The sequence below is a fragment of the Oncorhynchus tshawytscha genome, unplaced genomic scaffold (assembly GCF_018296145.1).
Source record: "Oncorhynchus tshawytscha isolate Ot180627B unplaced genomic scaffold, Otsh_v2.0 Un_contig_1139_pilon_pilon, whole genome shotgun sequence".
NCBI classification, from domain to species: Eukaryota; Metazoa; Chordata; class Actinopteri; order Salmoniformes; family Salmonidae; genus Oncorhynchus; species Oncorhynchus tshawytscha.
The window spans coordinates 1-62,500 of record NW_024609270.1 but is presented as its reverse complement, the minus strand read 5'-3'; the positions used below and the strand labels follow the sequence as shown (position 1 = coordinate 62,500).

The window sequence follows — 62,500 nt, the reverse complement described above, 5'->3', positions numbered from 1 at the left end:
GTGTGTGTGTGTACAGTATGTGTGTGTGTGTACAGTGTGTATGTGGTGTGTGTACAGTGTGTGTACAGTATGTGTGTGTGTGTACAGTGTGTGTGTGTGTGTGTGTACAGTGTGTGTGTGTGTACAGTGTGTGTGTGTGTGGTATGTATGTGTGTGTGTGTGTGTGTGTGTGTGGTGTGTGTGTACAGTGTGTGTGGTATGTATGTGTGTGTGTGTGGTATGTATGTGTGGTGTGTGTGTGTGTGGTATGTGTGTGTACAGTATGTGTGTGTACAGTATGTGTGTGTGTACAGTATGTGTGTGTGTACAGTATGTATGTGTGTACAGTATGTGTGTGTACAGTATGTGTGTGTGTACAGTATGTATGTGTGTACAGTATGTATGTGTGTACAGTATGTATGTGTGTACAGTATGTATGTGTGTACAGTGGTATGTGTGTACAGTATGTATGTGTGTACAGTGGTATGTGTGTACAGTATGTATGTGTGTACAGTATGTATGTGTGTGTACAGTATGTATGTGTGTGTACAGTGTGTGTGGTAATAGGTGTACAGTGTGTGTGTGTGTACAGTGTGTGGTATATACTGTATGTGGTGTGTGTGTGTGCAGTGTGTACAGTACATATGTGTGTGTGTGTGTACAGTATGTGTGTGTGTGTGTGTGTGTGTGTATGTGTGTGTGTGTGTGTGTGTGTGTGTGTGTGTGTGTGTGTGTAGTCACATCACACTCTCACATACCTTGAGTATATCCAGTGTGATGATGAACTCTGAGGGCTTGCTCTCTGTCTGCTTGCTGGGGGGTCGAGGAGATCCCAAACCAAATATCCCCTTTACCTTGTCCTTCAGACTCTCTTTACTGGGCTGCTTGTTCATGGCTGGGGGTCCAGGAGGGGTCCTGTGGGGAGGGACCGGGCAGCTTACACTCTACTGGGGCTCTGGGGGAAACAGAGGGAGGAACACAGGTTAGTAAAACCAGCAGGGTCAGAGAGAGAACATGAATAGTATTGGGTGGTAGAGCGAGAGAACATGAATAGTATTGGGTGGTAGAGAGAGAACATGAATAGTATTGGGTGGTAGAGAGAGAGAGAGAACATGAATAGTATTGGGTGGTAGAGAGAGAGAGAGAGAGACAGAGAGAGAGAACATGAATAGTATTGGGTGGTAGAGAGAGAGAGAGAACATGAATAGTATTGGGTGGTAGAGAGAGAGAGAACATGAATAGTATTGGGTGGTAGAGAGAGAGAAACATGAATAGTATTGGGTGGTAATAGATTGGGTGAGAGAGAGAACATGAATAGTATTGGGTGGTAGAGAGAGAGAGAACATGAATAGTATTGGGTGGTAGAGAGAGAGAACATGAATAGTATTGGGTGGTAGAGAGAGAGAGAACATGAATAGTATTGGGTGGTAACATGAATAGTATTGGGTGGTAGAGAGAGAGAGAAACATGAATAGTATTGGGTGGTAGAGAGAGAGAACATGAATAGTATTGGGTGGTAGAGAGAGAGAGAACATGAATAGTATTGGGTGGTAGAGAGAGAGAGAACATGAATAGTATTGGGTGGTAGAGAGAGAGAGAGAGAGAGAACATGAATAGTATTGGGTGGTAGAGAGAGAGAGAACATGAATAGTATTGGGTGGTAGAGAGAGAGAGAACATGAATAGTATTGGGTGGTAGAGAGAGAGAGAACATGAATAGTATTGGGTGGTAGAGAGAGAGAGAGAACATGAATAGTATTGGGTGGTAGAGAGAGAGAGAGAACATGAATAGTATTGGGTGGTAGAGAGAGAGAGAACATGAATAGTATTGGGTGGTTGGGTGGTAGAGAGAGAGAACATGAATAGTATTGGGTGGTAGAGAGATGAATAGTATTGGGTGGTAGAGAATGAATAGTATTGGGTGGTAGAGAGAGAGAGAGAGAAGAGAACATGAATAGTATTGGGTGGTAGAGAGAGAGAGAGAACATGAATAGTATTGGGTGGTAGAGAGAATAGTATTGGAGAGAGAGAACATGAATAGTATTGGGTGGTAGAGAGAGAACATGAATAGAGAACATGAATAGTATTGGGTGGTAGAGAGAGAGAGAGAACATGAATAGTATTGGGTGGTAGAGAGAGAGACAGAGAACATGAATAGTGCATTGAGAACATGAATAGTATTGGGTGGTAGAGAGAGAATAGAGAGAGAGATGAATAGTATTGGGTGGTAGAGAGAGAGAACATGAATAGTATTGAGACATGAATAGTATTGGGTGGTAGAGAGAGAGAGAGAAAACATGAATAGTATTGGGTGGTAGAGAGAGAGAGAACATGAATAGTATTGGGTGGTAGAGAGAGAGAGAACATGAATAGTATTGGGTGGTAGAGAGAGAACAGAACATGAATAGTATTGGGTGGTAGAGAGAGAGAGAGAACATGAATAGTATTGGGTGGTAGAGAGAGAGAACATGAATAGTATTGGGTGGTAGAGAGAGAGAGAGAGAACATGAATAGTATTGGGTGGTAGAGAGAGAGAACATGAATAGTATTGGGTGGTAGAGAGAGAGAGAACATGAATAGTATTGGGTGGTAGAGAGAGAGAGAACATGAATAGTATTGGGTGGTAGAGAGAGAGAACATGAATAGTATTGGGTGGTAGAGAGAGAGAGAACATGAATAGTATTGGGTGGGAGGAAGAGAGAGAACATGAATAGTATTGGGTGGTAGAACATGAATAGTATTGGGTGGTAGAGAGAGAGAGAACATGAATAGTATTGGGTGGTAGAGAGAGAGAACATGAATAGTATTGTGTGGTAGAGAGAGTAGAGAACATGAATAGTATTGGGTGGTAGAGAGAGAGAGAACATGAATAGTATTGTATTGGTGGTAGAGAGAGAGAACATGAATAGTATTGGGTGGTAGAGAGAGAGAGAACATGAATAGTATTGGGTGGTAGAGAGAGAGAGAACATGAATAGTATTGGGTGGTAGAGAGAGAGAGAGAGATGAATAGTATTGTGTGGTAGAGAGAGAGACATGAATAGTATTGTGTGGTAGAGAGAGAGAGAACATGAATAGTATTGTGTGGTAGAGAGAGAGAGAGAACATGAATAGTATTGTGTGGTAGAGAGAGAGAGAGAGAACATGAATAGTATTGTGTGGTAGAGAGAGAGAGAGACATGAATAGTATTGTGTGGTAGAGAGAGAGAGAGAGAACATGAATAGTATTGGGTGGTAGAGAGAGAGAGAAACATGAATAGTATTGGGTATTGTGGAGAGAGAGAGAGAACATGAATAGTATTGTGTGGTAGAGAGAGAGAGAGAACATGAATAGTATTGGGTGGTAGAGAGAGAGAGAGAACATGAATAGTATTGGGTGGTAGAGAGAGAGAGAACATGAATAGTATTGTGTGGTAGAGAGAGAGAGAGAACATGAATAGTATTGGGTGGTAGAGAGAGAGAGAGAAACATGAATAGTATTGTGGTGGTAGAGAGAGAGAGAAACATGAATAGTATTGTGTGGTAGAGAGAGAGAGAAACATGAATAGTATTGTGGTAGAGAGAGAGAGAACATGAATAGTATTGGGTGGTAGAGAGAGAGAGAGAATAGAACATGAATAGTATTGGGTGGTAGAGAGAGAGAACATAATAGAGGGTGGTAGAGAGAGAGAGAACATGAATAGTATTGGGGTGAGAGAGAGAGAGAGAACATGAATAGTATTGGGTGGTAGAGAGAGAGAACATGAATAGTAGTGGGCGGTAGAGAGAGAGCATGAATAGTATTGGGTGGTAGAGAGAGAGAGAGAACATGAATAGTATTGGGTGGTAGAGAGAGAGAGAGAGAACATGAATAGTATTGGGTGGTAGAGAGAGAGAGAGAGAACATGAATAGTATTGGGTGGTAGAGAGAGAGAGAGAGAGAACATGAATAGTATTGGGTGGTAGAGAGAGAGAGAGAACATGAATAGTATTGGGTGGTAGAGAGAGAGAGAGAGAACATGAATAGTATTGGGTGGTAGAGAGAGAGAGAGAACATGAATAGTATTGGGTGGTAGAGAGAGAGAGAGAACATGAATAGTATTGGGTGGTAGAGAGAGAACATGAATAGTATTGGGTGGTAGAGAGAGAGAGAACATGAATAGTATTGGGTGGTAGAGAGAGAGAGAGAGAAACATGAATAGTATTGGGTGGTAGAATAGTAGAGAGAACATGAATAGTATTGGGTGGTAGAGAGAGAGAGAGAAACATGAATAGTAGTGGGTGGTAGAGAGAGAGAGAGAACATGAATAGTATTGGGTGGTAGAGAGAGAGAACATGGTAGAGAGAGAGAGAACATGAATAGTATTGGGTGGTAGAGAGAGAGAACATGAATAGTATTGGGTGGTAGAGAGAGAGAGAACATGAATAGTATTGGGTGGTAGAGAGAGAGAGAGAACATGAATAGTATTGGGTGGTAGAGAGAGAGAGAGACATGAATAGTATTGGGTGGTAGAGAGAGAGAGAACATGAATAGTATTGGGTGGTAGAGAGAGAGAGAACATGAATAGTATTGGGTGGGAGAGAGAACATGAATAGTATTGGGTGGTAGAGAGAGAACATGAATAGTATTGGGTGGTAGAGAGAGAACATGAATAGTATTGTGTGGTAGAGAGAGAACATGAATAGTATTGTGTGGTAGAGAGAGAGAGAGAACATGAATAGTATTGTGTGGTAGAGAGAGAGAGAACATGAATAGTATTGTGTGGTAGAGAGAGAGAGAACATGAATAGTATTGGGTGGTAGAGAGAGAGAACATGAATAGTATTGGGTGGTAGAGAGAGAGAGAACATGAATAGTATTGGGTGGTAGAGAGAGAGAGAACATGAATAGTATTGGGTGGTAGAGAGAGAGAGAGAACATGAATAGTATTGGGTGGTAGAGAGAGAGAGAACATGAATAGTATTGGGTGGTAGAGAGAGAGAGAACATGAATAGTATTGGGTGGTAGAGAGAGAGAACATGAATAGTATTGGGTGGTAGAGAGAGAGAACATGAATAGTATTGTGTGGTAGAGAGAGAGAGAACATGAATAGTATTGTGTGGTAGAATAGTAGAGAGAGAGAGAGACATGAATAGTATTGTGGTGGTAGAGAGAGAGAGAGAGACATGAATAGTATTGTGTGGTAGAGAGAGAGAGAGAACATGAATAGTATTGTGTGGTAGAGAGAGAGAGAGAACATGAATAGTATTGTGGTGGTAGAGAGAGAGAGAGACATGAATAGTATTGTGGTGGTAGAGAGAGAGAGAACATGAATAGTATTGTGGTGGTGAGAGAGAGAGAGAGAGAACATGAATAGTATTGGGTGGTAGAGAGAGAGAACATGAATAGTATTGTGTGGTAGAGAGAGAGAGAGAACATGAATAGTATTGTGTGGTAGGTAGAGAGAGAGAGAACATGAATAGTATTGTGTGGTAGAGAGAGAGAGAGAGAACATGAATAGTATTGTGTGGTAGAGAGAGAGAGAGACATGAATAGTATTGTGTGGTAGAGAGAGAGAGAGAACATGAATAGTATTGTGTGGTAGAGAGAGAGAGAGAGACATGAATAGTATTGTGTGGTAGAGAGAGAGAGAGAACATGAATAGTATTGGGTGGTAGAGAGAGAGAGAGAACATGAATAGTATTGTGTGGTAGAGAGAGAGAGAACATGAATAGTATTGTGTGGTAGAGAGAGAGAGAGAACATGAATAGTATTGTGTGGTAGAGAGAGACATGAATAGTATTGTGTGGTAGAGAGAGAGAGAGAACATGAATAGTATTGTGTGGTAGAGAGAGAGAGAACATGAATAGTATTGTGTGGTAGTAGGAGAGAGAGAACATGAATAGTATTGTGTGGTAGAGAGAGAGAGAACATGAATAGTATTGTGTGGTAGAGATTGAGAGAGAGAACATGAATAGAGAGAGAGAACATGAATAGTATTGGGTGGTAGAGAGAGAGAGAACATGAATAGTATTGTGTGGTAGAGAGAGAGAAACATGAATAGTATTGTGTGGTAGAGAGAGAGAGAACATGAATAGTATTGGGTGGTAGAGAGAGAGAACATGAATAGTATTGGGTGGTAGAGAGAGAGAGAACATGAATAGTATTGGGTGGGAGGGAGAACATGAATAGTATTGTGTGGTAGAGAGAGAACATGAATAGTATTGTGTGGTAGAGAGAGAACATGAGTTGTATTGGGTGTTCCATTATTCCACTCCTCTATGGGAACTGTTCAATGTTCAATTTATTGACTACGTTTCCTCAAATCCTACCCACTCGCCTCCTTTTAACCACGAGGTTGCTTCTCCTCAGACCTTCAATTTTTTTATTTATTTTTATACCAGAAATAAAATTCACTTAAATGTGTTTTGAGTAAAAGGAATCAAGGAAAGATCAATTGAGAGAGCCCTGGCCCAACTTTTTGCATTACGTGACTGCTGTTAGTTTCTGTCAAACAGATAAATGACTGACAGAGACATGCCCCAACATCACACCCCTTCTCGACATCGTTTGTGTCCTTTGCACCTGTGGTTCTCCATAAATTAGTGCACGTCCAGACTCACACCACATGCATCTTGCAAAGCGAGCTAGGGGTTAGGAGCTAGGGGTTAGGGTCTAGGGGTTAGGGGCACGTCCAGACTCACACCACATGCATCTTGCAAAGCGAGCTAGGGGTTAGGAGCTAGGGGTTAGGGTCTAGGGGTTAGGAGCTAGGGGTTAGGGGCACGTCCAGATTCACACCACATGCATCTTGCAAAGCGAGCTAGGGGTTAGGGTCTAGGGGTTAGGGGCACGTCCAGACTCACACCACATGCATCTTGCAAAGCTAGGGGTTAATAGTCTAGGGGTTAGGAGCACGTCCAGACTCACACCACATGCATCTTGCAAAGAGCTAGGGGTTAGTGTTGGGTAGTAGAGAGAGAGAGAGAACATGAATAGTAGGTGGTAGAGAGAGAGAACATGAATAGTATTGGGTGGTAGAGAGAGAACATGAATAGTATTGTGTGGGAGAGGAGAGAACATGAATAGTATTGTGTGGTAGAGAGAGAGAGAACATGGTCTAGGGGTTAGGTGCACGTCCAGACTCACACCACATGCATCTTGCAAAGCGAGCTAGGGGTTAGGGTCTAGGGGTTAGGGGCACGTCCAGACTCACACCACATGCATCTTGCAAAGCGAGCTAGGGGTTAGGGTCTAGGGGTTAGGTGCACGTCCAGACTCACACCACATGCATCTTGCAAAGCGAGCTAGGGGTTAGGGTCTAGGGGTTAGGGGCACGTCCAGACTCACACCACATGCATCTTGCAAAGCGAGCTAGGGGTTAGGGTCTAGGGGTTAGGGTCTAGGGGTTAGCACGTCCAGACTCACACCACATGCATCTTGCAAAGCAGCTAGGGGTTAGGAGCTAGGGGTTAGGTGCACGTCCAGACTCACACCACATTCATCTTGCAAAGCGAGCTAGGGGTTAGGAGCTAGGGGTTAGGGGCACGTCCAGATTCACACCACATTCATCTTGCAAAGCGAGCTAGGGGTTAGGAGAGCGAGCTAGGGGTTAGGAGACGAGCTAGGGGTTAGGATCTTGAAAGCGAGCTAGGGGTTAGGAGAGCGAGCTAGGGGTTAGGAGAGCGAGCTAGGGGTTAGGAGGGGTTAGGAGAGCGAGCTAGGGGTTAGGAGGAACAATTGCCCTAGAAACATTCCATTCCTCTGCACATTCTAAAGGGCCTTTGATATGATATTCATAACGTTGTTGTTACATAAAGCGAATAATAACCGCTTGTACAGAAAGCAGCTAAGATGACTCTGTTATGGTGACGGGAAAGTGGTAGTTTGTGTCCGTGCTAATATAGAATACGTCCCAAATGGCACAATCACTACATATAGAATATAGTGCCATTTGGGACGCAATTAGCCTATACTTCAGTAGCTAGTCAGTAGTACCTACATCCTCGGGATCAGCGACAATCAGCTATTGAGTTCTAGCTGGGGGGAGAGAGAGTACCACGAAACAAGCCAGGAGAATGTTGAAATAATTCTCCCTGTCAAGCAGAGAGAGAACCGAGTGAACAACGACAGCTAACTAATATTATCTAGTCCTGTTTTAGAGGTAACAACAGTACCCATTCAGGTGCCCATTCGTGTATGTTCAACATCCGTCCGGAACAGCTGACAAAATAGCGGACAGGGGAGAGAGAAAGAGCGACACAAACAAGCACTAATAAATAGATATTGTTGACTAGCTATCTGCTTGTTTTCGTTCCAGACCTGGGGCTTTAAAACAACGGGAGTTCATACCTTCTATCGATATAGATGCGTTTCTGGCGTCATTCACGTGAGGCTGGCAGGTGGACAAAATACCGAGCAAGACAAATTCATGCATTTAGAATTTGTTTATCCCAATTTTTCAAAAGCTTTCCCCAAGTCAGATCAGTCCCCCCACTCGACAACCGGATGGACTGTCGGGCACTTCCTATAAAAACACGTTTGTCGCGGGAGCTGATGGGAAATGTAGTTCCTACTAAAAAACATTGCTCGACGAAGCAAGAGGTGTCGAGTTAAAAATGTAACATTTGTTCTAGCTAGTCTTAACGTGCCTGTCGTTTGAATATTAAATCAACAACCATAGTTGGTCATGTTTCAATATCCATCAGTAGTACTTGGAAAATGTTACCAAAACTTATATACATGTGTTTTAGCTAGCTAACCAGATTATCACTAAAATAGCTAACAAGCTAATGTTGTTAGCCACGGTCCGTCCCACTTGCAGCACAACGGTATCCTATGCTTTCCACTGTTTCAAAATGACCTCGCCTTATTTCGTTGAGAGTACCGCGGTCATCACTCGGAGCGGTAACAAGACCGTGCCCCGTGCCGGTTTAGCCACGACGTTAAAAACTAGGATGGAGAGGAGAGTGTTGAGGGCGCACGTGAAACAGGAGGAAGAAGATTCGAGCGTATCAAATCAGAGTTTGGGACGAGACGCTTCAGGTATGAATCCGTTTTATCACAACATTGCCCTTCTGACATTTACAAACTGAAGCAATGTCTTGCTGCATGATTGAGGGACTTTCAGATGGGACAAGCTGTAGCCTAAAACAACAACTAAGAGATGACGACAGTCTTCAGAGAAAGAGAGCCTATGGCCTGGCTATATGCACACAGTCTGAATACAACCCTAATATCTTTGACACACGTGACGATGACGTCTACTACTTCCTGTATGTTCAGTTGTTCTGTACATGAAGAATGTGACATCATTTCTGTGTGCCTCAGAATGTTCAGCACACCTCATCACTCAACTTCTGTCTCTTGCCCCTACTTTTACCTTGCAGATATTGGCTCCTCTAGGTTCCGTCGCTCATCCATCGGCCAATCACAAGCTGAGCCAGACAAAGCCCTGTCACTGTTACCACTGGCACCCATCCTGCGCAGGAGGCGGGGCCAGGTGAAGGTGGAATATGATGGGAAGGAGGAGCCTAAACACTGGGAGCCTCCTGATTGGAGCAAGCAGCTGGGTCATGTGCGTCAGATGAGGAGCGCCAGGGACGCGCCTGTTGACCTCATGGGGGCGGAGAAATGCTACGACACACACGCCCCTGATGAGGTGGGTGAGACCCCACTGGTTTCTGTCTCTCTGTCGTACACCCCCCACTACCGCTTTGCCCCCCTCCAGCTAACCCCCTGCTCTCTGTCCTACATCCAGCCAATGCTAACCTTTACCCCTACTGCCTCCATCTCTGTTGTCTGCTTGGGCCTGTACCACAACTGTCCAGCCCTGTGCCTCTACTGACTCCATCTCTGTTGTCTGCTTGGGCCCGTACCACTACTGTCCAGCCCTATGCCTCTACTGCCTCCATCTCTGTTCCCATAGCTACTCCAACAGCTGTGTCTACGTATGCCCCTGCCCGTGGTTCGTACCCTACTCCTGCCTCTGCCCAGCTTCAGCCTAACCCTGCCTCTGCCCCTGTACAGGAACCTGAACCCGACTGTACCAAACACAATGCCCTTCTCCTGTGGGGTTACTCCATTACAACTTACATGATGATTTACATTACAATTTACTTTAAGATTAAGATCCCCCTCCTCCCCTCCTCTCCCCTCCTCTCTTCCCCTCTTACCTCCCCTCCTCTCTCCCCCTCTTACCTCCCCACCTTCCTTCCTTTCTCCCCTCCTCTCCCCCTCTTACCTCCCCCCTTTACCTTCCTTCCTCTCCCCCCTCCTCTCTCCCCCTCTTACCTCCCCACCTACACCCTGGCCACTGTCTCCCCTCCCCCTCTCTCCGCTCCCTCATCCTCTCCGGGTCAGAGGTGGACCAGCCCCTGCTACCCCCTGCTCCGTGCCGTCCACACATTCTTCCCCGGTAACATGAACCTCCTGTTGACCTACCAAGAGACCGCTTCCTGCCTCGGCTCCTCCCTCTCCCGCGCCCTCACCTTCCCCGAGTTCGCCCTAGCCTTCTCCTGCTTCACAGAGGTTGTGACTTCAGTCCACCCTGCCGGGCAGAGGGAGCTCAACGGTTACCTGTCCGTCGTCTCTGACCTGGCATTCACCTGGGGTAGAGACCTGATCTACACCTGGGGTAGAGACCTGATCTACACCTGGGGTGGAGACCTGATCTACACCTGGGGTAGAGACCTGATCTACACCTGGGGTAGAGACCTGGCATTCACCTGGGGTGGAGACCTGATCTAGACCCGGGGGGCGGAGACCTGATCTAGACCCGGGGCGGAGACCTGAGCTAGACCCGGGGGCGGAGACCTGAGCTAGACCCGGGGGCGGAGACCTTAGCTAGACCCGGGGGCGGAGACCTGAGCTAGACCCGGGGGGCGGAGACCTGAGCTAGACCCGGGGGCGGAGACCTGAGCTAGACCCGGGGGCGGAGACCTGAGCTAGACCCGGGGGCGGAGACCTGAGCTAGACCCGGGGGCGGAGACCTGAGCTAGACCCGGGGGCGGAGACCTGATCTAGACCCGGGGGCGGAGACCTGATCTAGACCCGGGGGGCGGAGACCTGATCTAGACCCGGGGGGCGGAGACCTGATCTAGACCTACCACTGTAGAGGCTACACCAGGGCTTTGTGCATTTTGACCCTATATTTTGCCCCTAAAGTATTGTAGGAGGTTGAGGGAGCTCCGCTCTCCCCCCCAAAAATACCCCTGAAAATAGTAAATTGGGGCAAAATAGGCCCTCTAAATTGACCAAATTTGTTTTTTTCCCTTCTCCCCACCGCTGTAGGTTCTCTGCCCACTGTGCTGCAGCATCTCGACCAGCAGGTCTACTGGGGGGTTAGAAACCAACAGATGTACTTCCAGGTCATTACTGGTCACAAACCTCTCACCTGCGGCAGGTGTAACTCACTGGAGCACGAGATGTTTCACTGTCTGTCAAAGACCACAGGGTCTAGCTCTGATACTGGTCAGAATCTATGTAGGCCTATGTAGTACTGGTCAGGATCTATGTAGGCCTATGTAGTACTCGTCAGGGTCTATGTAGGATTATGTAGTTCTGGTCAGGATCTTAACAATAAATAAATAAATAAATAATTTAACCAGGTAGGCAAGTTGAGAACAAGTTCTCATTTACAATTGCGACCTGGCCAAGATAAAAAGTACTGGTCAGGATCTATGTAGGTCTATGAAGGATTATGTATTACTGGTCAGGATCTTTGTAGGTATATGTAGGACCTGATGAAGGTGTACTACTGGTAATGCCACGATATGTAACACTGGTCATGACCATATGTAACACTGGTCATGACCATATGTAACACTGGTCATGACCATATGTAACACTGGTCATGACCATATGTAACACTGGTCATGACCATATGTAACACTGGTCATGACCATATGTAACACTGGTCATGACCATATGTAACACTGGTCATGACCATATGTAACACTGGTCATGACCATATGTAACACACAAAGGGCTCATTCCTGACACATACAGTATGTTGTCTGTGCCAATCACACAAACTCCTTTTCCACGGCTGGTGGTGACTGTTTCCTGTAGGTCGTTAGAACACACAGAGGTAGTAGCAGGGTTCCACCAGTAGAACTAGATGAACCCTGCAGGTAGAACAGTAGAATACACAGAGGTAGTAGCAGGGTTCCACCAGTAGAACTAGATGAACCCTGCAGGTAGAACAGTAGAATACACAGAGGTAGTAGCAGGGTTCCACCAGTAGAACTAGATGAACCCTGCAGGTAGAACAGTAGAATACACAGAGGTAGTAGCAGGGTTCCACCAGTAGAACTAGATGAACCCTGCAGGTCGAACAGTAGAACACACAGAGGTAGTAGCAGGGTTCCACCAGTAGAACTAGATGAACCTTGCAGGTAGAACAGTAGATTACACAGAGGGAGTAGCAGGGTTCCATGCAGGTAGAACAGTAGAATACACAGAGGTAGTAGCAGGGTTCCACCAGTAGATGAACCCTGCAGGTAGAACAGTAGATTACACAGAGGGAGTAGCAGGGTTCCATGCAGGTAGAACAGTAGAATACACAGAGGGAGTAGCAGGGTTCCACCAGTAGATGAACCCTGCAGGTAGAACAGTAGAATACACAGAGGTAGTAGCAGGGTTCCACCAGTAGATGAACCCTGCAGGTAGAACAGTAGAATACACAGAGGTAGTAGCAGGGTTCCACCAGTAGAACTAGATGAACCCTGCAAGTAGAACACACAGAGGTAGTAGCAGGGATCCACCAGTAGAACTAGATGAACCCTGCAGGTAGAACAGTAGAACACACAGAGGTAGTAGCAGGGATCCACCAGTAGAACTAGATGAACCCTGCAGGTAGAACAGTAGAACACACAGAGGTAGTAGCAGGGATCCACCAGTAGAACTAGATGAACCCTGCAGGTAGAACAGTAGAACACACAGAGGTAGTAGCAGGGTTCCACCAGTAGAACTAGTTGAACCATGCAGGTAGAACAGTAGAACACACAGAGGTAGTAGCAGGGTTCCACCACTAGATGAACCCTGCAGGTAGAACAGTAGAATGCCCATTAGAGGTGGAGGGGTTCTACAGAGCAGGGTCAGAAGGCTGTAGATCTGATTTATGTTCCAGGATAAAGGTGAAATACATCCAGCACTATAAAAGGAGGATGTGGAACTGCAGTTATGTCACTGGATATGATTTGTTATGAAACAAACAGTGCAACAGCGTTGGAGATGGGAGATGGGCCTAGCTAGCTAGCTGGGGTGTATTCGTTAGGAACCAAACAGAAGCAAACGGAATTAGGCAGGACTTAGCTGAATTTGTCCAATAGAAACACTTGATTTCGCTGCAGTACGTTTTCCGTTGGAAAACTTTTTGCTACAGTGTGCGACTAATTAATACATCCCAAGCTGTTTTCATGAGGCCAGTTCAATCAGGCTTTACCACCATGACAGTCAAGGATATACAAGTTAGATGTTACGTGACATGTTAGTTATGCACACCTGTTCTCCCACCAGGAGTGATGAGTCAACCTCATTCTGAGACCTCTTTAGAAACAGTGTACGCCTACTGAACACTCCATTTTGACACAAGGCAGTGCATAAGAGATACTTTTGGTTATGTAATGTATGTGGACACCTGCTCATTGAACATCTCATTCCAAAATCATGGGCATTTTATATTGAGTTGGTCCCCCTCCTTTGCTGCTATAACAGCCATCACTTCTGGGAAGGCTTTCCACTAGATGTTGGAACATTGCTGCAGGGACTTGCAGCCAAGAGAGCATTAGTGAGGTCGGGCACTGATGTTGGACGATTAGGCCTGGTTTGCAGTCGGCGTTTCAATTCATCACAAAGGTGTTCGATGGGGTTGAGGTCAGGGCTCTGTGCATGCCAGTCAAGTTCTTCCACATTGCTCCACACTCTGTATGGGCCTCGCACAGGGGCGTTGTCATGCTAAAACAGGAAAGGGCCTTCCCCAAACTGTTACCACAAAGTTAGAAGCACAGAATCGTCTAGAATGTCATTGTGCACTGTAGCATTGAGATTTCCCTTCACTGGAACTAAGGGGCCTGATCCATTATAAACAGCCCCAGACCGTTATTCTTCCTCCACCAAACTTTACAGTTATCACTATACATTGGGGCAGGTAGCGTTTTCCTGGCATCCGCCAAACCCAGATTCGTCCATCGGGACTGCCAGATGGTGAAGTGTGATTCATCACTCCAGAGAATGTGTTTCCACTGCTCCAGAGTCCAATGGCGGAGAGCTTTACACCACTCCAGCCGACGCTTGGCATTGCACATGGTGATGCTTAGCCATGGAAACCCATTTCATGAAGCTCCTGACGAACAGTTCTTGTGCTGATGTTGCTTCCAGAGGCAGTTTGGAACTCAGTAGTGAGTGTTGCAACCAAGGACAGACTACTTTTACATGCTACGCACTCCAGCACTCTGAGATTCTGTTCTGTGAGCTTGTGTGGCCTACCACTTCACGGCTGAGCTGTTGTTGCTCCTAGACGTTTCCACTTCACAATAACAGCATTTACAGTTGACCGGGGCAGCTCTAACAGGGCAGATATTTGTTGAACTGACTTTGTTGGAAAAGTGGCATCCTATTCCGGAGCTCTTCTGGAGATTGCATGGTGGTGTGCTCGATTTTATACACCTGTCAGCAATGGGTGTGGTGAGATAGCCGAATCCACTAATTTGAAGTGGTGTCCATATACTTATGTGTATGTAGTGTAGTTTACGATCTAAAAGATACCAGATTAAAGACTCTCTCCCTTCCTCTTCTCCTTCCCATCAAGTGAGGCATTACCAGGTCCTGGTCTCTCTAAAGTTGTCTAGCCAGATTAAAGACTCTCTCCCCTCCTCCTCATCTCTTCCACCAGGTGCGACGTTACCAGGTGCTGGTGTCTCTGATGTTGTCAAGCCAGACAAGGGACCAGGTGACCAGTGCGGCTCTGCAGAGACTCAGGGCTCATGGCTGCACAGTGGACAACATAGTCAACACTGACGATGACACACTGGGACAACTCATCTACCCTGTTGGCTTTTGGAGGGTAATGCACACTGTACACTGCCTTCACAAAGTATTCACACCCCTTGACTTTTTCCACATTTTGTTGTGTTACAAAGTGGGATTAAAATGGATTTAATTGTGGGGGTTATGGGTCAACGATCTAGACTCTGTCACAGATAAAGTATAAATATTTGTAGAAAATTCATGAAAATAAAACACTAATATATCTTGATTAGATTCAACCCCCTGAGTCAATACATGTGACAGCGACTACAGCTGTGAGTCTTTCTGGGTACATCTCTAAGAGCTCTCTACACCTAGATTGTGTATCATTTGTCAATTGTTCTTTTAAAAATTCTTCAAGCTCCGTCAAATTGGTTGTTGTTCATTGCTAGACAACCATTAGGTCTTTCCATATATATTTTTACTTAAGTCAAAATTGTAACTCTGCCACTCAGGAACATTAACTGTCTTCCTGGTAAGCAACTCCAGTGTAGCTTTGGCCCTGTGTTTTAGGTTATTGTCCTGCTGAAAGATGAATTCATCTGCCAGTGTCTGGTGGAAAGCAGACTGAACCAGGTTTTCCTCCAGGATTTTGCCTGTGCTTAGCTCCGTTCTGTTTATTTTATCCAGAAACTCTCCTGTCCTTAACAATTAAAAGCATACCCATAACATGATGTAGCCACCACTATCCTTTAAAATATGGAGATTGGTAATCTGTAATTTATTGGATTTGCCTCAAACATAACACTTTGTATTCAGGACAAAAAATGTATTGCTTTGACACATTTTTTTGCAGTATTACTTTAGTGACTTGTTGCAAACAGGATGTATGTTCTGGAGTATTTGTATTCTGTACAGGCTTCCTTCTTTTCACTTGGTCATATATGTTATTATTGTGGAGTAACTACAATGTTATTGATCCATCCTCAGTGTTTTATCACAGCCATTAAACTTAGTCACCATTTGTCTCATGGTGAAATCCCTGAGCAGTTTCCTTCCTCTCCGGCAACTGAGTTGGGATGAACGCCTGTATCTTTGTAGTGACTGGGTGTATCGACACCATCCAAAGTGTAATTACTAACTTCACCATGTTGAAAGAGATATTAAATATCTGCTTTTTATTTTTACCCATCTACCTACTCATCTGCTCTACGTTGTGAGACATTGGAAAACCTTCCTAGTTTTTGTGGTTGAATCTGTTTGAAATGAACTGCTCGACTGAGGGACCTTACAGATAATTATATGTGTGGGGTACAGAGATGAGGCAGTCATTCAAAAGTCATGTTAAACACTATTATTGCACACAGTGAGTCAATGCACTTGTTAAGCAAATATTTACTCCTGAAATTATTATTATTATTATTTAGTCTTGCCACAACAAAGGGATGAATACTTTACTCAAGACATTTCAGCTTTTTATTAGTTAATTTGTAAAAGAATAAAAACATTCCACATTATGGGGTATTGTGGGTAGGCCAGTGACAAATCTCAATGTAATCCATTTTAAATTCAGGCTGTACCATGTGGAAAAAGTCTAGGGGTGTGAATACTAATGAATAAAACCTTGACATGTCTCCTCCAGACCAAGGTGAAGTACCTGAAGCAGACATCAGTGATGCTCCAGAGGGAGTTTAGAGGGGACATCCCTAACACAGTGGAGGGCCTGGTACGACTACCTGGAGTAGGACCCAAGATGGCTCACCTGGCCATGGACATCGCCTGGCACCAGGTCTCTGGCATAGGTAGGTATGGCTCATATACAGTTTGAAGTCGGAAGTTTACATACACCTTAGCCAAATACATTTAAAGTTTTTCACCATTCCTGACATTTAATCCTAGTAAGAATTCCCTGTTTTAGGTCAGTTAGGATCACCACTTTATTTTAATAATGTGAAATGTCAGAATAATAGTAGAGGTTTTATTTCTTTCACATTCCCAGTGGGTCAGAAGTTTACATAAACTCAATTAGTATTTGGTAGCATTGCCTTTAAATTGTTTAACTTAGGTCAAACATTTCAGGTAGCCTTCCACAAGCTTCCCACAATAAGTTGGGTGAATTTTGGCCCATTCCTCCTGACAGAGCTGGTGTAACTGAGTCAGGTTTGTAGGCCTCCTTGCTCGCACACGCTTTTTCAGTTCTGCCCTCACCTTTTCTATAGGATTGATGTCAGGGCTTTGTGATGACCACTCCAATACCTTGACTTTGTTGTCCTTAAGCCATTTTGCCACAACTTTTTTTGCTTGGGGTCATTGTCCATTTGGAAGACCCATTTGTGGACCAAGCTTTAACTTCCTGACTGATATCTTTGAAATGTTGCTTCAATATATCCACATAATTTTCCATCCTCATGATGCCATCTATTTTGTGAAGTGCACATGTCCCTCCTGCAGGAAAGCACCCCCACAACATAATGCTGCCACCCCTGTGCTTCACGGTTCTGATGTTCTTTGGCTTGCAAGCCTCCCCCTTTTTCCTCAAAACATAATGATGGTCATTTTGGCCAAACAGTTGTATTTTTGTTTCATCAGATGATGGTGTTTATACTTGCGTACTATTGTTTGTACAGATGAACCTGGTACCTTCAGGTGTCTGGGAATTGCTCCCAAGGATGAACCAGACTTGTGGAGGTCTACAATTTTTTTTTCTGAGGTCTTGGCTGATTTCTTTTGATTTCTCCATGATGTCAAGCAAAGAGGCACTGAGTTTGAAGGTAGGCCTTGAAATACATCCACAGGTACACCTCCAATTGACTCAAATAATGTCAATTAGCCTATCAGAAGCTTCTAAAGCCATGACATTTTCTGGAATTTTCCAAGCTGTTTAAAGGCATAGTCAAGTTAGTGTATGTAGTAATCTTCTGACCCATTGTGATACAGTGAATTATAAGTGAAATAATCTGTCAGTAACAATTGTTGGAAAAATTACTTGTCCTGCACAAAGTAGAAAGTAGATGTCCTAACCGACTTGCCAAAACTGTAGTTAGTTAATTAACAAGAAATTTGTGGAGGGGTTGAAAAACAAGTTTTGATGACTCCAATCAAAGTGTATGTAAATTTCTGACATCAACTGTAGGACTACAAATCCCATACTCTAGTCTGCATGTTGTGATGTGGTCTGATGTTGTGCAGAGTTGTAGTTCTATTGTGGGTGTCTTATAATGGGATAGTTTTTCTATTGTTTGTGTGTGTGAGTAGGCGTGGACACACACGTCCACCGTATCTCCAACCGGCTGGGATGGACGAGAGGTGGGACCAAGAACCCAGAGGAGACACGCAAGGCCCTGGAAGACTGGTTACCAAGGTGACACCACCACTTCCTCTACCCCATCAGGTCACTCGTTAACCAATCAGATCCCTTACAGCAGGAAAGAGAAACATTTTGCCTTGTGATTTCTGTCCATGATTTTGATGAAGACTGGGATGGTGATTGATCTTCCTCTCTCTTCCCCGACACAGGGATCTATGGAGTGAGATCAACTGGTTGCTGGTGGGGTTTGGTCAACAGGTGTGTCTACCTGTCAATCCTCTCTGCTCCGTGTGTCTGAACCAGCACAGCTGCCCCTCTGCCCACCAAGCCTCCCCAGTCAAGAGGCCTAAAGCTGGGTCACCTCGCTCCCCCAAGACCTCCAGGGTCAAGCTGGAGCCTGGTTCTCTTGGTTTGGGGTTACCACCCCCCTCCTCAGCCACACTGGTCAAAGAGGAACCTCTGGCTACCACCCTCTCCCCTCTGCTGCCCAGAAAGAGGAAGTCGAAAGCCAAAACCTTCTCTACATGATACGACAGAAGAGGGTAGCATCCCTTTAGAAATGTCGGGACCGTGTCCCAATTCTTTTTCCTTCCTCCCCAAAGTGTACACTTGTCACTTCCCCTGACTGATTTGAAATGAGCGGTACCAGAAATAGGGTGGTAACTCCTACTAGCCCAGTGGTATTAACTTCTTTAGCGGGGACACCATTTTTGGACCAAATTTCTGTGGACTCCATTTATTTCTCACAACACCCCAAAACTAAACCTTAATTTTTACATTTAGATTTTTAATTCAACTAATAAATTCAAATGATCTCAAACAAATTTGTATATTGTCCAATACAATAATCGTCACTTAATGTTTTGTTCCCAAAACAGAGACCTGACAATTTATTTATCCTTTAACTAGGCAAGTCAGTTAAGAACAAATTCTTATTTACAATGACAGCCTAGTGGCTTGTTCAGGGGCAGAACGACAGATTCTTGTCATCTCGGGATTCGATCTAGCAACCTTTCAGTTACTGGCCCAACGCCCTAACCACTAGGCTACCTACAATACTTGCAGATATACCAGAGTGACTAAGATGTGTAGGGGTTTGAGGTCCATTTGGAATTAACAATGCAAGTGAAAAACACCCTGTTACTCAGAGCCACAAGTGATTGAGTTCCCCCAGGAGACTACAGGGTGGTTTGGTGACCACTGCCTTACTGGCTCCAACTGACTGTCAGGGTCCTAATCTGAGTTTATGGATAGAATACACTTGATATCAATGTCACCCTGAAGTGGATTGATATTATCCATTAATATACATGCAACAACTTCAGAGTTAGTTTATATAAGGAAAGCAGTCAATTGACATAAATGAGGCCTGATCTATGGATATCATGGGAGGGCATAAGCCCACCCACTGAGCCAGACAATCAGAGTGACCCCCCCCCCCAATGAAAAGGCTTTGCTACAGCCAGAAATACTCCAGTTTCATCAGCTGCCAGGTGGCTGGTCTCAGACGATCCTGCAGGTTAAGCCAGATGGAGTTACTGGGCTGGCAGGATCACAATTCCTGGTCGTGAGGCCGGTTGGAAGTACTGGCACATTCTTTACAAATTACTCATTTATCTGGCAGACATTTCTGCAGTAAGCATGTCAATTGCACGCCCCCTCAACGTGACGGCTGTGGCATTGCGACAAATGCACATTTTAGAGCGGCCTCATTGTCCTCAGCACAAGGTGAACACGTGTTATCAGCCCCACCTGTCAAGTGGATGGATAACCTTGGAAAAGTCCAAATGCTCAAATTTGTGCACAATTTGAGAGCTTTCTTTGTACGTATGGGACATTTCTGGGATCTTTTTTTCCAGCTCATGAAACATGGGAACAATTCACATGGTGATAGGAATTCTTGAGTACTGGCCAATCAAGAGGGCTTGCTCAATCTTCTGAACTGAAACATCTGGTATTGTACCGCCGTCGAAAGTAGAGTAATTGCTTAGTTTACTGTACATGCTGAGCTGTCAGTCAACCCAGAACTTAGTTTGACAGCTCAGCATGTACAGTAGTCAACCCAGAACATGTGTTGACTACTGTACATGCTGAGCTGTCAGTCAACCCAGAACTTAGTTTGACAGCTCAGCATGTACAGTAGTCAACCCAGAACATGTGTTTTATTTCCCATTGCCAGGTCATAAACACTGCTTTTCACAGCTACTCTTAATCCCAGTATGTTTGCATACTAAAGTCTATGAACGAGATGCGAGTTGTGTTGTCAGTAGGGCTCTAGAGTATCTGTTGGGTCATCAATCTCATTGATTTGTGAGGCATTTACCACCACATCTGCCCTGCCCACACCATTCATCAGGAACTCATAACCAGGACTCAATACCTTGTAAGAAGTTTATATCATTTAGTGGTAAAAAGTCCTGACCCCTTCCCTGATGAGAAGCAGGCCTTCACAACTACAGGGGTCCATGTCACAGACTGAGGAACAAAAGAGATGAGAAGCCAAAGTGGAGTACACTTTTGTACAGTTGGCGACCCTGATTAACAGCACAGATGGAAACTACACCTCCAGAGAGCTGCTCTGTTTACTGGACCCAATCACATTCCTTAAAGTGTACCCCAGGATGAACACCACTGCCTCAATATTCACCTTACTACTCAAAGACAAAAGGCTCCAGAAAGGGGTTCTAATGAAACACTTTATTTCCAGATCGAGTTTTACTTCAGCACTTGAAAGACGTCTCAAGGGTTGCAGGTGTGACATCTTCTTCCATCTGTCGAGGAGCAAAGACATTTAATGAATCCTTTAGCAAACTGACCAGCATTTAGATTAAAGGAAGACTGGCTCCCTAAAATCATGTATAGTACACAATTCATCACCAATAACTACAGATTTCAAGTAGCTCACCAGCTTGGAACCCCTACTTGCAAGGGAAGATGTATTCTGTCTCAGCCTGGTCACCTGTAACCGTAAGACAGCTTCGTCTCAGTAAATGAAAACAAGTTGACCAAATGTTCCTCAGAAGAGGGGGGAAATAATGTTTTGGGGAGGGTTAGTAGAGTAACTTACTTGGCTGGTAGTAGTCATAGATCTTGACCACTGCTGGCTTTAGATTCTGTACTGGGAGCTCCTGTATGATGTCCAGGGTGATGCGGAAAGGAAGTGATGTCAGCTGTTGGGAGAAAAACAAACATACGGGTCATTAAATGATCAAAGCAGAAGTTACTGTACATCAAAATATATTATTTTTAAATCAAGTTCCATGTGAATGGTTTCAAACTGAGATGGTTTTCACCTCACCTCTGTCAAGTACATTAACACATGGTCATCTTTGATATCAACACGATCCACTTGACTTGAACCCCTCAGCTGTGAAGACAAGTCATTGATATTGCATGAACAAAGAACCGTCATCCTTAAACAAAGGGACACAGACGAGGCAAGACCTCCATGGATAAAGGTCCCAACAACTCACCCTCCCCAAAGAGTCTGGATCTGGAGAAAACCCAGAGAGCATTTTCAAATCCACTATAATCATATTGGTGGTGAGCTCCTTTCCATGATATCTGAGAAAGATGATTGACAACTGATTTGAATAATCAAATGCTTGGATTATTTTAGCCATAAAGACCAGATAAGCATTCTGACTGATCCAAGCCGAGGTACCAACTAGAAGGTCAATAACCGATACACAGGTATAACACTAATTCATTTGGGTCAAACCCATTCTGCAGGTCACGCTCCAAGATAAAATAATTAATACAAATATGTCCTTCATTCTGACCGAGACTGGAGCTTCAGCGTGACCCTGGGTCTCAAAGACTTCCTGTTGCAGTCCACCTCTGGAGTCACCTGGATACTGAGCGTTGTGCTTCTGGTAGGAGTAGGGACGTTGTAGCGGAGCACCACCTGGGATAGAGAAGAGGAAGTCAGGGAAACCATCCTGTCCGAATACAAACATTTTATGAGCCAGAACAAACAGCTCCCCTGTAATGTGTATTAAAGTGCATCTTGCGCCACAGGACTGGAGGAGAGATGTGTATTCACTGACCTGCACTGAGGCACAAGCACTGCCCTGCACTTCAACGCTGTACTTCCCTTCTGTGTCCTGCAGCGCCCTCTCCTGGTACAGAAGCTTGTTGTTTTGGTTCACATGGAAGAGGCACCGGTCCCCACTGGGAGACCTTAGCGTCACTGTGCTGGCTCCTCCTCTACTGAACACCCTGGTGGAGTAGAGAGCCAGGGCCTGGAGGGCCACCACCGTGTCCTAGACATGCACACCACAGGACAATCAGTTCAAAATGAAAAGAGACCATTTTAAAGGGTTGATTATTTCTCACATTGAACAGTTGCTAAAGTGACTAAATCCCAATTCCATCCATTAGGATGATGGTTTCTAGGCTCTATCAGTGGAAGTGAGCCTCACCAGGTTGGACATGGAGAACACATGCCCTGTGGTCTGATACGAGTCAATGTTTGTACTAGTGCCCCATTTCAGACCACTGGTGTTTAGGAAGTATACCTGGGTGGAAGAGAAGCCTCCGTAGGCGTTCTGTTGCCTCACCAGCCACCTGACGATGCGGGAGGCGTAGCCCAGGTCAGAGGTAGACCGAGAAGAGGCACTGAGGGACGCCAGCAGAACGTACGAGCTGATCTCCACCTCCAGGGAGGGTGAGGTCTCCGAGGAGGACTGGGACCAGTGCAGGAGACCCCCTGAGGGTTGAGGAGCACACACACACAACCAGAATAAGGACTAGCTTATTCATCCTAATACAGACTACACAATACAAAGTCCTGACCTCCAATTCATTTCCAAAACAATTTTAGGGTATTATTCATTTTATTGGGCCCATCTGGAGTGCCAGATGGTTTGCACTTTTAGGAGTACTCCATTATCCAGGCATGCTCAATCAAGGCAAGACAGCGCGCTACCAGGATATCGCTCACCCTCTTGAAATGAGATGGTGTCGAGGTGCTGCAGAAGCCGGGCCCGTGTCTCCATGTCACCTGCCAGGGTGAAGGTGTAGGCCAGCAGAGCAGTAGCGTAGGTGTTGGACAAATCACTGGTGGAGTTCTTCAGGCAAGACAAGCTGTGGTCCACAACAGGATCCTAGAGCACAGAATGACAGCCTGGTCCCAGATCAGTTTGGACTGGGTTCCATTCAACTTGCTGTTCTGGGGCCTCAGGCAGTTCAAATTGTTGATTAGGGAACACTTTTTGCTGAGGAACGGGATTGTTTTTCCCTTGTGCATTTGTAAAGGGTATAATTTGTGTATATGCAGAGGTCCCCTGCTAAAGAGGCATGGCACTCTAAAAATAAACACCAACAGATCTGGGACCAGACTACAGCACATTTCCTTTCTCACTTTACAGTAGCATACAGAGCCTAATATCAGTAGTAACATACCTTGAGGGAACATTTGCCATATGGTTAGTGAGAAAGTCCATATTGCAAATATACGGTCCCTTACTAGACGTCCGAAAACGTCTGTAAAATTCACGGACGGCGTCGGGCCGTGCGGCAGGGCCGGATCTACCGGGAAGTCAAACATTCGGTTTCCGTTTCATAAAATAATCCAATTTGCATTTTTCCACTGTCCCGGTAAATCCCACAAGAGGGAATAAGCAATCATATTGCAAATGTACAAAACATCACGAATCACGACGTGGCCTTCTCCTAAACCCATAATGGGCAGTTGGCCCCGAACAAGATGGCGTCTAGGCCTCAACGGTTTTTGAGTTATGGCCATTTCTAGGAAAAAAGGTCCAAAATGAAATTAGAGCAATCATTTTTCCGCTTCACGTCAAAGTCAAGGAGCCTCTGGTGTCAATAAAAAACAAGAACCAGCCATTTGTCTATCGTCATTTAAGAGATATCATACAATGTCAAATTGGTGATGTTTTATTCTTTTTTTTTAAACAGTTACAGATCCAGTTGCAGGGTGTTCATACGAATCTTTTTAAAGTGTGCTGCGGAGCTCTGCGAGATTTGTGATTCTGAAATAACACTCACTAAACCCTCCGTAAATTACTCAGTCCTTAACGTAAAGACTTAGGATACTGTAAAGGCATACCCCAATCAGGATATGAGTTTATTTATAGCTTCCTGTGCCAACCGGAAATGCCTTAAATGGTGTCATATTGGCTGTTTCCAAGGGTTAAAATGGTCAGATCTTTTCAAAACTTCATGTGTGATTAGGCAACCCCCATGAACTGTAAATCAGTCATTTTTCCCATACAGTGCCTGTATTAGTTAACCTTGTTGGAACTTTTAAAAGAACCGTCAGACCTAGAGTTCCGAAACTTTAAAAACCTGTTCTAGACCTCAGGTCGATAGCCACGTAACTCGCCACGCACTCTAGAAGGTTCACGGACCGAGAAACAAGCTCGTACATTTGCAATGACTTCATTACGAAAATGACGACATTTAGAAAAGACCCGTTGCATTGAAACCGGCTCGGCCCATAGAGACGGACCCCAATGTTCCTGTCCGATGCTCATTCAAGGACCCCGTAGCAATTTTCAGCACCAATTAGGGTCTTGCTCGGGCACCAAATGACCTATCGAGCCCAAACTTGGGATTCGGGGTTGCCTCAGCTAGGCCTACACATATCAGAACTGGAGCCGCAGCTGGAACGTAACTACGTTTTTATTATGGTTTGAATAGAAGGCGTTGTGAATTTTGGGCCAGCTCTGTAGTATGTGATAGTTGGCTACTAAACGAGTTGGAAAAAGTGGGTTTGGTGTCAGAATGATATCCAATTGACTGATGGACAGTGACTATTGTCCATTTGCAGTATGTTTAAACAGTGAGGTACCAGAATCACTGCCCAGCCATCAATTTCGCATTCCTGCAGGATTTTTATAGCATGACAAATTCGTGATGGTAAATGCCCACTGAACCATATTGCAAATGCATATAATGAAATCAACACAACGAGCGATGGAGAAGAACCACTATCACTGCCCGGCCAGTCAATTTTGCATTTCTGCAGGATTTTTGAGCATGCCAAATTTCTTATGGCATGTGGCACCTAAGAAAGTTACTTTTGACTTCCTATGAAATCACATTGCAAAATGGACAAAACATATGCCTTATGCACAAGTAAAAAATAAAAATGTTCAAGTTCTTATACATGTGTAATTGACACAAATCAAAAGAATTTTGAAAAACGGTCCAGAAAGCACTTTAAGGGGTTACTAGGTTTCTGCATTTTTTCACTTTTTCTAAATTTTGCTTTGATGTTGCCTTGTGTTGCATTTGCAATATGAAAAACCACCTGTTGGATTTTCAAAGTGTTACACCTGGCATTTGCCATATGGCATTTGCAATCAACTTTGAACGAAACGACGCCGAATTGAGTGGTATTGGACACCGTGTATATGGTTTGTCCAGTGCCAATGACTTGCCATTCATTTTTGTCCATTTCAGGGGGGGTGTTCCCTTACATATCTAAGCCCATTCTTTGTTATTTCATAGGCTACTAGCAGAGAAATTACTTCACTACGTCGTAGAAGCTGTAAATGACAGTTGATGCAAGACAGATTTCATACAGGAGGCTGAATGAGATTCCTGTAATGCCGGTGTGAGAAATGGTTCCACGGAGTGAAGCTACTTACCGTCACGGACATGTTGAGCTCCAGCATTGAAGCAGTGATGTAAGCCGTCAGTGTGACTTCATCCGTCACTCCACCCTAGAAAACGATGTCAAGACACTAGCCTGTTGAAATCAAACTACGGCCGGTCTGACGAAACAGACAACCAGTTTATTAGCAATATAAATACCTTCATTCGGTTGTTCAAGAGCTTCCCTAAAGTTCTGAAACAGCCATGTTGGCCTTGTTGACGTTCCAACCAAGTCTTGGATTGCTCCATCGTTGCCGGGTCAACATAGATGAAAGACTGGGCTTTGCCGAAGGATCTCAAGACAAAAGCAGTCAGCCTGAAGAGAGAAGTGGATTCATTTAAAAGCCCTGACATCACACGTCAGCTGTCCTATCCATCGTCTCCATGCCAGAGATGCCATTTGAGTGGTCAATACGTCATTGAAACACAAGCCAAGTACTCACCAGGTGTTCCCCAAGCCTTGTCCAAACGTGCTGTACGCACCATCGGCATTCTTGTAGTTCAGCTGCCTTTGGTAACCTGCCGGTGGGTTTTTATCATCAACGGTGACCAAGCGCTTGTTCTATTCCCAGAGTTGTGCCCCAAACGGCTCCCTATATAGCAGGGCTCTCCAACCCTGTTCACGGAGAGCTACCCTCGAACCAAGTTGTAATTAACCCCATTCAACCAGCTAATTATTAGAAGGGGAGCGAGATTAGGGTTGGAGTGAAAACCTACATACAGGACAGTAACAAGGTTGGAGAGTCCTGCCCTATGTAAGGAATAGGGTGCTATGAGACAGTGTCAATATTCTACCATCAAATGACTTCAGTAGAAAACATCACTGACCCAACACATGGTTAAGACATTGATATCATCTGTTATGCAGCTCCGCCGTTACCATGACAGCAGGGTACACCGTGGAGAAAACAAAATCCTCTAATTGGACAAATCCAGCCCGGTTTGTGGATTTGGCATCTAATAGACAGATTTTAAGGGACTCTCCTACCACTAGTGAGGAACTTGGTGGCCTTTTCTAGGATGGCTGGCGTGAGCTGCTCTGTGTTCCTCAGGTACTCCAGGATGTAGATATTGGGGAGAGCAGGGCCATATTCTGCTCCCCACACCCATACGGCATCTGCAACAGTCCATCCAGGTTGTTGAGGGCCCGACCCAGGATGTCCCCTACAGAGAAACAAGGGACTTCTGTTACAGCAAACAGCAGCATCGTCGTCTTCCCACCACTACACAATGGTTTATTTTACCCAGAACTGAGAGGGAAATCCTAGCAGAGCCATCCACCACATTCTGGGGAAGTTGCACTTCCACCTCCTCCGTCAGAGCTTCTCCTGTGGACACAAAGAGGAGCTGAATGAAGATGATCACGTCAACCACCGTGAACATTCAACGTTGATTCATTACTGACCAGTAGGACACAGCAACCAGTTGTAGGTGTGGCTCTTCTCTGTTCCCTCAGCCTGGAGGAGGAGAGGGATTCATTTCAGAGGCAGTATCTGTGCTACCTAACGTTAGTTCTCCCACAGCAGTAGACTACATACCTTCACCAGCAGGCTCCGTGTGACTGTGTCAACGCGTCCTCTCTCCGGTACGTTCACAACCCCATTGTCACACGCAGTCTGGGACCGGACAGCCTCCGCACTAACAGACACGTTCAAAACCCCTACACACAGTACAGCGCAGGTTACACAACATCCAATACGGTGACGGTTCACATCCATTCTGCCGTTTGAACAGATGAAGACTAACCCAGGACAGAGGGGGCCATTGTCCAACTGAAGGTCTTTCGTCCATTGGCACACAAGCACGAGGAGTCCTGGACATCACGCAAGGGTGTGAGAGTGTAGTCCGAGGAAAGAGCTGGAGTCACAGAAACCTGCCAAAGAGGAACACGGCGTAAGATAACAATACAACTCAAGAAACCATCCTGGTGCAGCGTCGTACCATAATGCACTTGGAGAGGTAGTTAAACACAGTGGCCTTCAGCTCAAAGCGCTCTCCCCGGATGACTGAGTAGGGCAGGGTGAGCTCCAGGAAGAAGGGCTGGAAGACCGTGAGCTCCACCAGAGGAGCCAGACCGAAGCCACTGGGGGCCAGGCAGAAGACCTCAGTCTCCCAGGTGGTGATGGTGTCTGGTACTGTCAGGGGGACATCTAAAGATCCAGACTCCCTGGAATACAGAGGTCAGAGTTCAAACAGAAAGCCACCACTCATTTCAACACAGTTTGTTGTTACGAATGCATTTAAGCTTTATCTAACCAGGGACACCCATTGAGGTCAAAGGGTCTTTCCTAAGAGAAAGCTGGCCTACAGAGGTTCAGGTTACTAATCTACACCAATACTGTTTGGATACGAGGCAAGAGCTAAGAGGGCTTTCACCAGAGGTCGGCCTCACTCTGCAGAGCACTTACCCAACTTCCACAAGGTCCCAAATCCATGTCTCAGGGAAAAATGTACGGACCGTCTGTATGGGTGGCGGAGGTGGAGCGGCAAGTCCACCAGCCACAGCCATTTCAAGTCTAGGACCCGCTGATCCAGGCCTAGCCATTAGGCTGTAAGCTACTACCAACACAAAACATGGCCATTAGTGTCAAGTTAAAAATAGACTGAATGCTGCTGGGCTCAGTGAGTGCATGCAGTGTTTAGACCAGTTTAACCAGGCTTTGTTATTCTAGCAAAGGTCATCCATAACCCAAGATTCATTAGACTAGGCAATGAGAATAAGGGTTGGTAAGGACATCTCACCATAGGAGCGATAGTACTGGTTCCCCTGGTAACTGAGGCAGGAAGGTACTCTTATATCCAGGTTAGTCGCTAGCTTCAATCCCAGTGTCTAGAAATAGCAGAACCAATTCAGTAATAAAAGTCCGTTTGTCATTCTATTAAGTTGAACACATTGTAACAGTACGGTGACTGATTCTTCAAGTTGAGAAAACAGGGCAGAAATATTTACCTGAAAAACTGCATAAGGATCATTTGTCTGCTCAGACGGTCCATATGGGTGTGGTATTATGGATCTCCTTGGTCTAACGCGTAAACATGCTACTGGATCTTCAAGCTCGTAGGGAATATAGGTCGTCTCCTTGACCGGTAACAAATCAAATATCTGGAAAGGGACAACAGGCCTTGTTCATTGGGGACCAAACAGAACAGACTGAAACGACTACTTGGGGAAACACGCCAATTTGTTGTCCATTGCTAAACGTTCAACAAGGAGGTGCTTTCCAGTTACTGAGAGGCAATAGAAAGTGGGCCTCAAGCCAGAGAATGAGTCCCATCACATTTGATAACAGTGAACAGATCCACTCCATGTCTGCTGTAGTCACTGGTTGTATTCCCAGCAGGTATGGTGGTACCACTGTTGTTCACTTCAGTGAGCCGTGTTACCTTGTCAGCATCCAGCCTCTTCCCTGGCTCCATGATACCAACACTCTGGTCAACAGCACTGAGGCCACAGAGGGAACCGGGCCGGGCCGAGAGACGCAGGGTGTTCTCCTCCCCTGGGACAGCGTTGGAGGGAGAGAACTCCACCAACACCTAGCAGACACAGATACCATTACTCCAGGTATGATACAGTCTGCATGGAAATACTGGACACCTTTCATAAAATGACAACAATGTTTGTGATGTACAGTCACTGGGGATATGCCAGACTCCTCCACACACCTTGTTCCTGAAGCATTTCTCAGTGGGGAAGTTCATGCTGTGGGCGATGACAGTCTCACTGGGTAGCATACTGTACACCAGGAGCTGAACCACCGGCGCCATCTCTGGGACCACTGCCAACGTCAAGGTGACGTCACCCTCAGCTACTGCAACGCAAGAGCAGGTCACTCATTAAGCACCTTCCAGAACGTTCAGAATCACTTCATGAAATTCACTCACCAGGACTGTCCTGCTGCACAGTAACATTGATGTGTCCATGCTGAACTATGACCCCTCTGGACAAGGCCTGGAGGGAAAGGAAATAGTTCTCAGCAACAGAGTGGAGACGTTGCAACCTGGACTCACGGGGTAGACGTAACACGGTTAACAAATCCAGGACTCCAATTAGTATGATACGTTGCACCTATTCATTTGTGGATGCCCATCATCCATTTTATAGATTACGGATTCCAATTTGTAACATGAGCTAGGTTGGGTTACAGTGGTTGATTAGGAGTATTGGTGTAGTTTAGGAACATCCTTCCTTTGAAAGTATGTCTCGGGCCTGAAATGATCCTGGTCAAAAGGAGTGCAAATAGGAAATATGGTGCTGTTTGAGAGGCACCATGGGTTTGCAGGTTGTTCCTGGTTCTACTCACCAGGTAGAGGACAGCCACAGAGCCCTTTGGGACAGTCTCCCCTACGATGGCATAGCGGATGGTGATCGACACCGCCTGCCCACACGCCAGTGGTTTCTCCACCTTCTGAATAGCCAGGGAGCTGGACGGTTTAATGTCAGGGGCAGCGGGCTGGATCAGCGAGAGTAGGTGTTGCCCTCTGTTGAAATAGGGGACCCTGTATCCTGGGTACTCCACTTGTGGGGTGTCGCTCACCTGGAAAGGAACAGTAACTAAAGGCCCAATGCTAAATCAACCCCTTGAGCCCGTCCTATATACAGTGGGGATCTGAGAGGATGACAGGAAGCAATATGGTAACAGATCCACCTTACTTCCACCTAGCCTGTTAAGGTCATGACCTCTGGGCATCGTTTCCCCAACAGTCCTGGGGACCCCAAGCGGTGCACGTTTTGGTTCCCCCGTCACAGGAATGTCATAATTCCTAAGATTCTTATTTGTATAAAATAGACAGGGACCAGTCTTATCAAAATTAGATAGTATTTATTCTCAGAGCTCGCTGCCATGAAACCACAAACAGTTTATATACTAAATATGACGCCATAGGTTATAAAATGTCTTTCCTCCTATGACCAGAACAGAACAGGTTCAAAAGTTGATTCCAACCCACTAGCTCGCTCACTCCAGACACACTTATCCAGATTAACTTGTGGAATCTGCACCTTCATCCATCACTATTTAGAAGAAGACTTTTCCATTATCTGGAACTCTACCTTATCTAAACATCCCAGAGCTAAGTTGAGTCGGTTCAACCATAGCTTAACGACCCTTTTTGCTTGCTTAAAAATGAATTAACATTATTCATCAGATATAATAAAGAGTATAAGTTTAATTAGTTATAGTTCTATTTAAAATGTAGATTGTTTAGTCCCAGACACTGGCATCGAGTATAAAGTCTCTCAAACCTAGAAGGAATCATACTTACTACGAGGTTAATATTCTCTTTGGGCAGACTGGTTGTGTTGATGGAGAACCTGGCAATACCACGACTGTCCGTGGTTAGGTTCTGTAGTCGTAGATATGAGGACCAGCCTTTCTCCTCAAACAGGTAGACTAACATGTCAGAGATGGGTGTGTTGTTATATCGAACAGCATTTATCTGAAGAAAAAGGGGGGCGTTGTATGAATGAAGTGACACCACATACTGGTAGTTCAGGAAGCAGGACAAACCAACAGGAACACCATTTGGACTTACCTTGCCTTCGATAATTGATCCATGCTCATAGATTTGGGGCGTGTCAACAAATGTGAATTCTCCAATCACATAGGAGAGCTCTACATTTTTTTCCTCTGACAGTGTAATACCTGTCAAATGAAAACAAATACGGTATATTTCACAATGCAGAAACTGAATTGCAGTGCAGCTTCCACAGAATTATATAAAACCCTGCTGCAGCACCAACGGTCAAAAAGCTCTTTCTTACCAACCTTGAGCCAACGCAGAGTAACCCAAACTCAGTTCTGGGACCCCCCCTGGGTGCACCTTGTAGTTTCTTGCCCTGGCACTATGGCACTACAGCCGATTCAAATCAAAACTACAGTCAGCTGTGTAGCGCTCGGGCAAAAACCAAAACATGAACCCAGGGGGAACCCCAGGACAGTTAGGGAAACTGATCTAATGAAACAGGCAATAGTTACGTCGCCATCAGCTGAAGTGAAATGAAGGCTTTGTATTGAGTAAATATGATGCATCTCATAATGATTGTGATTAGGACTTGCCCGTCCCCTCCTCCTGTACTTCTGCATGGAAACTAAACACGTCTCGCAGCAATTTCTCTCCTGCATTCTTTGTGAAAAGTGCCATGTTGAAGACATAAGAAGCACAGCCAGTATGGTCCATCTAGGAAAAACAAGCAGAACCACACAGAAGATTTAAATCCCATTCAAAATGTAATATGTTGGTAAAAACAGCACTACTAGTTTTAGGAAAGCATACAAACCTCAATTGACTCTTTGTGGCATGGAGGTGTGTAATCAGGAACTCCTTGTGGATTTCGCGCATCAATTGTTATCGGTATCACGGCATTGTCCAAAGGTCGGCACAACTTCACCCCTGCTTTACCAGGTACAGGCTGCCCATACGTGTATCTGATTTCAATTCACAATAAGACAAGTGTCAACTTCCTACATCCAGTTACCATATTAAAAACATAAGACCTAAAGGCTTGAAGTCAGGCGTTTAACACAGTCAATGAATCTGGACCTGTAGTCATAGAGCCTCAGAACGGGAACAAGGTCACATGTCAGGCTGGGACCTGATCCTAGAACAGCCATCCTAATCTGAGATGCTTTATGACCGAAGAACCAGCTGTTCATGTAAATGCCACTAACAAATCTCAGGGATCCTAGCAGCAGTTTAAGACTTGAGCAGTAGCACTATAGGTCTTCAATTAGCATGGGTCATTAATGCAGACCACATGCATATTTAAGGACTTTTATATTTAATAAGTGTATTATCAAACAAAGCTACAGTACGAGCAGAGGCTGCTGCCTACAGACTTGACATCATTGGAATACTAGTCACTAATAATGCTGACATACCTTGCATTACTCATATGTTTATACTGTATTCATCATCTATATCGCTGCACTCGCAACATGTACCAAACACGTGTTGTGACCAATACAATGTTATTTACTTGTATTTTCAAATCCTTCATTTGAAATGTGAAAGTAAATGTAATACTTCCAATAGTAGTTCAACCCAGGTCTGCCTTCACGTAAGGAGATAATTAATGACATGTAGTGCAGTTACACGTCACCTTGTAACTACAGTACATTGCAAATCACCAATAGTGTTTACTCACTCTGCACACACTTTCACTTCACACTCTTCTTGAACAACGCTGATCTTGTCAGTGAGGTTCATTTTGATCTCAAACTTGGGCAAAACTACAGATAAAAAGAACAGCAGTCAACTCCAGAACGTTCCAGGATTGTGATGCATTGATGCAACATTACCGAGCATGAAAGAGAAACTCAACCTACCATACTGTTCTACCTTGAAGTTGTGGTAGATTTTCTCTTCACCAATCCACACTACAATGGTAAAGGATCCTACAGGTGCTTCAGAGTTCAGGGGGTGAGAAAGCTGCAGAATGTTGCCACTGGATGTAGTGTTGACCCACTGTCCAATCCGGTTGTGATTAACATCCTGTTGGTTCATAGGAAGGGGCATGTTCAGCAGGACACAACGTTGTGGAAAGTTCACAACAGTATACAGGACAAGGAGTCAGTTCTATCTGCAACATTCATCTACTGAAGAGGGCCCAGATTACACACAACGCTGATTGGAAGAATTTGCCAACTTCTACAGTAGGTGGATATGAGGACCTAGCTAGCAGGGGGGAGTCATAATGCTGCAGTCTTTACACGGACAGTCAACATAAAGTTCCACCAACAAGGATCTTACCTCAAGTTCCACAATGTTGTACTGTGAAGGGCAAAGACAAGAGATGGGCGTCATGTTTCATTAAGAACTCCAATGCCAAAACAGAGCATAGCTGTCTACAGCTACTAGACAGGTGATTGGCTTGGTCACTTAATGTAAACATCACATGTAGCATTTGTAATTCAATCTCAGGAAAAGATGATCCCATACATTCCAATCTGACCTATACGAATGGAAGCCTCATGTCCTGGCTGGTTGATTGCTGTACATAATACCAGACTGCTATGTCCATCACAGAATTGTGACACTTCTGCATCTTGGATTGAAGTAGTAGAGACTGAACTAAAATACTATTGTCAATCGTATATTTAACTCACCAGCTGATTGACGGGGCTAAAATTGCTATCCAAGGTGACGACTCTAAAAAGCACTGTAAAAAGCCAACGACAAGACGACAAACACAATGAGAATATTAGAAGCAGAATTTCAGGCAACTTTCTCAATTCCAAGGATTCCCAGAAATACTGGTTGAGGATTTCCAGCCTGATTCCAGTGTACATATCCTGAGTGAACCCAGGGGGATTTACTGCATCTGCACCACATTCCTGAACAACGAGGCTCTTCAGATGTCTACCGTTTCCCTCTACAATCCTCATAAGCCACGCATGACGTTAGAACAGAGTGGACGGGACCAGACTGGGCAAGAGCATTGCCAGCAATGATGGTGTTCTTTTCTACACAATTATTGCCTGGTGCATTTCAAACAATACTTCCTTCAGACTTCAGTCTGACAGTACTTCATTGTAATACTGTTAAAGCCTCAAATAAACAAAGGGAGCACGGTGGGGTCGTGGATAACTGTTGATGTCAAAATGGGGTCAGGGGCCCAAAAAGATCAACGCCCCGGAGTAAACCATTACAGAACATGCCAACACCTAATTGGCCCGTTTCTTAGTAACCAGACTAAAGGTGTACCGGCTCTAACATTACCCGTTTGTCCTGGGTTGTAGATTGGTTTGTCCGTTTGGATGAACGTCATGGGGCTGTAGGGTTTGATCATGACCCTTCTCTCCTCTGTTGATAGGAATGTTTCTCCTCGAACCTCCACCTTAAAGTTCTGCACTTTGTCGCTCTTCACACGAGGGGCCTGTCAGGGACGGAAACAGGGCAACACCGGTGAACAAACGGACCGATAACATAGGACATTCAAATGTGCTGCCGTGTGGCCCAGTTGGTAAGAGCGTTTAACTACTGCAGGGATCCCATTATGCATTCAGCCTGCTGTAAGTTACATATATAAATGGTCTCAATAGTATATACTAGCATTCAATCAAAACCTGGTACAAATTGGAGCCCGAATCACAGAAAAGTTCTGGTAGGCCACCACTGACATTTCCCATAAAATAAGCTGGCATTGCACAAAGAACCTAAGCGATGCATCAAAGCTGAGCAGTACAGTCCACTCTTAATGGAATGGTTCTGGAAGTCCACCAGTGCTGGGCTGACCTGAAACTGGAAACAGCGGTGAAACTCTTGGTCAGAACTCTGGTGGAGAAGTCTCTTGTTCTGCCCGTCGGCCATCAGAGATACGGTCATGACCAGGGTCTCGTTGGGCTGCAGAAGGCTGGCACAAAGCTTGGCCTCTGAGCCTGCCTGGATCACTGCAGGAACGGCTACCATGTAAATCCTACAGAGAACACACCCGGCAACAGGAACATCAGTACATCTCTAAACCCAAAGCCGGTTGAAATATACACAAGAGGGGATAAAGATCTGCAGAAAGGGGAGATGAAAAATTGCTCTGACAAGTCTGATCACTAAATTCACTAACTGCAGATGGACTTACGGTCTTGGAGTCTCTTGACAGACACAAAGCCAGTGAATGCAGGCAAAGAGGATCCATCTCCAAACCTGAAGCCCGGGAAGAACCATGACTAAAGGAGAAAAATAAACCACCAAGTCTGTTATGACCCAGTATTCCTACTGCACAGTATACAGGTTGTGTCTAGATGGGATCCAGATTGTCAATTGACTTCACCTATAAGGTTAGAGCTTCCACAGCAGGTTAGGAGATATAGGTTAAGGGTTGGCTAATAAAATACAATTCTACAGAGAAGGGGGTGAGAGACCAAACAATTGAATTTAAAATTCTTTCCTGGGCACTGCAAACCATGCACTCCATATCAGAAGCATCTACCCACTGAGATATCCCCAAACAGGCACCAACCGGGTCTCAGACCATTTTGTACGCAAAACTGAAACACTCAAGTATGAGGAGATGTGATATAACATTTGTAGATGTCTGTCATCCATTTCATATGATGTTAAAAACAGACATCTTACAAATTCCAATTTGTTGTGGCCAACATGAACTAGGTAGCTAACATTATCTAGGCTAAACATTAGGAGTAAAGGTGGTTAGCATGTTGGCTAACCTTAACCCTTTTAGTTAAGTAGTTCCAAAGTAGATGAAGTTGCTTATTACCCAAATAGTTATACGGCAGTTTTACTACACCCACCCCTCCACCCTTTTGGTTATTGCCTTCAGTAGCTGTCAGTCTTCTGTAAACATACCAAAATTAACATTTCATACAGATTTACGCCTGGCAGATTTACTTTTACTATGTTACGTGTAGTCCATGAGACAAGGCTGCAGACACAGGTCGGTAAAAAGGCTCAATTGCATGTAGGTTAGTGTTTCTTCTAAACCGAGTTACAATATATCGGGCTAGAAACTGGGCGTCAAACACAGATTGCAAAAGTGTGTTTAGCGTGCACGAGGAGAAAGTATTGTGTTGCTAAACCCTTTTGGATTGCATTTGGTATAGCCTGTAAAAGACCAGATGCAAGTAACATTTAAAAAACTATTGTTTTGGGTACATGATTGCAACACAAGTTGCTAGAGCACCTGTGCACTAGGCATACTCACCGCAGCGGGTTGTTTGTGGACTCAGTCGAAAGTAAACATCCCCCGTCGGTCATGTCCCTATAAATATCCTTAGTTCCGGACTTTTTTCACTTCTAATTACTAAGCACTCGCACCTGCTGGATATTCAGGGAGTTCGATTAGACTGAACGTCCATTTCAAATGCTCGATCATATTGTCAACAAGGCAGCATGTTGATTACCTCAACTAGCCTGTGGACTCGGTACCGGTGCCCCCTGTATACAGCCTCGTTATTGTTATTCTTATTGTGTTACTTTTTATTTTAGTCTACTTGGTCAATATTTTCCTCTTCTTGAACTGCACTGTTGGTTAAGGGCTTGTAAGTAAGCATTTCACGGAAAAGTCTACACTTGTTGTATTTGGCATGTGACAAATAACATTTGATTTGATTTGACCTACATCACTTTGTTTTGAGCTGGCTTTGACAGGGGCACCTGGCTCATGCTCCAGAGGCATCCCGGACACTCCTTCCACCGGGGTAACGCAGGACAGATAATTGAATCCCCTACTATCACAGCCATTAAACTCTGTAACTGTTTTAAAGTCACCATTGGCCTCATGGTAAAATCCCTGAGCAGTTTCCTTCCTCTCTGGCAACTGAGTTGGGAAGGACGCCTGTATATTTGTAGTGACTGGGTGTATCGACACACCATCCAAAGTGTAATTAATAACTTCATGTCGAAAGAGATATTCAATATCGGCTTTGTATTTTTACCCATCTACCAACTCATCTGCTCTACTTTGTGAGACATTGGAAAATCTTCCTCGTTTTTGTGGTTGAATCTGTGTTTGAAATTCACTGCTCGACTGAGGGACCTTACAGATAATTCCATGTGTGTTGTACAGAGATGAGGTAGTCGTTACTGCACATGATGATGATGAGGTAGTCGTTACTGTCTTCTTCCTACCTCCAGACCAAGGTGAAGTACCTGAAGCAGACGTCAGTGATGCTCCAGAGGGAGTTTAGAGGGAACATCCTGTCACGAGAATTACGTTCTCTATGTTCATAAACCCAATTCAATGAATGCCTCAGCCTGAAGCCCAGAATTTGTAAGAAACTGGTTGAAATGAATCAGACGGAGGCCCAGCTACGATAGTCAGAAAGTTTATTGACGAGAGCGCTGGTCTGTTGTACAAAACAATACATTTTATAACTGGCTTCTCACTCACACACATTCACACTAACATTAGCACACAATGTTCTCCTACCCAGCCGACAAAGTTTAGGGGAATCCGTGACTTACTCCCCATCCTCCCTCAAGATAGGGAGACCCTGGGAAGTGCCAAGGTCGGCACCCTCTTGCTCAGTCTGTTTTTAAGATACTATAATAGACATAACCTACACACACGGATGTATACAGTATATCACAAAAGTGAGTACACCCCTCACATTTTTGTAAATATTTGAGTATATCGCTACAATGTCTGTAGTGAGTGTACAGCTTGTATAACAGTGTACATTTGCTGTTTTCAACACACAGCCATTAATTTAAACCAAATCATGTTTCTTTCCTGCTGTAAGGGAGATTGGTCAGTGCAAACCACATAAAAGTCAAAGATTCTCCGTAATTAGTATTAGTTTTAATCATAAACTAAGTCCATCTTTAATTAATATTCTTAGGAAATTATAACTTTGTAAACTTTTCGGATATGGGGTCACCTGTGAAGTCACCACAGAGTTGAGAGTTGATAATTATAATAATCGAAATACTAATCCTTTGCACATGAATGCTCACTCATTCGGTATCATTGAACGCAAGGGAACAATTGCAATCTATATATATTTACGCTCAGTGTGTCGTCTTGATAGCTGTTGAAAATGTTTCTTTTGTAGAATTGTCGGTCGTGGTTAGAGGGGATAGTTCAGAGCGACATTCATTCATGTTGTAGAATGGATGTTTCCGGTTGTCGTTCTTTGCGTTCAATGATACCAAATTCCTAGCTGCAGACTAATTAATATCAAAGACTTGTTCTTATTCTGTCGGTATCGATAGTCTAAGAGTTTAACCACGTATGGTTAAAAGATTCCGCAATGTTCTGCAACCTTTGTCCTCTCGTAATGGAGAAAAACATGGTCTATTGAGGAATTCTCAAGATTGGGGTTTTATTCGGAATTGCAGAAAAGGGTCAGGCATCCTGGGACAGGCCCTAACTGGGCTCATGGGCTCCTCTGAGTTAGTTCAACTCAAACCCTTCATTAAGTCCAATCATTACAAATTTTACAAACAGTATCATCTCACTCATTCATCTTATACAACAATTAGATGTAAACCTCCTCAATCTGAGGCTATTATATAAACGGCGTTATGGTAATGTGAGCTTCACCGAAATGTAACAAACGGACCAGTTCGAAGCTGGATTCTTCACCGATCTTTTATACCTTCTCCGGAACATAAATGTTGTTCGGACCTCAAGTTCTGTGAGGTGGAAGAAATTCCTTTGTTCTCTATGAAACTTCCCTCTGTCTCTATACTGTGTGGCCATGAGGCAGGGTCTTCTCTAGGAATTTACAACCTCGCTGACCACAGCAGCCTGGTTGAAGGAGCAGAGAGGGGGATGGTGCTCTCTGTACCCAAAGAGGGCAACGTCATTACACTGGTTAACGAGTGACCTGATGGGTCAGAGGAAGTGGTGGTGTCACCTTGGTAACCAGTCTTCCAGGGCCTTGCGTGTCTCTCCGGTTGGAGATACGGTGGACGTGTGTGTGTGTACACACAGCCACACACACAATAAAAACAAAAAGTAGAATGAAAGTATCCCGTGAGAAGACGCCCACTATATAATCCAATAGAACTACCCCTCTGCACCTGATCAGACCACATCACAACATGCAGACTAGAATATGTGATTTGTAGTCCTAAATGAGCCATACCTACCTATGCCAGAGACCTGGTGCCAGGGGAGCCATCTTGGGCCCTACTCCAGGTAGTCGTACCAGGTCCTCCACTGTGTTAGGGATGTGATAATGGGATTTATTTGATCATGTGAATGATTAGAATATTCCAACCTGAAACCATATGTTTGAGGGTTAAGGGGTTAAGACTGTTTTTTAAAATGAAGATTGTAATAAAAATCCTAACGGGAAGCGTTATGATCGGATATAGGCCTATAACAGTCATTGATGAATATCGAATGTACATACATGTATTGGTTTGAATTCATCTTGGACACCATTTAAGTTTCCAGATAGTACATGAGGTATCAGTGTGTATTATTTTGTCATTAAGGGTGGATTTATAATGGGATTTATTTGATCATGTCAATGATTAGAATATTCCACCCTGAAACCATATGATTGTATGAAATTGATTAGAATCATGAGATTATTCTAATGGTGTGTGTGGTACCACTAAGTGAGTACTGATGGTGGCCACACAAAATATTGACACTTTGGGCCCACTCACTTTTGTTGTCACTGTTTAGACATTAATGGCTGTGTGTTGAGTTATTTTGAGGGGACAGCAAATGTACACTGTTATACAAGTTGTACACTCACTCCTTTACATTGTAGCAAAGTGTCATTTCTTCAGTGTTGTCACATGAAAAGATATACTCAAATATTTACAAAAATGTGAGGGGTGTACTCACTTTTGTGATGTACTGCATACATCCGTGTGTGTAGGTTATGTCTATTATAGTATCTTAAAAACAGACTGAGCAAGATTCGGTGCCGACCTTGGCACTTCCCAGGGTCTCCCTATATTGAGGGAGGATGGGGAGTAAGTCACGGATTCCCCTAAACTTTGTCGGCTGGGTAGGAGAACATTGTGTGCTAATGTTAGTGTGAATGTGTGTGAGTGAGAAGTGTAGAGAAATGCTATTTCTTATGCAGGTGACCAACCTATTGCTAATACAGGGCTACAACTTAAAGTAAAGCCTGTGGGGTCCCCTACAGGATAGCTCCCGCATTACACTAACTGCCAAAACCAGCGCACACACATAATCTCCTTTGTAGCTGAACATTGTGTGCCCGAAGAGGATTCTACGATGACGGACAGACAACTGAGCCAATGGCGGAAGACTACAGACTACACCCCAGCTGAACCAATCCAAAGATCCGATCTTCCAGAATCAACCTACTTTCTGTTCTATATATAAGTGGTGTACTGATTGTAACGGTCTCTTTTGCCTGCAGTTCCGTACGAACCAGCGGAGGAGCCGTAATTACGCTGTTCTAGATATCTTCACTCTGAATAAACTGTCGCTTGTCATACAATTTACCACCTTGTCTGAATCGATCCTTGACCGACTCGCCCGTCTACATATCTAATTTCTAACACTACATCACTTTGTTTTGAGCTGGCTTTAAAGGGGCACCTGGCTCATGCTCCAGAGGTATCCCGGACAATCCTTCCACCGGGGTAACGCAGGACAGATAATTGAATCCCCTCCTATCACAGCCATTAAACTCTGTAACTGTTTTAAAGTCACCATTGGCCTCATGGTAAAATCCCTGAGAAGTTTCCTTCCTCTCTGGCAACTGAGTTGGGAAGGACGCCTGTATCTTTGTAGTGACTGGGTGTATCGACACACCATCCAAAGTGTAATTAATAACTTAATGTTGAAAGAGATATTGATATCTGCTTTTTATTATTACCCATCTACCAACTCATCTGCTCTACTTTGTGAGACATTGGAAAACCTTCCTAGTTTTTGTGGATGAATCTGTGTTTGAAATTCACTGCTCGACTGAGGGACCTTACAGATAATTCTATGTGTGGGGTACAGAGATGAGGTAGTCGTTACTGCACATTCTCACTCACACACATTCACACTAACATTAGCACACAATGTTCTCCTACCCAGCCGACAAAGTTTAGGGGAATCCGTGACTTACTCCCCATCCTCCCTCAATATAGGGAGACCCTGGGAAGTGCCAAGGTCGGCACCGAATCTTGCTCAGTCTGTTTTTAAGATACTATAATAGACATAACCTACACACACGGATGTATCAGTATATCACAAAAGTGAGTACACCCCTCACATTTTTGTAAATATTTGAGTATATCTTTTCATGTGACAACACTGAAGAAATGACACTTTGCTACAATGTAAAGGAGTGAGTGTACAACTTGTATAACAGTGTACATTTGCTGTCCCCTCAAAATAACTCAACACACAGCCATTAATGTCTAAACAGTGACAACAAAAGTGAGTGGGCCCAAAGTGTCAATATTTTGTGTGGCCACCATCAGTACTCACTTAGTGGTACCACACACACCATTAGAATAATCTCATGATTCTAATCAATTTCATACAATCATATGGTTTCAGGGTGGAATATTCTAATCATTGACATGATCAAATAAATCCCATTATAAATCCACCCTTAATGACTAAATAATACACACTGATACCTCATGTACTATCTGGAAACTTAAATGGTGTCCAAGATGAATTCAAACCAATACATGTATGTACATTTGATATTCATCAATGACTGTTATAGGCCTATATCCGATCATAACGCTTCCCGTTAGGATTTTTTTTACAATCTTCATTAAAAAAACAGTCTTAACCCCTTAACCTGCAAACATATGGTTTCAGGTTGGAATATTCTAATCATTCACATGATCAAATAAATCCCATTATCACATCCCTAACACAGTGGAGGGCCTGGTACGACTACCTGGAGTAGGACCCAAGATGGCTCCCCTGGCACCAGGTCTCTGGCATAGGTAGGTATGGCTCATTTAGGACTACAAATCCCATATTCTAGTCTGCTTGTTGTGATGTGGTCTGATCAGGTGCAGAGTGGTAGTTCTATTGGATTACATAGTGGGCGTCTTCTCATGGGATACTTTCATTCTACCTTTTGTTTTTATTGTGTGTGTGTGGCTGTGTGAATACACACGTCCACCGTGTGTGTGTGTGTGTGTGTATCTCCAACCGGCTGGGATGGACGAGAGGTGGGACCAAGAACCCAGAAGAAACACGCAAGGCCCTGGAAGACTGGTTACCAAGGTGACACCACCACTTCCTCTACCTCTGACCCATCAGGTCACTCATTAACCAGTGTAATCATGTTGCCCTCTTTGGGTACAGAGAGCACCATCCCCCTCAGCAGCCTGGTTGAAGGAGCAGTGGTCAGCGAGGTTGTAAATTCCTAGAGAAGACCCTGCCTCATGGCCACACAGTATAGAGACAGAGGGAAGTTTCATAGAGAACAAAGGAATTTCTTCCACCTCACAGAACTTGAGGTCCGAACAACATTTATGTTCCGGAGAAGGTATAAAAGATCGGTGAAGAATCCAGCTTCGAACTGGTCCGTTTGTTACATTTCGGTGAAGCTCACGGGAGACGGTGCGGCCACATTACCATAACGCCGTTTATATAATAGCCTCAGATATGAGGTTTACATCTAATTGTTGTATAAGATGAATGAGTGAGGATGATACTGTTTGTAAAATTGTGTAATGTGATTGGACTTAATGAAGGAAACTCCCAATTCCCTTTTGAGTTGAACTAACTCAGAGGACCGCCCATGAGCCCAGTTAGGGCCTGTCCCAGGATGCCTGACCCTTTTCTGCAATTCCGAATAAAACCCCAATCTTGAGAATTCCTCAATAGACCATGTTTTTCTCCATTACGAGAGGACAAAGGTTGCAGACCATTGCGGAATCTTTTAACCATACGTGGTTAAACTCTTAGACTATCGATACCGACAGAATAAGAACAAGTCTTTGATATTAATTACTAGTCTGCAGCTAGGAATTTGGTATCATTGAACGCAAAGAACGACAACCGCCGAAACATCCATTCTACAACATGAATGAATGTCGCTCTGAACTATCCCCTCTAACCACGACCGACAATTCTACAAAAGAAACAAACTTTTCAACAGCTATCAAGACGACACACTGAGCGTAAATATATATAGATTGATTGCAATTGTTCCCTTCGCGTTCAATGATACCGAATGAGTGAGCATTCATGTGCAAAGGATTAGTATTTCGATTATTATAATTATCAACTCTCAACTCTGTGGTGACTTCGCAGGTGACCCCCATATCCGAAAAGTTTACAAAGTTATAATTTCCTAATCTGAATATTTTCCTTGGTGCCCCGACTGCCTAGTTAGTTTCATGATTAATCAGTTTAGTCGCGTAATACTAATTACGGAGAATCTTTGATAAAAAACTAAGTCTTCAATTTTATGATAAAGACATGACACCCGTCACTGACCAATCAGATCCCTTACAGCAGGAAAGAAACATTTTGCCTTCTGTCCGACATGATTTTGATGAAGACGGCGATTGATGATCTTCCTCTTCCCAGACACAGGGATCTATGGAGTGAGATCAACTGGTTGCTGGTGGGGTTTGGTCAACAGGTGTGTCTACCTGTCAATCCTCACAGCACCAACTGTCAGACCAGCTCACAGATTACTGCACATAGCCCACCTATAATTTAGCCCAAACTACTACCTCTTTCCCAGCTGTATTTAATTTTAATTTATTTTGATCCTTTCAACCCCATTATTATTATTATTTCTACTTTGCACATTCTTCCATTGCAAAACTACCATTCCAGTGTTTTACTTGCTATATTGTATTTACTTTGCCACCATGGCCTTTACCTCCCTTCTCACCTCATTTGCTCACATTGTATATAGACTTGTTTATACTGTATTATTGACTGTATGTTTGTTTTACTCCATGTGTAACTCTGTGTCGTTGTATCTGTCGAACTGCTTTGCTTCATCTTGGCCAGGTCGCAATTGTAAATGAGAACTTGTTCAACTTGCCTACCTGGTTAAATAAAGGTAAAAATAAATAAACTGCACAGCTGCCCCGCCACCCATCAAGTCTCCCCAGCCAAGAAGCCTAAAGTTGGGTCCCCTCGCTCACCACTCCAGGGTCAAGCTGGAGCCTGATTTGGGGTTACCACCCCCTCCTCCTCAGCCCCACCGGTCAAAGAGGAACCTCTGTCTACGACCCTCTCCCCTCCTCTGCTGCCCAGAAAGAGGAAGTCCAAGCCACAACCTTCGACATGATACGACAGAAGGGGGTAGAATCCCTTTAGAGATGTAGGGACCTTGTCCTAATTCTCTCCTTGCCACTTCCCTTGACTGATTTGAAATGAGCGGTACCAGAAATAGGGTGGTAACTCCTACTAGCCCAGTGGTATTAACTGCTTTAGCGGGGACACCATTTTTGGACCAAATTTCTGTGGACCCCATTTATTTTGATGAGAAATTCTCACAACACCAAAGCTAATCAACCAATAAATGTTCTCAATAAAATTATTTTTCAAATGATCTCAAACATGCATTTTGTCCCAAACAATAACCGCCACTAATGTTTTGTTCCCAAAACAAAGCGACCTGACAAAGGATAAATAAACTAACTAAGCAAGTCTGTTAAGAACCAATTCTTATTTACAGCCTAGGAACAGTGGGTTAACTGCCTTGTTCAGGGGCAGACCGACAGATCAGCTCAGGGATTCTATCTAGCAACCTTTCAGTTACTGGCCCAATACCCTAACCACTAGGCTACCTACAATACCACTGACATAATCCTTGCAGATATACCAGAGTGACTAAGATGTGTAGGGGTCAGAGGTCCATTTGGAATTAACAATGTGAGTAAAGCTCAGTGCCACAAGTGATTGAGTTCCCCCAGGATACTACAGTGATGGTTTAGTTTGACAGCTCAGCAGGTACAGGAGACAACCCAGAACAGGTCTTTTCTTTCCCATTGTCAGGCCATAAACACTGCTTTTACACTGTTTTCACAGCATGTTTGCATAAGTTTTTCATAGAATTTAGTGAGTCGTTGTCAGTAGGGCTCTATAGTATCTGTTGGGTCGTCAATTGTTCAGCTAATCTCATTGATTTGTGTGTTTACCACCACATCTTGCCCTGCCCACACCATTCATCAGGAGATCACAGTAAGACGTTAATGTCATTTAGTGGTAATATGTCCTGACCCATTCCCTGATGAGAACTAAAAGAACCAGGGCTTCATAACTACAGGGGTCCATGTCACAGACTGAGGAACAAAAGAGATGAGAAGCCAAAGTGGAGTACACTTTTGTACAGTTGGCGACCCTGATTAACAGCACAGATGGAAACTACACCTCCAGAGAGCTGCGCTGTTTACTGAACCCAATCACATTCCTTAAAACGTACCCCAGGATGAACACCACTGCCTCAATATTCACCTTATACTCAAAGACAAAAGGCTCCAGAAAAGGGTTCTAATGAAACACTTTATTTCAAGATCCATAGTTTTTGAAAGACGTCTCAAGGGTTGCAGGTGTGACATCAATGTCATCTTCTTCCATCTGTCGAGGAGCAAAGACATTTAATGAATCCTTTAGCAAACTGACCAGCATTTAGATTAAAGGAAGACTGGCTCCCTAAAATCATGTATAGTACACAATTCATCACCAATAACTACAGATTTCAAGTAGCTCACCAGCTTGGAACCCCTACTTGCAAGGGAAGATGTATTCTGTCTCAGCCTGGTCACCTGTAACCGTAAGACAGCTTCGTCTCAGTAAATGAAAACAAGTTGACCAAATGTTCCTCAGAAGAGGGGGGGGTTAGTAGAGTAACTTACTTGGCTGGTAGTAGTCATAGATCTTGACCACTGCTGGCTTTAGATTCTGTACTGGGAGCTCCTGTATGATGTCCAGGGTGATGCGGAAAGGAAGTGATGTCAGCTGTTGGGAGAAAAACAAACATACGGGTCATTAAATGATCAAAGCAGAAGTTACTGTACATCAAAATATATTATTTTTAAATCAAGTTCCATGTGAATGGTTTCAAACTGAGATGGTTTTCACCTCACCTCTGTCAAGTACATTAACACATGGTCATCTTTGATATCAACACGATCCACTTGACTTGAACCCCTCAGCTGTGAAGACAAGTCATTGATATTGCATGAACAAAGAACCGTCATCCTTAAACAAAGGGACACAGACGAGGCAAGACCTCCATGGATAAAGGTCCCAACAACTCACCCTCCCCAAAGAGTCTGGATCTGGAGAAAACCCAGAGAGCATTTTCAAATCCACTATAATCATATTGGTGGTGAGCTCCTTTCCATGATATCTGAGAAAGATGATTGACAACTGATTTGAATAATCAAATGCTTGGATTATTTTAGCCATAAAGACCAGATAAGCATTCTGACTGATCCAAGCCGAGGTACCAACTAGAAGGTCAATAACCGATACACAGGTATAACACTAATTCATTTGGGTCAAACCCATTCTGCAGGTCACGCTCCAAGATAAAATAATTAATACAAATATGTCCTTCATTCTGACCGAGACTGGAGCTTCAGCGTGACCCTGGGTCTCAAAGACTTCCTGTTGCAGTCCACCTCTGGAGTCACCTGGATACTGAGCGTTGTGCTTCTGGTAGGAGTAGGGACGTTGTAGCGGAGCACCACCTGGGATAGAGAAGAGGAAGTCAGGGAAACCATCCTGTCCGAATACAAACATTTTATGAGCCAGAACAAACAGCTCCCCTGTAATGTGTATTAAAGTGCATCTTGCGCCACAGGACTGGAGGAGAGATGTGTATTCACTGACCTGCACTGAGGCACAAGCACTGCCCTGCACTTCAACGCTGTACTTCCCTTCTGTGTCCTGCAGCGCCCTCTCCTGGTACAGAAGCTTGTTGTTTTGGTTCACATGGAAGAGGCACCGGTCCCCACTGGGAGACCTTAGCGTCACTGTGCTGGCTCCTCCTCTACTGAACACCCTGGTGGAGTAGAGAGCCAGGGCCTGGAGGGCCACCACCGTGTCCTAGACATGCACACCACAGGACAATCAGTTCAAAATGAAAAGAGACCATTTTAAAGGGTTGATTATTTCTCACATTGAACAGTTGCTAAAGTGACTAAATCCCAATTCCATCCATTAGGATGATGGTTTCTAGGCTCTATCAGTGGAAGTGAGCCTCACCAGGTTGGACATGGAGAACACATGCCCTGTGGTCTGATACGAGTCAATGTTTGTACTAGTGCCCCATTTCAGACCACTGGTGTTTAGGAAGTATACCTGGGTGGAAGAGAAGCCTCCGTAGGCGTTCTGTTGCCTCACCAGCCACCTGACGATGCGGGAGGCGTAGCCCAGGTCAGAGGTAGACCGAGAAGAGGCACTGAGGGACGCCAGCAGAACGTACGAGCTGATCTCCACCTCCAGGGAGGGTGAGGTCTCCGAGGAGGACTGGGACCAGTGCAGGAGACCCCCTGAGGGTTGAGGAGCACACACACACACACACCAGAATAAGGACTAGCTTATTCATCCTAATACAGACTACACAATACAAAGTCCTGACCTCCAATTCATTTCCAAAACAATTTTAGGGTATTTTTTTTCTTAACAATATTTTTAAATTATTCATTTTATTGGGCCCATCTGGAGTGCCAGATGGTTTACACTTTTAGGAGTACTCCATTATCCAGGCATGCTCAATCAAGGCAAGACAGCGCTACCAGGATATCGCTCACCCTCTTGAAATGAGATGGTGTCGAGGTGCTGCAGAAGCCGGGCCCGTGTCTCCATGTCACCTGCCAGGGTGAAGGTGTAGGCCAGCAGAGCAGTAGCGTAGGTGTTGGACAAATCACTGGTGGAGTTCTTCAGGCAAGACAAGCTGTGGTCCACAACAGGATCCTAGAGCACAGAATGACAGCCTGGTCCCAGATCAGTTTGGACTGGGTTCCATTCAACTTGCTGTTCTGGGGCCTCAGGCAGTTCAAATTGTTGATTAGGGAACACTTTTTGCTGAGGAACGGGATTGTTTTTCCCTTGTGCATTTGTAAAGGGTATAATTTGTGTATATGCAGAGGTCCCCTGCTAAAGAGGCATGGCACTCTAAAAATAAACACCAACAGATCTGGGACCAGACTACAGCACATTTCCTTTCTCACTTTACAGTAGCATACAGAGCCTAATATCAGTAGTAACATACCTTGAGGGAACATTTGCCATATGGTTAGTGAGAAAGTCCATATTGCAAATATACGGTCCCTTACTAGACGTCCGAAAACGTCTGTAAAATTCACGGACGGCGTCGGGCCGTGCGGCAGGGCCGGATCTACCGGGAAGTCAAACATTCGGTTTCCGTTTCATAAAATAATCCAATTTGCATTTTTCCACTGTCCCGGTAAATCCCACAAGAGGGAATAAGCAATCATATTGCAAATGTACAAAACATCACGAATCACGACGTGGCCTTCTCCTAAACCCATAATGGGCAGTTGGCCCCGAACAAGATGGCGTCTAGGCCTCAACGGTTTTTGAGTTATGGCCATTTCTAGGAAAAAAGGTCCAAAATGAAATTAGAGCAATCATTTTTCCGCTTCACGTCAAAGTCAAGGAGCCTCTGGTGTCAATAAAAAACAAGAACCAGCCATTTGTCTATCGTCATTTAAGAGATATCATACAATGTCAAATTGGTGATGTTTTATTCTTTTTTTTAAACAGTTACAGATCCAGTTGCAGGGTGTTCATACGAATCTTTTTAAAGTGTGCTGCGGAGCTCTGCGAGATTTGTGATTCTGAAATAACACTCACTAAACCCTCCGTAAATTACTCAGTCCTTAACGTTAAAGACTTAGGATACTGTAAAGGCATACCCCAATCAGGATATGAGTTTATTTATAGCTTCCTGTGCCAACCGGAAATGCCTTAAATGGTGTCATATTGGCTGTTTCCAAGGGTTAAAATGGTCAGATCTTTTCAAAACTTCATGTGTGATTAGGTAACCCCCATGAACTGTAAATCAGTCATTTTTCCCATAAAATTTCAAAGAAAAACTAAATCACACACAGTGCCTGTATTAGTTAACCTTGTTGGAACTTTTAAAAGAACCGTCAGACCTAGAGTTCCGAAACTTTAAAAACCTGTTCTAGACCTCAGGTCGATAGCCACGTAACTCGCCACGCACTCTAGAAGGTTCACGGACCGAGAAACAAGCTCGTACATTTGCAATGACTTCAATTCATTTTGACCATTACGAAAATGACGACATTTAGAAAAGACCCGTTGCATTAAAACCGGCTCGGCCCATAGAGACGGACCCCAATGTTCCTGTCCGATGCTCATTCAAGGACCCCGTAGCAATTTTCAGCACCAATTAGGGTCTTGCTCGGGCACCAAATGACCTATCGAGCCCAAACTTGGGATTCGGGGTTGCCTCAGCTAGGCCTACACATATCAGAACTGGAGCCGCAGCTGGAACGTAACTACGTTTTTATTATGGTTTGAATAGAAGGCGTTGTGAATTTTGGGCCAGCTCTGTAGTATGTGATAGTTGGCTACTAAACGAGTTGGAAAAAGTGGGTTTGGTGTCAGAATGATATCCAATTGACTGATGGACAGTGACTATTGTCCATTTGCAGTATGTTTAAACAGTGAGGTACCAGAATCACTGCCCAGCCATCAATTTCGCATTCCTGCAGGATTTTTATAGCATGACAAATTCGTGATGGTAAATGCCCACTGAACCATATTGCAAATGCACAGTGGATATAATGAAATCAACACAACGAGCGATGGAGAAGAACCACTATCACTGCCCGGCCAGTCAATTTTGCATTTCTGCAGGATTTTTGAGCATGCCAAATTTCTTATGGCATGTGGCCCCTAAGTTACTTTTGACTTCCTATGAAATCACATTGCAAAATGGACAAAACATATGCCTTATGCACAAGTAAAAAATAAAAATATGTTGAAGTTCTTATACATGTGTAATTGACACAAATCAAAAGAATTTTGAAAAACGGTCCAGAAAGCACTTTAAGGGGTTACTAGGTTTTTGCATTTTTTCACTTTGATGTTGCATTTGCAATATGAAAAACCACCTGTTGGATTTTCAAAGTGTTACACCTGGCATTTGCCATATGGCATTTGCAATCAACTTTGAACGAAACGACGCCGAATTGAGTGGTATTGGACACCGTGTATATGGTTTGTCCAGTGCCAATGACTTGCCATTCATTTTTGTCCATTTCAGGGGGGTGTTCCCTTACATATCTAAGCCCATTCTTTGTTATTTCATAGGCTACTAGCAGAGAAATTACTTCACTACGTCGTAGAAGCTGTAAATGACAGTTGATGCAAGACAGATTTCATACAGGAGGCTGAATGAGATTCCTGTAATGCCGGTGTGAGAAATGGTTCCACGGAGTGAAGCTACTTACCGTCACGGACATGTTGAGCTCCAGCATTGAAGCAGTGATGTAAGCCGTCAGTGTGACTTCATCCGTCACTCCACCCTAGAAAACGATGTCAAGACACTAGCCTGTTGAAATCAAACTACGGCCGGTCTGACGAAACAGACAACCAGTTTATTAGCAATATAAATACCTTCATTCGGTTGTTCAAGAGCTTCCCTAAAGTTCTGAAACAGCCATGTTGGCCTTGTTGACGTTCCAACCAAGTCTTGGATTGCTCCATCGTTGCCGGGTCAACATAGATGAAAGACTGGGCTTTGCCGAAGGATCTCAAGACAAAAGCAGTCAGCCTGAAGAGAGAAGTGGATTCATTTAAAAGCCCTGACATCACACGTCAGCTGTCCTATCCATCGTCTCCATGCCAGAGATGCCATTTGAGTGGTCAATACGTCATTGAAACACAAGCCAAGTACTCACCAGGTGTTCCCCAAGCCTTGTCCAAACGTGCTGTACGCACCATCGGCATTCTTGTAGTTCAGCTGCCTTTGGTAACCTGCCGGTGGGTTTTTATCATCAACGGTGACCAAGCGCTTGTTCTATTCCCAGAGTTGTGCCCCAAACGGCTCCCTATATAGCAGGGCTCTCCAACCCTGTTCACGGAGAGCTACCCTCGAACCAAGTTGTAATTAACCCCATTCAACCAGCTAATTATTAGAAGGGGAGCGAGATTAGGGTTGGAGTGAAAACCTACATACAGGACAGTAACAAGGTTGGAGAGTCCTGCCCTATGTAAGGAATAGGGTGCTATGAGACAGTGTCAATATTCTACCATCAAATGACTTCAGTAGAAAACATCACTGACCCAACACATGGTTAAGACATTGATATCATCTGTTATGCAGCTCCGCCGTTACCATGACAGCAGGGTACACCGTGGAGAAAACAAAATCCTCTAATTGGACAAATCCAGCCCGGTTTGTGGATTTGGCATCTAATAGACAGATTTTAAGGGACTCTCCTACCACTAGTGAGGAACTTGGTGGCCTTTTCTAGGATGGCTGGCGTGAGCTGCTCTGTGTTCCTCAGGTACTCCAGGATGTAGATATTGGGGGAGAGCAGGGCCATATTCTGCTCCCCACACCCATACGGCATCTGCAACAGTCCATCCAGGTTGTTGAGGGCCCGACCCAGGATGTCCCCTACAGAGAAACAAGGGACTTCTGTTACAGCAAACAGCAGCATCGTCGTCTTCCCACCACTACACAATGGTTTATTTTACCCAGAACTGAGAGGGAAATCCTAGCAGAGCCATCCACCACATTCTGGGGAAGTTGCACTTCCACCTCCTCCGTCAGAGCTTCTCCTGTGGACACAAAGAGGAGCTGAATGAAGATGATCACGTCAACCACCGTGAACATTCAACGTTGATTCATTACTGACCAGTAGGACACAGCAACCAGTTGTAGGTGTGGCTCTTCTCTGTTCCCTCAGCCTGGAGGAGGAGAGGGATTCATTTCAGAGGCAGTATCTGTGCTACCTAACGTTAGTTCTCCCACAGCAGTAGACTACATACCTTCACCAGCAGGCTCCGTGTGACTGTGTCAACGCGTCCTCTCTCCGGTACGTTCACAACCCCATTGTCACACGCAGTCTGGGACCGGACAGCCTCCGCACTAACAGACACGTTCAAAACCCCTACACACAGTACAGCGCAGGTTACACAACATCCAATACGGTGACGGTTCACATCCATTCTGCCGTTTGAACAGATGAAGACTAACCCAGGACAGAGGGGGCCATTGTCCAACTGAAGGTCTTTCGTCCATTGGCACACAAGCACGAGGAGTCCTGGACATCACGCAAGGGTGTGAGAGTGTAGTCCGAGGAAAGAGCTGGAGTCACAGAAACCTGCCAAAGAGGAACACGGCGTAAGATAACAATACAACTCAAGAAACCATCCTGGTGCAGCGTCGTACCATAATGCACTTGGAGAGGTAGTTAAACACAGTGGCCTTCAGCTCAAAGCGCTCTCCCCGGATGACTGAGTAGGGCAGGGTGAGCTCCAGGAAGAAGGGCTGGAAGACCGTGAGCTCCACCAGAGGAGCCAGACCGAAGCCACTGGGGGCCAGGCAGAAGACCTCAGTCTCCCAGGTGGTGATGGTGTCTGGTACTGTCAGGGGGACATCTAAAGATCCAGACTCCCTGGAATACAGAGGTCAGAGTTCAAACAGAAAGCCACCACTCATTTCAACACAGTTTGTTGTTACGAATGCATTTAAGCTTTATCTAACCAGGGACACCCATTGAGGTCAAAGGGTCTTTCCTAAGAGAAAGCTGGCCTACAGAGGTTCAGGTTACTAATCTACACCAATACTGTTTGGATACGAGGCAAGAGCTAAGAGGGCTTTCACCAGAGGTCGGCCTCACTCTGCAGAGCACTTACTTACCACTTCCACAAGGTCCCAAATCCATGTCTCAGGGAAAAATGTACGGACCGTCTGTATGGGTGGCGGAGGTGGAGCGGCAAGTCCACCAGCCACAGCCATTTCAAGTCTAGGACCCGCTGATCCAGGCCTAGCCATTAGGCTGTAAGCTACTACCAACACAAAACATGGCCATTAGTGTCAAGTTAAAAATAGACTGAATGCTGCTGGGCTCAGTGAGTGCATGCAGTGTTTAGACCAGTTTAACCAGGCTTTGTTATTCTAGCAAAAGGTCATCCATAACCCAAGATTCATTAGACTAGGCAATGAGAATAAGGGTTGGTAAGGACATCTCACCATAGGAGCGATAGTACTGGTTCCCCTGGTAACTGAGGCAGGAAGGTACTCTTATATCCAGGTTAGTCGCTAGCTTCAATCCCAGTGTCTAGAAATAGCAGAACCAATTCAGTAATAAAAGTCCGTTTGTCATTCTATTAAGTTGAACACATTGTAACAGTACTGACTGATTCTTCAAGTTGAGAAAACAGGGCAGAAATATTTACCTGAAAAACTGCATAAGGATCATTTGTCTGCTCAGACGGTCCATATGGGTGTGGTATTATGGATCTCCTTGGTCTAACGCGTAAACATGCTACTGGATCTTCAAGCTCGTAGGGAATATAGGTCGTCTCCTTGACCGGTAACAAATCAAATATCTGGAAAGGGACAACAGGCCTTGTTCATTGGGGACCAAACAGAACAGACTGAAACGACTACTTGGGGAAACACGCCAATTTGTTGTCCATTGCTAAACGTTCAACAAGGAGGTGCTTTCCAGTTACTGAGAGGCAATAGAAAGTGGGCCTCAAGCCAGAGAATGAGTCCCATCACATTTGATAACAGTGAACAGATCCACTCCATGTCTGCTGTAGTCACTGGTTGTATTCCCAGCAGGTATGGTGGTACCACTGTTGTTCACTTCAGTGAGCCGTGTTACCTTGTCAGCATCCAGCCTCTTCCCTGGCTCCATGATACCAACACTCTGGTCAACAGCACTGAGGCCACAGAGGGAACCGGGCCGGGCCGAGAGACGCAGGGTGTTCTCCTCCCCTGGGACAGCGTTGGAGGGAGAGAACTCCACCAACACCTAGCAGACACAGATACCATTACTCCAGGTATGATACAGTCTGCATGGAAATACTGGACACCTTTCATAAAATGACAACAATGTTTGTGATGTACAGTCACTGGGGATATGCCAGACTCCTCCACACACCTTGTTCCTGAAGCATTTCTCAGTGGGGAAGTTCATGCTGTGGGCGATGACAGTCTCACTGGGTAGCATACTGTACACCAGGAGCTGAACCACCGGCGCCATCTCTGGGACCACTGCCAACGTCAAGGTGACGTCACCCTCAGCTACTGCAACGCAAGAGCAGGTCACTCATTAAGCACCTTCCAGAACGTTCAGAATCACTTCATGAAATTCACTCACCAGGACTGTCCTGCTGCACAGTAACATTGATGTGTCCATGCTGAACTATGACCCCTCTGGACAAGGCCTGGAGGGAAAGGAAATAGTTCTCAGCAACAGAGTGGAGACGTTGCAACCTGGACTCACGGGGTAGACGTAACACGGTTAACAAATCCAGGACTCCAATTAGTATGATACGTTGCACCTATTCATTTGTGGATGCCCATCATCCATTTTATAGATTACGGATTCCAATTTGTAACATGAGCTAGGTTGGGTTACAGTGGTTGATTAGGAGTATTGGTGTAGTTTAGGAACATCCTTCCTTTGAAAGTATGTCTCGGGCCTGAAATGATCCTGGTCAAAAGGAGTGCAAATAGGAAATATGGTGCTGTTTGAGAGGCACCATGGGTTTGCAGGTTGTTCCTGGTTCTACTCACCAGGTAGAGGACAGCCACAGAGCCCTTTGGGACAGTCTCCCCTACGATGGCATAGCGGATGGTGATCGACACCGCCTGCCCACACGCCAGTGGTTTCTCCACCTTCTGAATAGCCAGGGAGCTGGACGGTTTAATGTCAGGGGCAGCGGGCTGGATCAGCGAGAGTAGGTGTTGCCCTCTGTTGAAATAGGGGACCCTGTATCCTGGGTACTCCACTTGTGGGGTGTCGCTCACCTGGAAAGGAACAAAAGGAATAGTAACTAAAGGCCCAATGCTAAATCAACCCCTTGAGCCCGTCCTATATACAGTGGGGATCTGAGAGGATGACAGGAAGCAATATGGTAACAGATCCACCTTACTTCCACCTAGCCTGTTAAGGTCATGACCTCTGGGCATCGTTTCCCCAACAGTCCTGGGGACCCCAAGCGGTGCACGTTTTGGTTCCCCCGTCACAGGAATGTCATAATTCCTAAGATTCTTATTTGTATAAAATAGACAGGGACCAGTCTTATCAAAATTAGATAATATTTATTCTCAGAGCTCGCTGCCATGAAACCACAAACAGTTTATATACTAAATATGACGCCATAGGAGGAAAGACATTTTATAACCTATGACCAGAACAGAACAGGTTCAAAAGTTGATTCCAACCCACTAGCTCGCTCCAGACACACTTATTCAGATTAACTTGTGGAATCTGCACCTTCATCCATCACTATTTAGAAGAAGACTTTTCCATTATCTGGAACTCTACCTTATCTAAACATCCCAGAGCTAAGTTGAGTCGGTTCAACCATAGCTTAACGACCCTTTTTGCTTGCTTAAAAAGCCACAATCCTTCCTTATGAATTAACATTATTCATCAGATATAATAAAGAGTATACGTTTAATTAGTTATAGTTCTATTTAAAATGTAGATTGTTTAGTCCCAGACACTGGCATCGAGTATAAAGTCTCTCAAACCTAGAAGGAATCATACTTACTACGAGGTTAATATTCTCTTTGGGCAGACTGGTTGTGTTGATGGAGAACCTGGCAATACCACGACTGTCCGTGGTTAGGTTCTGTAGTCGTAGATATGAGGACCAGCCTTTCTCCTCAAACAGGTAGACTAACATGTCAGAGATGGGTGTGTTGTTATATCGAACAGCATTTATCTGAAGAAAAAGGGGGGCGTTGTATGAATGAAGTGACACCACATACTGGTAGTTCAGGAAGCAGGACAAACCAACAGGAACACCATTTGGACTTACCTTGCCTTCGATAATTGATCCATGCTCATAGATTTGGGGCGTGTCAACAAATGTGAATTCTCCAATCACATAGGAGAGCTCTACATTTTTTTCCTCTGACAGTGTAATACCTGTCAAATGAAAACAAATACGGTATATTTCACAATGCAGAAACTGAATTGCAGTGCAGCTTCCACAGAATTATATAAAACCCTGCTGCAGCACCAACGGTCAAAAAGCTCTTTCTTACCAACCTTGAGCCAACGCAGAGTAACCCAAACTCAGTTCTGGGACCCCCCCTGGGTGCACCTTGTAGTTTCTTGCCCTGGCACTATGGCACTACAGCCGATTCAAATCAAAACTACAGTCAGCTGTGTAGCGCTCGGGCAAAAACCAAAACATGAACCCAGGGGGAACCCCAGGACAGTTATGGAAACTGATCTAATGAAACAGGCAATAGTTACGTCGCCATCAGCTGAAGTGAAATGAAGGCTTTGTATTGAGTAAATATGATGCATCTCATAATGATTGTGATTAGGACTTGCCCGTCCCCTCCTCCTGTACTTCTGCATGGAAACTAAACACGTCTCGCAGCAATTTCTCTCCTGCATTCTTTGTGAAAAGTGCCATGTTGAAGACATAAGAAGCACAGCCAGTATGGTCCATCTAGGAAAAACAAGCAGAACCACACAGAAGATTTAAATCCCATTCAAAATGTAATATGTTGGTAAAAACAGCACTACTAGTTTTAGGAAAGCATACAAACCTCAATTGACTCTTTGTGGCATGGAGGTGTGTAATCAGGAACTCCTTGTGGATTTCGCGCATCAATTGTTATCGGTATCACGGCATTGTCCAAAGGTCGGCACAACTTCACCCCTGCTTTACCAGGTACAGGCTGCCCATACGTGTATCTGATTTCAATTCACAATAAGACAAGTGTCAACTTCCTACATCCAGTTACCATATTAAAAACATAAGACCTAAAGGCTTGAAGTCAGGCGTTTAACACAGTCAATGAATCTGGACCTGTAGTCATAGAGCCTCAGAACGGGAACAAGGTCACATGTCAGGCTGGGACCTGATCCTAGAACAGCCATCCTAATCTGAGATGCTTTATGACCGAAGAACCAGCTGTTCATGTAAATGCCACTAACAAATCTCAGGGATCCTAGCAGCAGTTTAAGACTTGAGCAGTAGCACTATAGGTCTTCAATTAGCATGGGTCATTAATGCAGACCACATGCATATTTAAGGACTTTTATATTTAATAAGTGTATTATCAAACAAAGCTACAGTACGAGCAGAGGCTGCTGCCTACAGACTTGACATCATTGGAATACTAGTCACTAATAATGCTGACATACCTTGCATTACTCATATGTTTATACTGTATTCATCATCTATATCGCTGCACTCGCAACATGTACCAAACACGTGTTGTGACCAATACAATGTTATTTACTTGTATTTTCAAATCCTTCATTTGAAATGTGAAAGTAAATGTAATACTTCCAATAGTAGTTCAACCCAGGTCTGCCTTCACGTAAGGAGATAATTAATGACGTAGTGCAGTTACACGTCACCTTGTAACTACAGTACATTGCAAATCACCAATAGTGTTTACTCACTCTGCACACACTTTCACTTCACACTCTTCTTGAACAACGCTGATCTTGTCAGTGAGGTTCATTTTGATCTCAAACTTGGGCAAAACTACAGATAAAAAGAACAGCAGTCAACTCCAGAACGTTCCAGGATTGTGATGCATTGATGCAACATTACCGAGCATGAAAGAGAAACTCAACCTACCATACTGTTCTACCTTGAAGTTGTGGTAGATTTTCTCTTCACCAATCCACACTACAATGGTAAAGGATCCTACAGGTGCTTCAGAGTTCAGGGGGTGAGAAAGCTGCAGAATGTTGCCACTGGATGTAGTGTTGACCCACTGTCCAATCCGGTTGTGATTAACATCCTGTTGGTTCATAGGAAGGGGCATGTTCAGCAGGACACAACGTTGTGGAAAGTTCACAACAGTATACAGGACAAGGAGTCAGTTCTATCTGCAACATTCATCTACTGAAGAGGGCCCAGATTACACACAACGCTGATTGGAAGAATTTAGCCAACTTCTACAGTAGGTGGATATGAGGACCTAGCTAGCAGGGGGGAGTCATAATGCTGCAGTCTTTACACGGACAGTCAACATAAAGTTCCACCAACAAGGATCTTACCTCAAGTTCCACAATGTTGTACTGTGAAGGGCAAAGACAAGAGATGGGCGTCATGTTTCATTAAGAACTCCAATGCCAAAACAGAGCATAGCTGTCTACAGCTACTAGACAGGTGATTGGCTTGGTCACTTAATGTAAACATCACATGTAGCATTTGTAATTCAATCTCAGGAAAAGATGATCCCATACATTCCAATCTGACCTATACGAATGGAAGCCTCATGTCCTGGCTGGTTGATTGCTGTACATAATACCAGACTGCTATGTCCATCACAGAATTGTGACACTTCTGCATCTTGGATTGAAGTAGTAGAGACTGAACTAAAATACTATTGTCAATCGTATATTTAACTCACCAGCTGATTGACGGGGCTAAAATTGCTATCCAAGGTGACGACTCTAAAAAGCACTGTAAAAAGCCAACGACAAGACGACAAACACAATGAGAATATTAGAAGCAGAATTTCAGGCAACTTTCTCAATTCCAAGGATTCCCAGAAATACTGGTTGAGGATTTCCAGCCTGATTCCAGTGTACATATCCTGAGTGAACCCAGGGGGATTTACTGCATCTGCACCACATTCCTGAACAACGAGGCTCTTCAGATGTCTACCGTTTCCCTCTACAATCCTCATAAGCCACGCATGACGTTAGAACAGAGTGGACGGGACCAGACTGGGCAAGAGCATTGCCAGCAATGATGGTGTTCTTTTCTACACAATTATTGCCTGGTGCATTTCAAACAATACTTCCTTCAGACTTCAGTCTGACAGTACTTCATTGTAATACTGTTAAAGCCTCAAATAAACAAAGGGAGCACGGTGGGGTCGTGGATAACTGTTGATGTCAAAATGGGGTCAGGGGCCCAAAAAGATCAACGCCCCGGAGTAAACCATTACAGAACATGCCAACACCTAATTGGCCCGTTTCTTAGTAACCAGACTAAAGGTGTACCGGCTCTAACATTACCCGTTTGTCCTGGGTTGTAGATTGGTTTGTCCGTTTGGATGAACGTCATGGGGCTGTAGGGTTTGATCATGACCCTTCTCTCCTCTGTTGATAGGAATGTTTCTCCTCGAACCTCCACCTTAAAGTTCTGCACTTTGTCGCTCTTCACACGAGGGGCCTGTCAGGGACGGAAACAGGGCAACACCGGTGAACAAACGGACCGATAACATAGGACATTCAAATGTGCTGCCGTGTGGCCCAGTTGGTAAGAGCGTTTAAGAGCTTAACTACTGCAGGGATCCCATTATGCATTCAGCCTGCTGTAAGTTACATATATAAATGGTCTCAATAGTATATACTAGCATTCAATCAAAACCTGGTACAAATTGGAGCCCGAATCACAGAAAAGTTCTGGTAGGCCACCACTGACATTTCCCATAAAATAAGCTGGCATTGCACAAAGAACCTAAGCGATGCATCAAAGCTGAGCAGTACAGTCCACTCTTAATGGAATGGTTCTGGAAGTCCACCAGTGCTGGGCTGACCTGAAACTGGAAACAGCGGTGAAACTCTTGGTCAGAACTCTGGTGGAGAAGTCTCTTGTTCTGCCCGTCGGCCATCAGAGATACGGTCATGACCAGGGTCTCGTTGGGCTGCAGAAGGCTGGCACAAAGCTTGGCCTCTGAGCCTGCCTGGATCACTGCAGGAACGGCTACCATGTAAATCCTACAGAGAACACACCCGGCAACAGGAACATCAGTACATCTCTAAACCCAAAGCCGGTTGAAATATACACAAGAGGGGATAAAGATCTGCAGAAAGGGGAGATGAAAAATTGCTCTGACAAGTCTGATCACTAAATTCTAACTGCAGATGGACTTACGGTCTTGGAGTCTCTTGACAGACACAAAGCCAGTGAATGCAGGCAAAGAGGATCCATCTCCAAACCTGAAGCCCGGGAAGAACCATGACTAAAGGAGAAAAATAAACCACCAAGTCTGTTATGACCCAGTATTCCTACTGCACAGTATACAGGTTGTGTCTAGATGGGATCCAGATTGTCAATTGACTTCACCTATAAGGTTAGAGCTTCCACAGCAGGTTAGGAGATATAGGTTAAGGGTTGGCTAATAAAATACAATTCTACAGAGAAGGGGGTGAGAGACCAAACAATTGAATTTAAAATTCTTTCCTGGGCACTGCAAACCATGCACTCCATATCAGAAGCATCTACCCACTGAGATATCCCCAAACAGGCACCAACCGGGTCTCAGACCATTTTGTACGCAAAACTGAAACACTCAAGTATGAGGAGATGTGATATAACATTTGTAGATGTCTGTCATCCATTTCATATGATGTTAAAAACAGACATCTTACAAATTCCAATTTGTTGTGGCCAACATGAACTAGGTAGCTAACATTATCTAGGCTAAACATTAGGAGTAAAGGTGGTTAGCATGTTGGCTAACCTTAACCCTTTTAGTTAAGTAGTTCCAAAGTAGATGAAGTTGCTTATTACCCAAATAGTTATACGGCAGTTTTACTACACCCACCCCTCCACCCTTTTGGTTATTGCCTTAAGTAGCTGTCAGTCTTCTGTAAACATACCAAAATTAACATTTCATACAGATTTACGCCTGGCAGATTTACTTTTACTATGTTACGTGAGGTCCATGAGACAAGGCTGCAGACACAGGTCGGTAAAAAGGCTCAATTGCATGTAGGTTAGTGTTTCTTCTAAACCGAGTTACAATATATCGGGCTAGAAACTGGGCGCCAAACACAGATTGCAAAAGTGTGTTTAGCGTGCACGAGGAGAAAGTATTATGTTGCTAAACCCTTTTGGATTGCATTTGGTATAGCCTGTAAAAGACCAGATGCAAGTAACATTTCAAAAACTATTGTTTTGGGTACATGATTGCAACACAAGTTGCTAGAGCACCTGTGCACTAGGCATACTCACCGCAGCGGGTTGTTTGTGGACTCAGTCGAAAGTAAACATCCCCCGTCGGTCATGTCCCTATAAATATCCTTAGTTCCGGACTTTTTTCACTTCTAATTACTAAGCACTCGCACCTGCTGGATATTCAGGGAGTTCGATTAGACTGAACGTCCATTTCAAATGCTCGATCATATTGTCAACAAGGCAGCATGTTGATTACCTCAACTAGCCTGTGGACTCGGTACCGGTGCCCCCTGTATATAGCCTCGTTATTGTTATTCTTATTGTGTTACTTTTTATTTTAGTCTACTTGGTCAATATTTTCCTCTTCTTGAACTGCACTGTTGGTTAAGGGCTTGTAAGTAAGCATTTCACGGAAAAGTCTACACTTGTTGTATTTGGCATGTGACAAATAACATTTGATTTGATTTGACCTGCATCACTTTGTTTTGAGCTGGCTTTAAAGGGGCACCTGGCTCATGCTCCAGAGGTATCCCGGACAATCCTTCCACCGGGGTAACGCAGGACAGATAATTGAATCCCCTCCTATCACAGCCATTAAACTCTGTAACTGTTTTAAAGTCACCATTGGCCTCATGGTAAAATCCCTGAGAAGTTTCCTTCCTCTCTGGCAACTGAGTTGGGAAGGACGCCTGTATCTTTGTAGTGACTGGGTGTATCGACACACCATCCAAAGTGTAATTAATAACTTAATGTTGAAAGAGATATTGATATCTGCTTTTTATTATTACCCATCTACCAACTCATCTGCTCTACTTTGTGAGACATTGGAAAACCTTCCTAGTTTTTGTGGATGAATCTGTGTTTGAAATTCACTGCTCGACTGAGGGACCTTACAGATAATTCTATGTGTGGGGTACAGAGATGAGGTAGTCGTTACTGCACATGATGATGATGAGGTAGTCGTTACTGTCTTCTCTCCAACCCCCCTCCTCCTCCAGACCAAGGTGTAGTACCTGAAGCAGACGTCAGTGATGCTCCAGAGGGAGTTTAGAGGGAACATCCTGTCACGAGAATTATATTCTCAATGTTCATAAACCCAATTAAATTAACCACGCAGCCTGAAGCCCAGAATTTGTAAGAAACTGGTTGAAATGAATCAGACGGAGGCCCAGCTACGATAGTCAGA

At 44.4% G+C, this 62,500-nt stretch overlaps 3 protein-coding genes across 3 annotated transcripts; 1 reads left to right on the top strand and 2 right to left on the bottom strand.

Moving 5' to 3' along the window:
* Positions 1–8,513: 8,513 nt before the first annotated feature.
* nthl1 (nth-like DNA glycosylase 1) lies at positions 8,514–19,034 on the top strand. The gene is made up of 6 exons (XM_042314724.1): positions 8,514–8,980; positions 9,325–9,596; positions 14,832–15,002; positions 16,548–16,707; positions 18,161–18,266; positions 18,422–19,034. The coding sequence occupies exons 1-6, from the start codon at positions 8,728–8,730 to the stop codon at positions 18,738–18,740; spliced, it is 1,281 nt and encodes a 426-aa protein (XP_042170658.1). The 5' UTR covers positions 8,514–8,727; the 3' UTR covers positions 18,741–19,034.
* Positions 19,035–20,891: 1,857 nt separating this feature from the next.
* On the bottom strand, positions 20,892–36,651 carry LOC112240507 (alpha-2-macroglobulin-like). The gene is given in 38 exon segments (XM_042314723.1): positions 20,892–20,983; positions 21,118–21,171; positions 21,280–21,382; positions 21,511–21,579; positions 21,686–21,776; positions 21,995–22,119; positions 22,262–22,477; positions 22,733–22,923; positions 23,158–23,320; positions 25,832–25,906; positions 25,998–26,154; positions 26,282–26,357; positions 26,827–26,916; positions 26,919–27,002; positions 27,083–27,166; positions 27,244–27,295; positions 27,377–27,498; positions 27,585–27,711; positions 27,780–28,005; positions 28,247–28,397; positions 28,581–28,668; positions 28,789–28,941; positions 29,223–29,372; positions 29,502–29,647; positions 29,721–29,787; positions 30,140–30,373; positions 31,101–31,274; positions 31,371–31,480; positions 31,895–32,015; positions 32,116–32,263; positions 32,983–33,067; positions 33,164–33,329; positions 33,588–33,608; positions 33,944–33,996; positions 34,557–34,713; positions 35,073–35,253; positions 35,413–35,500; positions 36,496–36,651. Coding segments are annotated over 36 exon segments (4,383 nt in total). The 5' UTR covers positions 35,499–35,500; positions 36,496–36,651; the 3' UTR covers positions 20,892–20,983; positions 21,118–21,130.
* Positions 36,652–45,707: 9,056 nt separating this feature from the next.
* LOC112240509 (alpha-2-macroglobulin-like) lies at positions 45,708–61,528 on the bottom strand. Its single transcript, XM_042314722.1, has 37 exons — positions 61,372–61,528; positions 60,289–60,376; positions 59,951–60,131; positions 59,427–59,583; positions 58,814–58,866; positions 58,458–58,478; positions 58,033–58,198; positions 57,852–57,936; positions 56,987–57,134; positions 56,766–56,886; positions 56,242–56,351; positions 55,972–56,145; positions 54,989–55,222; positions 54,570–54,636; positions 54,351–54,496; positions 54,072–54,221; positions 53,638–53,790; positions 53,425–53,519; positions 53,098–53,225; positions 52,628–52,854; positions 52,433–52,559; positions 52,225–52,346; positions 52,092–52,143; positions 51,931–52,014; positions 51,674–51,850; positions 51,129–51,204; positions 50,845–51,001; positions 50,679–50,753; positions 47,985–48,147; positions 47,533–47,723; positions 47,062–47,277; positions 46,795–46,919; positions 46,486–46,576; positions 46,311–46,379; positions 46,080–46,182; positions 45,936–45,989; positions 45,708–45,801 (listed from the first exon to the last, which is right to left on the bottom strand). The coding sequence occupies exons 2-36, from the start codon at positions 60,372–60,374 to the stop codon at positions 45,949–45,951; spliced, it is 4,371 nt and encodes a 1,456-aa protein (XP_042170656.1). The 5' UTR covers positions 60,375–60,376; positions 61,372–61,528; the 3' UTR covers positions 45,708–45,801; positions 45,936–45,948.
* Positions 61,529–62,500: the final 972 nt, after the last annotated feature.

What these genes read in the sequence shown, in the direction of transcription:
- nthl1 (XM_042314724.1), top strand. Translation starts at nt 8,728, where the DNA reads ATGTTGTTAGCCACGGTCCGTCCCACTTGCAGCACAACGGTATCCTAT. An exon ending in TTTGGGACGAGACGCTTCAG is followed by an intron (nt 8,981 to 9,324) that starts GTATGAATCCGT and finishes TTTACCTTGCAG; the next exon opens with ATATTGGCTCCTCTAGGTTC. An exon ending in ACCCTGTTGGCTTTTGGAGG is followed by an intron (nt 15,003 to 16,547) that starts GTAATGCACACT and finishes TGTCTCCTCCAG; the next exon opens with ACCAAGGTGAAGTACCTGAA.
- LOC112240509 (XM_042314722.1), bottom strand. Translation starts at nt 60,374, where the DNA reads ATGGTTCTTCCCGGGCTTCAGGTTTGGAGATGGATCCTCTTTGCCTGC. An exon ending in TTAGCCCCGTCAATCAGCTG is followed by an intron (nt 58,479 to 58,813) that starts GTGAGTTAAATA and finishes TGCCCTTCACAG; the next exon opens with TACAACATTGTGGAACTTGA. An exon ending in TTGGGACCTTGTGGAAGTGG is followed by an intron (nt 52,855 to 53,097) that starts TAAGTAAGTGCT and finishes CTCTGTATTCCA; the next exon opens with GGGAGTCTGGATCTTTAGAT.